This window comes from Dendrobates tinctorius, unplaced genomic scaffold (genome assembly GCF_039654945.1).
Source record: "Dendrobates tinctorius isolate UK_male_01 unplaced genomic scaffold, ASM3965494v1 ptg000039l, whole genome shotgun sequence".
Classification (NCBI taxonomy): domain Eukaryota; kingdom Metazoa; phylum Chordata; class Amphibia; order Anura; family Dendrobatidae; genus Dendrobates; species Dendrobates tinctorius.
This window is the reverse complement of record NW_027361707.1, coordinates 48220074-48292162: the sequence shown is the minus strand read 5'-3', so window position 1 is coordinate 48292162 and position 72089 is coordinate 48220074.

The following is a 72089-nucleotide window of genomic DNA, read 5'->3' as shown; positions in this document are numbered from 1 at the left end:
AGTGCCAATAGGACAAGCACCCCCTGTAGGACTGTTGGGTTTCGGTAACTGCAGCTGGCTCACGGCCTTGCAACTTTGTTTTTCATGGGTACCTTCTGCTACCCATAAGGGTTCCAGTACTGTCAGCTGGTTCTCGGCAGTGCCTTTGGCTTAGGTGCCTCCTTCTCGGTATCCGAGTTCCAGCAACGTCTGCTGGTCCTTGGTAGTGCTTTCTGGCACAGGTACCTCCTGCTTAGTAACCGGGTTCCAGTACCGTCAGCTGGTCCTCGGTAGTGCCATTGGCTCTTGTTCCTTCTGCTACCCATCCGGGTTCCAGCACCATCAGCTGGTTCTCGGCAGTGCCTTTGGCTTAGGTGCCTCCATCTCGGTATCCGAGTTCCAGCAACGTCTGCTGGTCCTTGCTAGTGCTTTCTAGCACAGGTACCTCCTGCTTAGTAACCGGATTCCAGTAACGTCAGCTGGTCCTTGGTAGTGCCATTGGCTCTTGTTCCTTCTTCTACTCATCCGGGTTCCAGCACCATCAGCTGGTTCTCGGCAGTGCCTTTGGCTTAGGTGCCTCCATCTCGGTATCCGAGTTCCAGCAACGTCTGCTTGTCCTTGGTAGTGCTTTCTAGCACAGGTACCTCCTGCTTAGTCACTGGGTTCCAGTACCGTCAGCTGTTTCAGGGAAGTGTCAACATCACTTTGACACCAATACATTGTCCTGTCGTGTTGCGGTCAGGTTAGCCGACTCTATGGTGCCTGCAGTTTAGGTGCTTCCTATGTGGGCTGTGGGTTCTGGCAATAAAGGCTGGTTCCGTAGTGCCAATAGGACAAGCACCCCCTGTAGGACTGTGGGTTTGGGTAACTGCGGCCGGCTCGTGGCCTTGCAACTTTGTTTTTCATGCGTACCTTCTGTTACCCATCCGGGTTCCAGCACCATCAGCTGGTTCTCGGCAGTGCCTTTGGCTTAGGTGCCTTCTACTCGGTATCTGAGTTCCAGCAACGTCTGCTGGTCCTTGGTAGTGCTTTCTAGTACAGGTACCTCCTGCTTAGTAGCCTGGTTCCAGCAACGTCAGCTGTTCCTCGGTAGTGCCATTGGCTCTTGTTCCTTCTGCTACCCATCCGGGTTCCAGTACCATCAGCTGGTTCTTGGCAGTTCCTCAGCCTTCTTGTACCTTCTGCTACATTTCCAAGTTCAAACTTTTTGAAATGGTTTTTTGTAATCACTCTGTATCTCCCTGACAACGACCCTGAAGACCACCCCAAAGAAGACCAAAAAGATGACCCTGAAGAAGATGACCAAGAGGACAAAGAACATGAAGACAACCACCAAGATACAGAACAACAAGAGACAGAAGACCAAGAAGCAGAAGAACAAAAAGCAGAACATCATTAAGCATAAGACTAAAAATCATAGCAAAAGATATTATCTAAATTATAAGCAGAAGAAGACTAAGCAGTGTATGGGAGTGAGTCTGTTCCTCCTCGTGGTGCCCCTGGAAAATGCCTGCTGCTGCAGGCCAAACTGAACAGGGACAAATCCTGTTGTAAATCTTTTGTGACAGGCAGAACGGCTGGTGTAATCTTCAAACTTGTATAGATAACAACTACAGGAATGCCTGTCACAAATAAGAATATGATGATGAAGAATAGGAAGAAGATGAAGAAGTAGAATATGAAGAAGAATAATAGTTGAATAAGAAGAATATGAAGAATGTAAAAAAAAGAATAATAGGAAGAAGGTGAAGAAGAAGAAGATGAATAAGGTGAAGAAGTTGATGAAAAAGATGCTGCTGCTGAGGATCATGAAGGAGAAAGTGTGGGAGAAGTAAAAAAGAAGGTGAAGAGCATGGAAGTAGTGAAACATACATATCTGACAAAATATAAAAAAGGTTAACATAGTCAATATCTTTATTACTCCGAACGTCTTAAAAAAAAAATTATTTCTGCTATTCCATGGATTGGGCTAAACCTCTATGCCTTTAATGTTTCCTCCACCTCCCCCAATACATTCTACATAATTATTAGTTGTTTTTCTTCATGTAGAATTAACCTACAAGGAAAGAAAGGGTTTATTTTAATTCCGATATTTCTGTTCCATTGACTTGCATTGGTTTCCGGTATCGGAATAGGCGATATCCGATACTTTTTGGGTATCGGTCCGATCCAATCCGATCCGATATTTCACGATATCAGAAGGTATCGCTCAACACTACCTACAACTTATTCCATAAAGCAAACATAAATATAAAACATTCTACTGTATATATGTAAATATATCAAATTTTATTGATTACCATTAAATATATACACAACAGCTTAAAGAAAAAGGTTAAAAACACCCCCATAAAACCCAGAAAAGGGTCAGTGGTAAATCATACAATGGCTCAATACAATAAATGAAAAATATACCTTGATAATCAAAAAATGAGGGTACAGCGCATATACATGATCATAATATAATACTGGAACTCAAACCATATTTGTAAGATTAAATGACATGTGTGGTGTATTGACCACTGTGTCCGCTAGGGGGCGCTGTGTGGGTGTCCCAGGACAGGCGTATAAGCATTTCCAGTGTCCTGATAGGTGTAGGATGTGAATGATCGTAATGTATGTCAAGGTGGGTGGCCTTTAGATGAAGACTTGTGTATGTGTTGATCAGCAGTGATACTGCTGAGGTTTTGTGCCAATGGGTTAGGGAGAGCTACCTACAAATCCACCAAGGGGTGTGTCTAGAATGCCATACTAAAGAATGTATGAATGCTTGTAGGACCTGTGATGAGGACATAGCCATGTGACCCGGTGGGCGTGGCTACGGACCATATAAGGTGGCCAGGGTAGGTCACATGAGTGAATGCTGGGACCCGGTTGGTCCGGTATGGAAGGTCCCGCTGGGAGATGGGGCTTCCTGCCTGACGTGAATGCTGTGGTTAATGGCTGCAAGCGTCTGACAGTTCCCTGGAGGGAATGGACGTCTGAAGTATGGAATATGAATCAGCTATGAGAAGGTAACCCTGAGAGGGGATATAACTGTGAGTCTCGAGAGCCTGTGTGCTGGACATTGCTCAACCTGTATGACTACAGGATAAACAGAGTGACACTCTGTCATGGACGCTATGCTGTTTATATGAACTTTATGTTGCTGGTCACGGCTTTTGATGCCTGAGTAAACCGCATGGACTGTTATTGTTTTATGGAAAACCTGTGCCGGGCGTGATTATTAGGCTGCGAAGCGAGTATCCCCTACCCGAATGACAGCGCTACCTTACACATGATAAACCTAAAAAAAATTGAATAAAAGTTAACCCCACAAAAATATGGGAAATCAAACCATTGTTATAAGCTTAAATGACATAATGCATACAGTATATGAAAGAAGCATGAAATAGAAAATAACCCTCAGAAAGAGTTCCTAGTGATATTCAGCAGTGCTGAGAACCAGTACCTGCCATAAGCTATAAAGAATGGACCAACAGACAGACTACACCACCCGATACCTCGACGCGTGTTTATAGTGCACACTCACCAATGACATTCTGCTGTAAAGTAGGTGCATTTCCGCCACCCGTCACAGCATCGCTCGCTGCGCTTGGCATCCTGGAAGTCAGATTTTCTTGTTTGGTTTTATATGGAATATGCAAATGGTAGTATAAAATATTTCATTAAAAATAATAATAAACAAAAATATGTATGCATGGATATTATACACAATTGTTCCCGAAAATAAAGAATATAAATTATAGAATTTCATTGCCCTGAACGGAGCAATTTTGCTTTTATCTTTATTTTTCTCTTAGTGCTCTCACAATAATGTAATTTTTTTCTAATTCAAAGCTCAGTAGCTGTGGCTAAGGCTTATATTATGCCGCTGTGTCATAGCTGGGGATCCTCTGATGCATTTGAATGGAGCGGCGCTGGAGAGACTTTCCATTAAATCATTATACATTTTAATAATATAGGCAATTCAATTACAGATTTGTGTTTGTTGTGGAAGTAGAACGTATGTATTTCATACAAATGTATCTATGCGTTCAATGAGATAAAAACTGAACTGCAGAGCAAATCTCCTTGTTAGATATACAGCACTGTATTTTATATACAGCAAGGAACCTCATTAGCTCAAAAGCAAAATGGGAAGATATATTGTACGTCTTGTTATCTACAGTGAAATAGACACCAGCTTGGAGATCTGCCCACTCTTGCTACATAACGCAATACCCTGCTCCTACCACAGTACATAATACATAATTTGACGTAGAAAGTCAATATTGTTTTGAAGCTAGAATCGTTACATTTAGATGCCTTGTTCACTGACTGCTCTTAATGCAGAAGGGAATAGAGTAATGTGATTGAAAGGGGTTTCTGCATTTCCTGACCATTTCCCAAAAGCACTAAAACGTTTGACAGTTTTTTGGTTTTTTTTTAAACAAAGGCCAGTTACAGAAAAGACTTGAAACCTCATAAATGACTTTCAGAAATGACTTTGTGTCAACAGAGACAATGGAAACAGTAATTTTAATGAGGAATGGTTTGGTGGATATTGCTGCTTTATAATAGAATCAAAGAATCATATATTAGAATTGGAAGGAACCTCAAGAGTCATCTTGTCTAACCCATGACACTGCTTTGGTTCCCCATAGTACCAATATGGTTCAGACAGGATGATCTCCACTTCAAAGGCATACATTTTTGGTTGCATGAGCACAACATAGCCATAGCTATTGCAACTTGGGCTGGAAAAACTGACATCAGAGTCTCCAATCGGGCTGCCGGTAGAACAATTTTTTTTCTTAGCTCTTCCACGTGTAGCTCAGCTGCTGACACAGCAGCAGGGAGGACTGGTTATCAGTGGGATCCATGGTCCGAAGTTGGTGCATGTGGTTCGTGGATCCACTGTGCCAAGGACAGGACTTACCCTGGAGGAGCGTAACTAAGCAGCTACCATGGTGGTCACTGGAGCCTCGAGTGGTGAGGTCAAGCTTGTACGGTAAGTAGCTGCCAGATGCCATTTCAGGGCACAGCCCAGCAGTAGTAACTTACCCCAAGAGTCAGAGATGTTAATTTGGAGAGAGTCCTGGACAGAGCAGGACAGCCACTAGGGACAGGAACAGACTGTGAGGCTCTGGAGAGCAGACAGGATGAACACTTGGAACAAGTACAGACACACAGGTGTAGGGAAATGGTTCAGATGCTGCTGTTGCTGCCACAGAGTTCAGGTACAGCGGACTTGGCCACAGGGTTCAGGTACCACCGGTGCGGCCACAGGGGTCGTGTCTTCAGGGTGACATATGAATCACAGGATTATAGGGACAGAACAGGATAGAGAATAACTATAATGGACTAAGGGCAGGGACCTGTCAACATACAGTTGCACACACCAACAGGACTAACAAACTAACTATAGACAGGGTGCTCTTTATACAAGATACCTCCCAGCTATTGGCTGAGAGCCATCTTGCAGGAGAAACATTTGCTGGGTGCATTTTTCTATGCACCAGCGCTGCCCCTTTAAAAGCAGGGGAGCGCACACTCACTAGGCGCATCGCAGGGAGACAGTGCAACATGCAGGAAGAAGGAGAAGGAGCGCGAGGATGCTGCCACTGCTGGGGCATTGAGTATGTTATTGTCCCCACATGGAGAGAGCACGATAACTATGCAGGGGTCACCAGCAATGGACATTACGTCTTCATCATTGACTGCATCCAAAATTAGTCTAATCTGTGTGGGGTCTTTACAGACAATAAATTTGAAGTTCTAGGGTACAGTATTGTGAAATTGATGGATTTTTGTTGCCAAGCTTTAGTTATATGAAGCAGCCAAGTTATTTTTTCTGCCTATTTATCATAGAACCTATAGAGTAATTTGTGGATTCAGGCAGTGTCCTAGGAGGTTTCCATTTTGTTTAAATGTTTTGCTTTCTCTGGTTTCCTCTCAAACTTCAAAACTAAATTGTAAGCGAAAAAAATTTAATTTAGTGATGAGTGAGTATACTCGTTGCTCGGGTTTTCCCCAGCATGCTCTGGTGTCCTCTGAGTTTTTTGCCGTACTCGAAGATTTAGTTTGTGGCGAAGCAGCTGCTTGATTTGTGGCTGCTAGACAGCCCGAATACATGTGGGGATTTCCTAACAAAAAGGCATTCCTCACATGTATTCAGCCTGTCCAGCAGCCGCAAATCATGCAGCTGCGTTGACACAAACTAAATCTCCGAGCATGCCAAAATACTCGGAGGACACCAGTGTAGGAGGTGGACTGACCTATCGACCTGTCTGACGAAGAAGGAAAATGTAAAAGGTGATGTGTACAATGCTTTATTCTGACTTGAATGTAGATGTGTGGGATAACAGCTAGAAATAGTAGAAGATGGTGTAGTACTGGGTTTTGGCCACAAGATGGAGACATAGAGTAGTGAGAAAAGGACTTAATAGCAGCATTAGGCTAGGGAAACTGCAAAGTCATGGTGGGCAGAGTTACGGGGAACTGAGAGGGAATTTCCCAGGAGGGGAGATAAAAGGAGGGACAGTCCTGGGGGCAAGACAGACACCCAGGAGGAGACAGAAGAGAGAAGAGCTCAAGAAAGGATGAAGGGAGGATGAGCTCAGAAAAGAGAGAGGAGAGAGGGAGACTGGGAGAGGGGGTGGCCCTGAGAGGACAGCTGCAGGTCAGGGAGGTGTTGACTAGAGAAAGTCTGGGGTACCGGACGGCTGGACACCGAAGTAGCAGTAAGTGTCGCCATGGGCATACTTGGTCGGGGAAACGCTGGGGCCATGGGCCTAACCGCAGTCACGGTGGGAGAACCCAGGGTCTTCGCCAAACAGGAGCAGGAGGAGGTGACAGGTACCTAGGCCTAGGACCAGGAGCTGTTGTGGTTGCGGTGGATGTCAAGAGGACCCCCATGTTTGCTGTGGAAGTCAAGAGGACACCCAATAAAGTTTTGGACCTGATTGAATGGATTCCTGTGTCTGCCTCCAGTCTGTTTCACAGCCGAAAGGGACCACCCCCCACCCCCAGTCGGCACACGTACTACACCAGAGCATGCTCGGAAAAACCAAGAGTGACAGGCATTTTCGGCTCTGTCGGACTTTATACACCAATGTAATTGTGAGAACAAAGAAAATATCAAAATATCCCAAACATTAAAGGGAATCTGTCACACATACTACTAGTGGCGTAGTCGGCAGGATCATCACCACCAATACTCCAACGTCAGACTGCAATGAAGATTTAAATGACCCGAGCTGAACGGGTTGAAGATTTGCCAGAGTGGATTACAATTTTCGACTGTGATTGGGATTGCCGGATTTGGTCCAGAATAACACTGCTGGAAAAGCTGGGTGCCATTGCAGAAAAGCTGGGTACTCGTTTACAGTAGTAGACTACAGACCGGATTTGACTAAAAAGGAATCCTGAGAGAGACTTTGCGCCCCAACAGAAATGGCGGCCATCGGGATGGTGGGGTGGAGATGGCGACGAGAGATCGAGGCCCGGCTGGTTACCCGAGCATTGGGAGTCCCTGCTGGTGCATCGAGTACTCACCCAAGAAGAAGAACGAACCCGGAGTGTTCTGGAGCAGCTGGTGGCTGGACTTGTGGAGCTGGAGGTGTGCTCGCCCGCAGTGCAGGCTGTGCCAGTCTCACAGATGCATCGACTCCTGGAGGAGCTGCGGGACCGCCTGCAGGGAGTCGCAGAACCGGGGAAGGTGAACGTTCCCCCGGCCCAGCCAGCAGCATCGCGGGCAGTCCCCGTCCCCTACGCCCCGTACACACGTCAGGCCTAAGGGCCCCGACACCGGCCCTCAGCTTCCCCGCTCGGTCTCCCCTCATCCAGCGTCCCCGACTCTCGATAGATCCGTGGCCCATGCAGGGCCGACCAATGACCGCGCCATTGACCTCGAGCTGCCCCGCCTGGCACGCATTTTCTTAGTGTATTGCTGAGGAGGAGTAATTTTTCTCTTGTTAAGTATTTTGCTGTGTTCCGGGGCTTAGTTAACCGCGCATGCACAGTCAGGCTTTTCGGCTTTGCCTGCAGTTGGGCAAAGCATACTGCGCGTGCGCTAGCCAAGAATGCTTAGCGCACGCGCAACAAATGGCGGACACCTACTCCAATTTCTCAAAAAACTGGACGGCGGCCAAGGATGGGGAGGCGGCACACATCGGAAACACCGCCCATCTGACCGGACCGACCTCATTTTCATCACCCGCCAAAACCAGGTGACAGATTCCCTTTAAGTCCAGAAATATGAGAAAAAAAAATCAACCTCAAAGGTGGATACCCTCTTTAAGTTCTTGATGAGTGGGACTCTTCTGGCAGTGATTTATCTCCATGGAGAACAAAAAAAATTGGCCACTGAAATTCAGCAGGTCAGATTCTTCTCCCTCTTAAGTCATCCTTAAGGGGAGAATTGAGAGGCTCTCATACACATTACATTATCACTTTAGCCTAGTGTATATGGGGACCTTAAAACTCCAAATACTCTCAGTGCTCATTATCATTTTTGAACGAAAATTAAAAAGTTAGTAAAAAAGCATTGAAAAAACATAAACATTCAAAACACCACCTTTTTCCCAATTGGCAAATAAAAAAATAAAAAATAAAAATAATAAACATATTTAGTATTTCTTTGTCCGTAAAAGTCTATTCAAAGAAAACATAAAATAAATTAATCCATGCAGCAAATGGTAGACAAAAAAAAAACTATCTAATCAACAGAAGTGCTGTTTTTCAAACCTGGCAACTCCCTCTAAAAATGCAATAAAAAGTGATCAAAACATTGCATATACCCAAAAATTAAACAAAAAAATGACAGTTGAAGAGAAAATGAAAAAAAGTTACGTGTCTCAGAAAATGGAGAGACAAATCAATTATTTTAACAAAGATCTGAATTTTAAAACCATTAAAAAATAATTAGGTGTGGTCTCGCCATAAGTGTTCATACCTGAAAGGTCACGCTGTAAATGTTGGAATAGAGCTTTGTTTTCAATATTTCACACCACTCAGTGCATTACACTATACATGTGGGAGAATCAATGGCTTTAATCAAAACTACAACTCGTCCCACAAAAAACAAAGCCTTGATAAAACTATTTTATGAAAAAAGCTTCATGGTTAGGCTCTTGTAAGAAGAAAAGGAAAAGATGAAATTGCACTAACAAAGCTTCAAATGTTTGGAAAGTTGCTAACAGAGATGAGAGAATCGATTTGATGTGAATCAAATTCATGAAGAATTTTATGAAATTCACTGGACTGGGCAAAATTTGAACAATTTGATTTTTGCGCTAATCAACAATAATTCTCATCAGCTGAAGAGGACTCTAACTTTGGGCGCGACCGGGTGGGCGCCTCATAATGTCTTGTAGCTATCACATCATATAGTATAGCACATTCTATAATAGCCTATATAAAAGCTGAGGCAAGGAATGCAGCATAGCAACCATTTGGGGATGAATCTCTTTAGTGAAAAGATGTTAAAGCTCACACGTTACCAACAAGCTAAGAAACTCAGAATATACTGTACAGATAGTGTGTGACAAACTCTCAGTGAAGAATGGTTACCATACATTTACCTATAGCAATATATGTGGAGGTCACTTTGACATTGCAAAAGCTGTGTTTAATAGCTTGAACAGGGTCGGGTACAGTCCTAGGAGATCTCAAAGTTCAATATATACTTTGTCAGGGCAATTGGAGTATCTGAAATTCACGACCCCAAATCAAACTTTTGGAAAAAATTTGCCAATGTTGTAAATTTGAATTTCAAAAGATTCGGTAATCTCTAGTTATTAATAATAATAATAATAATAATAATAATAATACTATTTACTACTTTTCCTATGATAATATTGCATTAATTGATGAACACTGTAAATAAGTATTATGAGAAACGTAATCTGGAAGCACCGGAGGGGTGGGGGGCGCGTAGGTTAACTGTCTTTCATCCACGCTCACTTTCCTCTTTACGTCTTTTGGGGAGACAATTATTGAGCTTGTGTTGTCTATTCTGTTCAGCGCACTAATGGCTAAATATAGAAGGGAATGATTTTCTTGTGGATATTGCTTTGTACTATAAAAACTATTACTGGCACTCTGAGCACTAAATTAATTAGTGGTTTATAAATAGTTTGCACCATGCATCTAACATGAGACCCAATGCCATTATGTTAACGGAGCTATCGGAATATCTGCTAAAAGCTGTTGTCTGACAAATAAGATTATTAGCTCTCTGAATATCACAGGCTATATTGAGAACACTGATGTCGCAATGTTTACGGCTGAACGCCACTTTCGTAATTAGATCACAAGACTATTTTGTTTAACCTGCAACACGCTCGCGCACAATAAAAAAAGAAAAAACAGCAATTAGCAAATAATGGCTTGGCCCAAGCAGATCTCGATGATGATGATATACCCGGCCGGGCATTCGATGGAAGAACTTTAAACAGTGTGTTTCTTTTGTTGGCTGTCTGTTCAGTGATAAGATCCTGTCAATCACTGCATGTATTCATCGAAAAGCCATTATACAAAAACACAGAAAAAAGTCAGAATTTAAGTACTGGGAAAAGGCCGACCAAACCTGAACGCTGTCAGACGAAGGACGGTCATGCTTTATTCAATTGCGGCAGAGGCTATAAAATGTCACTCATTCACCATCGCCGCTTCCTTAGAACATAACACGCTTCATCAATTTTTGATAATCCGAGTTATTAAAGTGTGTTTACCGAGTGAGAGAAAGCGCCATTGCTTGTGAAAATAATAAAAGAGAACAGCTAATATACAGCGGGGAAGTTTTTTTATATATATATATATATATATATTTATGCATATGTATGTGACAGATGAAAGTATTTTCTTGCTCCAGAGAATCGGAATCTTGAGGAGCGTTCCCAATATTGTGGATTCGGGGACGGGCGCGCACACACTATAAATGTTGTATGCTGTTATGTATCTCATACATTCAAACATGATTCTGTCAAAACGAGCCCGGATTGACCATGAAATAATCAGGTTTCTACTTATTTGTGTCTATTATGGTGAATGTTCTCCTCACTGTAGCCGCAATTACTGGAAGAAATTCTTACCTCTGCTGATGCTGTTGATAGGATTACCTCTTCCATTCCTTTTTAATTGCTTTTAATAAAGAAATAACAAAACAAGACGTCTCTTTCAACTCACAGAAGAAATAATGTAAGCGTAGGTTTCGATAGCTCGTGTGGAAGTGTTATGGAATCGCGTGGGGCGGTAGCGAGCTGGATGTATTTTTGCAGTAAATGTTTACTTTATAATTTCATGAAATTGATATGTCATTCATATACTGTACTGAAATGCACATGGTTGTATATAAGATGAACACAATTTTTTTGTCAACAGATTGCAACTGTATCAGTTTCAACAGATCACTACTGAGCATGGGAACAGAGCCTTACAGCAGAGCAGCGAAACATTCGACGTGTTGCTCCACTTCGTCCTGCTTTTGTGCTAGCTTGTGAAGGTCCTCAACTTCATTGCCTTTTGAGTTGAGGAATGAGACAAGCTTCATCTGGCCTAGAATCATAGAATTATAGAATGTTAGAGTTGTAAAGGACCTCCAGGGTCATCTGGTCCCACCCCCTGCTCAATGCAGGATTCACTACACTAGCCCCTGAAGACTTCCATTGAAGGAGAACTCACCACCTCTCGTGGCAGCCTGTTCCACTCATTGATCACTCTCACTGTCAAAAAGTTTTTTTCTACTATCTAATCTGTGTCACCTCCTATTCAGTTTAATCCAATTGCTTCACAGCAGCTGTTTGCCTTGTGCTATGCAAACCCAAATTTTCAGGCACATTTGGCTAAATTTACTAATTCTGTCTAAAAATGGGCCAAAGTGTTACCTGCCGGATGGTTGAAGGGTAACAGAACTTTTAGCTAGTCCCTTTATAAGGGGATCTGTCTTCCTTTTTGTTAATTAGGTAACGTCCAAAGCGTTGATTTCTCTAGTCTATCACTCTGCCTATGTGACTTCATAACATACTCAACTGGAGTACAGATGATGGCAGTGAAAGGGTCAGCACCTCAGTCTCACTAACTCTGTACATAAGTCTGCTGTCAGAGATTCTTCGGATAAGCAGAACACTCAGAGGGGGAGAAAAAGGCTGACCCTTTTACTGCCATTATCAGTACTCCAAAGAAGTACATGCTGATATCAATGCAGTTAATGGAAGGAAAATAGACTGGGGAAAAGCTGGGGTTTTTAAGTCACTTACATTCATTTTTTTTAGAGGAATAAAATCAAATTCCTTAACGAAATGATTTGCAAAGTTCCATAACTTTCCATGCTGGACAAAATAAGAGTTTAATTACTCTCTAAATTTGATACAGGTTTGTAAAACACAGAAGGGGGCAATTCATTATGCCATAAACCTGGGATAAAGGCTTTAATATGTTGCAAAATTTTTGTTCAACTCGGCAGTTGCACAAAAAATGTGTAACTTTTGCCGTGTACACCAGCCTCAGCGGGGTACAGCAGAATTGGCGTGGTGGCGGTTGGACAAGGGTGGGACAGGGCGTGATATGCCCACCCATCACATTTATCCTAAGTTAAATCTCAAGTGTGGCGTACATTTTTTTCGACAGCGCACAGGTGATATCTTATGTGCCCGATTCATTATCACTTAATGAATCAGGTCAGTGTACTCCAGCGAGCTCTTCATTAAGACTGCCATGGGCGACACTGCTCTTAATGAATCACCCCATTATGTGTTGACATCAGATTTTTGAAGCAAATTACACCTGAATTTTTGAGCATATAGCTTGGTTGACGGTCCGCACTGTACGACTGCTAGTGGATTCATTATGAAAATGTTGGGCTTTTGTGCTCAAAAACTAGGGACTGATCTGTACTATTGTTTTTCATGTAAACCTTCCTCCGTTATAAAATTAACAGCCAGTCCTTCCTTCAAGACATTGCTTTTTGATGATGCTGACCCCAACCGTTAAACATATAAAACTTTCTCTGTCGTTGAAGGGAAGAATGTCTATACAGCAGAGTAACATTATTCAAACAAATATTTTATTTTACCCGTGCCAATATCTTTACCAATTACACATTATATCTGCAGGTTTTCTGTAAAGTGATTGCCCAAGGATTGCCCACTCCTGTCTATGGTCTGTGACTAGTACTGAGTTCACTGCTACTAACTGAAGTAGGGCTGAGCTCCGATACCACATATAACTTATGGACAGCTGTGCTATTATTTCTTGGAAGAAAGCTCTCATGTTTTCCTAATTCTACATAAACCCATTAATATAACATTTTGCAGAAAAAAAATCCGATATATTTTCAATTTCTATAAACTCTCAAAAAAACTGTGTCACTCTACATTTTATACATTTTAAAAAAAAATGTGTATTAAATGTCTTAAGAACTTCAGTTTCAGAAAAGTACATCAGATTGACTAATATGTGTTCCTATAGCTAATTTTACCCATATACAATAAATTAAGGTCAATGGACCCTACAATTAGCAGTGCATAAGGGGTCTTATGATTGTTCCCCGACAGTCGATTCTATGTGAAACAGGGATCAGAATTATAGATTTCACCAATTCTCCCAGCTCTGCTTTGCTGGGATCAAGGAAGTCCCATGTGCTTAACAGCTGCTTCTCTGCCTCTCTTATGTTGGATACGCATAAGCCCAGAATTTATCATAATGGGTCATTAGAAATAATGAGCTGTGTGTCAATTGCATACTATTTTGCCAGCTTAGACACCAATAACACCATTACTACATAAGCTGGCGACAGACATGAAATATTGGTTGGCAAAGCCATTTTTGATTTTTTTCATTCAGTCATGCCTTACCCTTGTATCCTCTGTAGTCCAGTTCTTGCCATTCTACCCTTCTTCTTTCAGTTCCTTGATGTTCATTTCCATGTCATTCTTGGTATCCAGCAAACCGGCCCTTATTTTCTTATGTTTTCTTTTAGAACTGGATATTTTGAATAATATGTCCTTTTCTACTAAATTTTCCCTGATCACACGTCAAAAACATGTTTGTTTCTGTCTAGTGATATTGAATTCCAGTGACAACTCTGGGTAGGTGATCTGAGCTTTCCATGAGATTCGTAGAAGTTTTCTCCAGCACCACAACTTGAAGGCGTTAGTTTTTATTCTGCATGCTTCAGTGAGTTTTTCACAGCCAAACCATTTGTCGGGATTTGGAATGCAACTAAAGAGATCAGTCTTTGTTTGACAGTGACTGAGACATCTTTATTTGGTGCATTCTCCCCATGGCTGCATACTCCAAGGCTTTTCAAAGCTTGATTTCTGGTATTGAACCATCACAATGATTAATGAGGTAAACAAGAATAGCAGAACAGTTGGCCACTTCTATTTTATCAGTTTTGAATTTTATGTGGGCATCCTTCTTGGTGGTATCATGAATTTGGTCTTCTTGATGTTCAGGAAAAGTCCAATCTGCTCTCTTGTTTATTTCAACTTTAGGATCAGGTTTTTCAGCTTTTTCTTATTGTATGCCAGTAAGGTTTTATCATCTGCATATCACATATTGCATTAGTTGTTTGCATATTTTCATCTGAACACTGGTATGATCAAAGTCCAGCTTCCTCATGATTACTTTGGCATATGGGTTGATAGAAATTGGGCGGCACGGTGGCTCAGTGGTTAGCCAAGGACAACATCTGCAAGGAGTTTATATGTTCTCCCCGTGTTTACGTGGGTTTCCTCCAGGTACTCCGGTTTCCTCCCACATTCCAAAGACATACTGATAGGGAATTTAGATTGTGAGCCCCATTGGGGACAGTAATGATAATGTGTGAAAACTGTAAAGCGCTGCGGAATTTGTTAGCGCTATTTAAAAATAAAGATTATTATTAAGAAAGGAGGCATTTTTGTCTTCTATCCTTTTTTATCTTGAACCATTCTGCATCTCCAAACCTGGTTCACATTGTAGCTTCTTGTTCTTCATAGCGTGACGTGAATAACCTAATCAGGTGTGCTAGTTCTCCTAATTTACTGAATGCTCTCAAAAGTTTATCATGCTGTGAAGTGATCAAATATTCATCTGCCCTAATGGAATCCTACTTGAATGTCAAAAAATTCTCTATCAAGAATGTTGCCCATGCACTTTTAAATGATCTTTTTGAAGCACCTTGCTGGTGTGGGGGATCAGCGCAACTATGCTTGACACTATCCACTCAATCATCTTTCTTCGACTGTGGGATGAAAACTGATGTTTTCCAGTACTTTGGCCATGTGTAGGTTCTCCTGATCTTCTCACATGGTGCTGTCAGTGAGACTTTTAGAACTGGTTTGAGAAACTCTACATGGTTTGACAGCTTCCTCAATGCCAAATGAATTTCACCTCTCAATAGGTCTAGTTCTTCTTGGCCCCATACTCCTCATAGTAGTCAGTGTTTGCACTGGCATATACCGTAGTTCCTCTTTTAATTCTATTCATCTCTACTTGATGCCCTACTTGTCACTGGTTGCATTCCCGTCTTATTCCTTGGTGGTTATTTGAAGAGCTATAAAAAGACTTCTTTGCTTGTTTCACTATTGCAAATAATTCCCTGTGGTTACTTTTTTATTGACTTCTTGTATGACACACATCTCCTGAGCAGTTTCAGGGATGGTTCTATGACATCTGACAAGAATAAACCAGCAAAATAAAGTAACAGCCGACAGCACATACAAGATCATTCAGGAGATGCACGCTTCCAGTCCAGAGACCCAAATGGACATGAAGATTCCAGGAAAATAATGTGAAGAAGCAGCATCCAATCCGGGTGAAAAATACTCACAAAAGTTTATTCTGCCATTAGAAAAACATACAACGTTTCGACCACTACGTGGTGTTTTTCAAGTATTGTACTTGAAAAAGACCAAGTAGTGGTCGAAACGTTGTATGTTTTTCTAATGGCACAATAAATTTTTGTGAGTATTTTTCACCCGGATTGGATGCTGCTTCTTCACATTATTTATCTGACAACAATGAGTCTGTCTGGGCAACAACTTCCTACTGGAGCAGTTTGAGCCAATTACTCACTTTAGTTGTATACTGCACAGAGGTTTTACTAACATCAGATTTTGTATGGCTATATGCTTGATCTTACATAGTCTGACCCTGACTTTGGCTATGAGGAGTTGGTGATTAGACCCACAGTCTGTGATTTGTAATATTTTATTGCAGAAAACATTGATCCCTTCCAATGTTTCTGGGAGAGAAGGTAGTGAATCTGGTTGTAATGCTATCTATTTGGAGTTTAGATATAGAGGGGCTGCTTCAGCTGGGTTCATGTTCTCGCGACAAACCTGCACAAGGTGGTCTTCAGCTTCATTCTTCTCCTCTAGGTTATGTCTGCCAAGCACTTCTGCATCATCTCCTTCTTCAACTGTAACATTGAAATTGCCCAATATATAAATGATGTTCTTTCTTGGGGTTCTGTTGAGTGTGCTTTAGACCCGGACCTCGCATGCCTCAGTGTCTTTCGGTGATGTGTCTGTTGTTGATACTTGGACTTGAATGATTGTGACATTAGCAGGTTTCCCTCTGATATATATGGACATTACCCTATTGATGTACAGGGGCTCTGTAGGCTCCTTGTGATCCATTTGTTGGCCATAATAGCAACTCCCTTTTTTCTTTCTGTCTCTTTGCCTGAGTAATAAATGGTGTATTCTTTTGAGCTGATAACCCCAGATCCAATTCGGTGCAGCTTAATGACTCCCACTAGATCCATACTTGTTCTTTCCATTTCCCACTTGATAATTTCCAGCTTTCCTATGTTCATCTCTCTCATGTTCCTGGTTCCAATGGTATAGTGACCTTTGCAGCTCATGTAGCCAATTTCATCTGGACTATATCAGCAATTGAGCCCGATGTGGGTTTCCACCTTTTGCATAATTCTTTTTCTGATTACTTTAGATCTGTCTTTGCTCTTTTGCCAGTCACTTAAATGAGGGAGCTCACTGTTGAGCACCATATTTAACACATTTCTGCCATTAGTCTTACTATCCCATCCATGTGCCATGAGACTTACTGCCCATGAACGGGATAGTACATCATGGGTGATCAGCAGTGCTCACGGGGGGAGCGCTGCCGATCACGGCTGAGTGTCAGCTGATTCTCACAGTTAACACCTGGCACTAAGTGCCCGGAGGGGTCACAGACTGTTCTCAGCACTTTAACCCCCGGAACACTGCGATCAAACAAGATTGCAGCGTTCCGGAGCCAACAGAGGGGCTAACAGCCCCTCTGCCTTTGGATCGGAGACCCTGCGGCACTCCACGGTGTCCCGATCGCTGCCATGGAGACCCGATGTCATCATAATGATATCCATGTCTCCAGAACTGATAAACTTCCTGTCATGCGCAGTGCATGACAAGAAGTCTCTAAAGCTAGTGTATAGAAACTGCAGCGCTGACAGATTCTATAGCATGCAAATCTGCATGCTATAGATGCAAGCAGCCTGCACAAAATGAGTGTCCCATAGTGGAACAAAGTATAAAACTTTTAATTTTTTTTAAATAATTGTAAAAATATTAAAAAAATAATGATAATAATATCATAATATAAATATAATAATATTTGAATGAAAAAAAATCTAAACAATGTAAGTACACATATTTCATATCATCGTGTCTGTAATGACCCAACCTATAAAACTGTCCCACTAGTTAACCCCTTTATCTCAACACCATTAAAAAAAGGCAAAAAACAAGGCTTTATCATCATACCGCCGATCAAAAAATGGAATAACATGCGATCAAAAAGACGGATATAAATTAACATGGTACCGCTGAAAATGTCATCTTGTCCCACAAACAATTAGCTCATACAGCATCATCAGCAAAAAGCAAAAAAAAAAAAGTTATAGCTGTCAAAATAAAGCGATGCAAAAACAATAATTTTTTCTATAAAATAGTTTTTATTATTGTGGTACAGTAAAGGGTGTTTTACTGGATGGGAGATACATTTCTCCCAGCAGGTTACTGTTTAGCCGGGTTTTTCCCTAAGGACAGGACCTGCGATGATGTCATGGTCACGTGATCAGCCCATGTGGTGTTTACCTCACCAGTGGGAGGGGTTATGGGCTATGTAATGGAGGTTGGTGTTTGGCACATGGTGAGTGTGTGTCTGGAAGTTACAGGAACTAGGCTGCACTTAGCTTGAAGTTGTATACAGGATCCCCTTGCTGCAAGACTATAGCAGCAAGACTCTCAACAACCCTGGGAATAGCACCTGGTGGATGCCGCGGACCTGGCAGCCGCTTAGTTAAGCCTGTCCCGCACAGGGGGTGAGTCTGGGACCAGTGGTTCTCCAAGCTGGAGTATATTTGTTTTATCTTACTTTCTGTTAACCTGCTGTTTGCAACGTGACATTAAACCACTGATATTGGACTTTAAGCCTATGTGTTGCCTCGTTACTGCAGCCCTGCCATTACCTACCAGAGCGAATCCCTACATTATATAAATGTGCCAAAACATAAAAAAATTGTATAAATGAGGTATCGCTGTAATAGTACTGACCCGAAGAATAAACCAGCTTCATCAATTTTACCACACGTGGAACAGTGTAAACGCACCCCCCAAAAGAAATTCATGAAATGCTGGTTTTTGTTCATTCTGCGTCCCAAAAATCAGAATAAAAAGTGATCAAAAAATGTCATGTGCCTGAAAATGGTACCAATAAAAACGTCAACTCGTCCCACAAAAAATAAGACCTCACATGACTCTGTGGGCCAAAATCTGGAAAAATTATAGCTCTCAAAAATATGGTGATGCATAAACTATTTTTACAGTAAAAAGCGTCTTTTAGCGTGTGACAGCTGCCAAACAAAAAAACCCGCCATAAATAGTAAATCAAACCCCCTTTATCACCCCCTTAGTTAGGGAAAAATAATAAAATAAAAAAAATGTATTTATTTCCATTTACCCATTAGGGCTAGGGTTAGGGGTGTGTTGGGGTTAGGGTTGGAGTTAGAATTGGGGGGTTTCCACTGTTTTGGCACATCAGGGGCTTTCCAAATGCGACATGGCGTCTGATCTCAATTCCAGCCAAAAAAGTGAAATGGCGCTGCTTCCCTTCCTCTGCCAAGTGCCCAAATAGTGGTTTACCCCCACATGTGGGGTATCAGCGTACTCAGGACAAATTTCACAATAACTTTTGGGGTCCTGTTACCCTTGGGAAAATAAAAATTGGGGGTGAAAAGATCATTTTTTTGGAAAAAATATGATTTTTTAATTTTGAAGCCCTTGGGGGTTCAAAGTGCTCACCACATATCTAGATAAGTTCCTTGGGGGTCTAGTTTCCAAAATGGGATCACTTGTGGGGGGTTTCCACTGTCCCACTGTCCATAGCTATAATTTTTCCATATTTTGACCCACCGAGCCATGTGAGGTCTTATTTTTTGTGGGACGAGTTGTCGTTTTTATTGGTACTATTTCTGGGCATATGACATTTTTGATCGCTTTTTATTCCGATTTTAGGGACGCAGAATGAACAAAAACTGGCGTTTCATGAATTTCTTTTGGGGGGTGCGTTTACACCGTTCCGCATGTGGTAAAATTTATAAAGCGGTTTTATTCTTCAGGTCAGTATGGTTACAGCGATACCTCAAGTTCCCCGCTGCCATATTGGATCCGGGGACCTGCAGGGAAGGAGTCCCCTAGAGCAGCACAGCACATCGCGCTGCTCCGGGGGTCTCAGGGAAGCACGGAGGGAGCCCTCTCCCTGCGGGCTTCTCTCCTATGCCGCCGGTACACTGCGATCATGTTTGATCGCAGTGTGCCGGGGGTTAATGTGTCGGGGGTGGTCCGTGACCGCCCCTGACACATAGTGCAGGGTGTCAGCTGTGATAATCAGCTGACACCCGACCGCGATCAGCCGCCGCTGATTGCGCTAGACGTACTATTCCATCCTTGGGACTTAGGTCCCAGGTCACATGGACGTAATAGTACATCTAATGAAGGAAAGGGGTTAATCCTTATAACTTTCAAACAAAAAAAATTTTGATTCCAAAATTGTGCTGATGTAAAGTAAACATGTGGGAAATGTTATTTATAAGTTTTTTGTGTGACTTAAGGGCATGAAAATTAAAAGTTGGAAAATTGCGAAATGTTCAAAACTTTCGCCAAATTTCTATTTTTTTTCACAGATAAACGCAAGTCATATCATAGAAATTTTACCAATATCATGAAGTGCAATATGTCTCGAGAAAACATTGTTAGAATCACCGGGATCCATGGAAGCGTTCCAGAGTTATTACTTCATAAAAGGACAGTGGTCAGAATTGTAAAAATTGGCCTGGCCATTAGCATGCAAACCACCCTTGGGAGTAAAGTTGTTAAAGAGCATTGACTCTGATATATAGAGTTTCAAGATTAGAATTTACTGAATTAGGTCACAAGGTCTTTCCCCAACCCATAACACTTAACCACACACTGCCACAGTTGGGATGTCATATGTTGCCCCCATCACGGCACTTTGAGCCATCTATAGAAATAAAGGGTATAGCCATTAAGAGTACCAATGTCCATTTGCAGTCTTATCTTTGGGACGTTGGTCCTCTGCCATGTGCTGACATCCTGGCTTTTCTTGGTGTGCCCAGCATGGGGGAAACGCATAGAGATCCTATCTTACATGAATATCATTTACCTTGGGCACCACATCTAAGCAGATAAGCTATCAATTGCAACCCTATATCCCTGTTACACTGATTCTGTTTAGGGTGGGCCAATTGGTTTATATATGCATCTGCTGTTAAATGTGTTCAGTGCTCATAACATCATCTATCAGCAGTCTGTATGTTATTATTCTGTCCTTTGTGTTTCTCTGTCAGGAAAACTGTTCCTAAACAGTCGCTAATACTTTAAAGGTGTGCAATATTTATCTAGAACTAGCACTCAAGAATTATGTGGTGTGTATGAAAGTGTCTGCTCCTTTAATCTATCATCTTTTGCACATATACCCTTACTGTACTCTATATATGGGAGCTGCATTTTTACAACATCTGATATCCTTATGTGACTCCACACATTGCTAGCAGTTGATACGGGCCGACTGGTCCTCTGCTTCTCACTATGCGTCTTAGTCAGGGTTGTGAAGGAGTGTTGGTGCAGTCGATGCATGGGCGGGGGCGCTATCTCTCGTATTCTTGGGATGCCGGCCTCCGCAGATAGATAGGTGTACAGTAGGGGTGGCATGCAGGGTCAGTACGCCACTTTTCTCCACATCGGCTTATTCTGACTGGTTATTGTTTGTAAGCACAGCCATTAGACACTATAATGTAGAAATTGACTTTCTGTCTAGGTAGTGAATTATTTGGGGTACTATAGGCAAGTAGCTATATCACTTCTTTTGATGGGGCGTCCATGTCATAGGGCTAATAGTCACATTTTTTCTGTTCATTGGTGAAACTATCTGGGCGATAACCCTGGGCCATATCTGAATAAATTATAGTAGCTGAAAAGCAATTTGCTACTGTATGTTTGATAAAAGAAAATATTGCTAGGTCTTTATATGCTACATCAGTCTATATTTTGATTTGCTCTTTTTCTAGCCCGATAAAACTATTTTTCCCTTGCACGTTGCACTTTTCACCTTTTGGTGGTTATATAAATATTTTTTTTATCTGGAACCTAATAAAAGTTATATTTTATAAGGGTAATTTAAGTTAATAGAAAAAGAACTGACAGCACTTGGACAAAAGTTATTCAATTTTTCCCTTATTTACCACTGGTCCAAGTGTAAAAATGTTTCAGCATTTGCAAGTCTCTTCCATATTTCGGAGGAGACTCAGCTAATAAGTCTGTAAGTGCATATAAAAACCAGATCACCTAAAGAATTATTTGCATACATCTGATTTTTATGGATAATACTGTACTTTGCAAATATTTAACATAGGAGACTGTATTTGTTCTTGTAAATTAAAATACCTACTGATGTATAAAAATGGATGACAAACGGATGACCATAAAGGTGAAAAATCATCTGTATTTTCTGGATGAAAATTGGATGCTTTTTATATGCTCAAGTGAAAGTAGCCATGGGGGAGACAGAACAGTCAAGGGTGGCACTGTGGGAAGAAGCCACCAAGGAGCTGCCAAGATGAGGGGAATCATCAACACCAGAGGGGGCGCATTTTAGAGCAGACGCTCCTGAGTCATTAAGGCACTCTTAATAAATCAGGTGAGGTGCATAGTGGAGTAGTGAACACCACGGCTCATCAAGAATTTGACCAGAGGGGGTCGACCTACCCCACCTCGACCCTGGCCGTTCTACCCCAACTCCGCCCTATTTTACAGAACTAGATGTGTTTGCGGAAAGAATTTGACTTTTCCAAAATCTTTGAATCACCCCCATATTCCCCAGCCCACTTTTCAAAGTATGTTTATTCTGAAAAAACGCAGTATGGGTCTAGCTCATGCAGCCCATAATTTGGACAGCATGAATCTCATGTCATGTTCCCTTTAAAACCTGTAATGGATGACAGTGAGTGAACTAGAGAAAGAAAATGCATGTGCCTCATCTTCCTAACAATGTAAGGGTTTGTGCAGACCGCCGTAGATTCCCTCATCTGAGAGAAAGGGGCGGAATATAAAAATGATACTCTGGTAAAACTCTGATCAGAGTTTGATCAGAGTGTGATCATAGTGTGCTCTGATTCTCTCCATTGTAGGAGTGCACTCACATGTCATCCTATGCAGTCCAATGTTTCAGCACACTCATAGACTTGCATGGCCAGGTGTGACCCGAATGTTGGATCAAATTTGGGCATGTGCACAGCCCCATAGGCTAACATCAGTCCGGGTGTAATCCAATGTTTTGATGAATCGCACTTGGACCAATAATTCATCATTTGTACCTGCCATTATAGAAACACAGTGGCAGACATATCACTGGTGCAACCTACAGTATGTGGCTGCACTGGGGCTCAAGAGGTAAAGGGGCCCATTTCTACCTCCAAAACAGGTGCAATTTTGTGTTTTTAGGAGTTCTTGGGATGCAAAGGGCTCAAATACTGTTCTTACACAGGGACCCTTTTCTGCCCGTGTCCGCCAATGTAGAAACATAAAAGATTGTAATTACCATTGCTCCTGTATATAGCACAAATCAAGTGGTAATTAGTGTATTTTATTGCAGTGTACAGCTTGGCGTCTCCGTTGGAGGGTAATACTCCAGCCATTGTGAGTTTAGACAGGTCAAAATGACTGTTTTCCTTGGGAAGCAAACAAAATTATCAGTAAACAAAGCTATTTAACTTCCTCCTGCCCCATGGGAAAATCAGTCATTAGCACATGGAAATATTAATGATTGTTCCTCTATGTATTCATATGTCCTCTAGAAATTGTGAAGAGTTTTTTGGTGTAAAGGGTTTTTCTTGTCATTTCAATAAAAGCATTTTTTGTTCTGGCGACCAAACTCTAACAAGCATCTCCCTGAGAGTTTTCGGCAAGGTGCTGATTAATTAACTGAAGTAGTGAAGCTGAATAGTACAACAGCTGGGTAGAGATTTGTCATTAACTCGGCTCCCTCTCTTGTCTGTAAGGATTCTCGCGGTGACACAACCAAAATGCAAATTTTACAAGCTGTGAATCAAAGTGGGGATGGAAAATGATAAAACCGACATATGTATTACTCGAGGAATATATGTTATGTTTATGCTTCTTCATAAAATTTAACCTACGTTATCTTTTAATGTAATCACTTTAAGATAATGTATCCCTGTTTGGGAAAATTTTTCTTTCTTTTGTATTAAGGATAGGTAGCCCCCATAGCTGGGGGAGGTATAATGTCGTGGCATATCTTTTTATAGTCAACAGAGGAACTAGGTTGTATAAGTCAATTATGATAACAGGCTGTGCTGCTTTACATCTAATCTAATGCAAAAAATGAAAAATATTTTAATACAAATTATAATTTTTTTTTTGTTGTTGACTTTTTTCTATTAACTGAAAAAAGAGTGTCGTAATAGACAAACAACTTGTAGCAAGTGAACTCGACACCAGTTTTATTCTTCATATAAACCATTAAACCACCTTTAACTGCTCTGATACCATAATTCAATTTATACTGGGAAAATCCAGTGATAGGGTCTCTTTAATGAAGTTGTCTCTTTTTTTTTTAGAACTAGTTGGGGATCATTGGGGGAAGCCATTTATCTGTAATATGTTTTGTAAGCTACACATGGATTTGACAGGTGCACCAGAGTTGGAACTGCTCTAACAGAGCTACCTCTCTGGCCCAGATGTCACCTCTCTGCTGTCCAGAATCCTGGAGTGTCTATCAGCCATATCCTCCTTTTTCACCTCTCGATTCCTAAAACTCAACGTAGACAAAACTGAACTCATTATCTTTTCACATATCTTCCCTGCCCAATCTATCATTATGGTAAATGGAATCATGCTCTCTCCCGCACCTGAAATCCGCTGCCTTGGAGTAACTCTCGACTCTGCCCTGCCCTTCAAACCGCACGTCCAATCTCTTGCCACCTCCTGTCGCCTCCAACTCAAAAATATTTCCAGAATCCATCCCTTCCTTAGTCCTCAATCTACTAAACTCTTGTACATGCCCTCATCATCTCCTGCCTTAACTACTGCAACACCCTCCTCTGTGGCCTCCCTGCTAACTCTCTTGCACCAATCCAGTCTGTCCTCAATTCTGCTGCCCGACTAATACACCTCTCTCCTCGCTACTCCCCTGTCTCTCCCCTCTGCAAATCCCTCCATTGGCTCCCAATTCCCCAACGAATCCAGTTCAAACTACTAACACTGACCTACAAAGCCATCCACAACCTTTCCCCTCCCTATATCTCTGAACTAATCTCCCAATATCTTCCCTCACGTACTCTTCGATCCTCCCAAGACCTCCTACTCTCCACACTTATTCGTTCCTCACACAACCGCCTCCAAGATTTCTCCCGAATATCCCCTATCCTCTGGAATGCCATGCCTCAACACGTCCGATTATCCACCACCCTCGGATCCTTCAAACGGAACCTGAAAACCGTCTTTTCAGGAAAGGTTACAGACTGCAATAACCATTCTGCCGCCTCATCACCGCCTGAGCTGCCACCTCATCACCACCAGAGCTGCTGCACTCATCACCTTCTGTCTTTTCCCCGCTATCCCATAGAATGTAAGGACAGGGTCCTCTCCCCTCTGTGCCAGTCTGTCATTGTAAATTTATTGTGGAAACTTGTTTACTGTTAACGATATCTATAACTTTGTATGTAACCACCCCTTATCATGTACAGCACCATGGAATTAATGGCGCTATATAAATAAATAATAATAATAATAATAACAGAGAAATTCTAGAATCTTGATCATTAGGGCGAGAGAGATCTAAAGAGGGGAACCCACCTCCTGTTGCCTATAATCCTATACAGTGGCATGTAGAAATTTGGGCATTCCTGGTCAAAATTACTGTTATTGGGAACAGTTAAGGAAGTTGAAGATTAAATTATTTCTAAAAGGCCTAAAGTTAAACATGATACATTTCCTTTGTATGTTTAGGAAAAAAAAAATATATATATATACCGTATATATACATTGGGAAAAAAGTACTTAGTCAGCCACCAATTGTGCAAGTTCTCCCCCCCTAAAAAGATGAGAGAGGCCTGTAATTGACATCATAGGTAGACCACAACTATGAGAGTCAAAATGAGAAAACAAATCCAGAAAATCATCTTGTCTGATTTGGCAATACTTATTTTTCAAATTATGGTGGAAAATAAGTATTTGGTCATTAAAAAAAGTTCATCTCAATATTTTGTTATATATCCTTTGTTGGCAATCACAGAGGTCAAACGCTTTCTGTAAGTCTTCACAAGGTTGGCACATACTGTTGGAGGTATGTTAACCCATTCCTCCATGCAGATCTCCTCTAGAGTAGTGATGTTTTGGCCTTGTCGCTAAGCAACATGGATTTTCAAATCCCTCAAAAGTTTTTCTATGGGGTTGAGATCAGGAGACTTCTTATGAAGCCACTCCTTCATTGCCCTGACGGTGTGCTTGGGATCATTATCATACTGCAAGACCCATCCACATTTCATCTTCAATGCCCTTGCTGATGGAAAGAGATTTTCAATTAAAATCTCACGATACATGGTCCTATTCATTCTTTCATGTACATGGATCAGTTGTCCTGGTCCCTTTGCAGAGAACCAGCCCCAAAGAATGATGTGGCCACCCCCATGCTTCACAATAGGTATGGTGTTCTTTGGATGCAACTCAGCTTTCTGTCTCCTCCAAACATGACAAGTTTTGTTTCTACCAAACAGTTCTACTTTGGTTTCATCAGACCATATGACATTCTCCCAATACTCTTCTTGATAATCCAAATGCTCTCTAGCAAACTTTCTGATGGGCCTGGACATATACTGGCTTAAGCAGGGGGACACATCTGGCACTGCAGGTGTCCCTGGCGGCGTAGTGTGTTACTGATGGTAGCCTTTGTTACGGTGGTCGCAGCTCTATGCAGGTCATTCACTAGGTTTCCCCATGTGGTTCTGGGATTTTTGCTCACTCCTCTTGGGATTATTTCACAAGATCTTGAGTTGATTTCATTACACCAAGCTGCTTGCCTATTGCAGATTCAGTCTTCCCAGCCTTGTGCAGGGCTACAATTTTGTTTCTGGTGTTTCTTCGACAGCTCTTTTGTCTTCACCATAGTGGAGTTTGGAGTGTGACTGTTTGAGGTTGTGGACAGGTGTCTTTTATACTGAAAACAAGTTAAAACAGGTGCCATTACTACAGGTAATGAGTGGAGAACAGAAGAGCACCTTAAAGAAGAAGGAACAGGTCTTTGAGTGCCAGAAATCTAGCATGTTTTTAGGTGACCAAATACTTATTTTCCACCATAATTTGCACAATTAATCCTGCCAAATCAGTCAAGGTGGTTTTCTGGATTTGATTTCTAATTTTGACTCTCAAAGTTGTGGTCTACCTATGATGTCAATTACAGGCCTATTTCATCTTTTTAAGTGGGAGAACTTGCACAATTGGTGGCTGACTAAATACATTTTCCCTCACTGTATATATATATATATATATACATAATGTAACAACCCTGCTGGCATCACTGCATGGCCTCCCTTACCCCACACAACAACTTACTCACTGCTCTGGGTCATGCTGTGAATTCCGTTTGCTGCCAGTTCTATGCTCTGTGCTCTGTGTCTCTGTTCTCCTGTTTGCACCCTGGCTATGAGTGTATAGGGGGGTGGCGCCAGAACTCTCTGGTTCTTATGCAGTCAGGGTGCACCTGTTCAATCTGTCCCTGACCAATTACCTAGAGCCCTTGAATTTTTAGATCCACCACACCCACTGAACATTGCCTGTGCAATGTCTAAAACTCAGTTAGTGTTTTGCTGCTGAGGAAGCCAGGCCCTGTTCTGTGTATCTCCTTCTCTGGAGGAATACCTCTGGAGGAATACTCCTAGCCTTGCTTTGTATTCTTTGTCTGCCCTCCAGGAGGCTGCATATTCTGGTCTCTGTGTCTCAGTCCTAGCTTTGTATTTACTTGTCCTACTGCCCTCCAGGGACTGTATTTCCTGTTACCTGTACCTTGTCTTGTACTGTCTCCTTGTCTGTGGCTTCCTTCCCTGCTGTGTCTTTCCTTGTGTCCTCCCTGTCTGTGCTCTGAACCTTTGCAAGCTCTGTCTGTGCTATGCACCTTTGCAAGCTCCATTTGTGCTTTGCACCCTTGCAGCTCTGTCTGAGCCTCTGCACCCTTGCAGCTCTGTCTGAGCCTCTGCACCCTTGCAGCTCTGTCTGTGCCTCTGCACCCTTGCAGCTCTGTCTGCGCCTCTGCAGCTCTGTCTGTGCCTCTGCACCCCTGCAGCTCTGACTGCTCTGAACTCTTGCAGCTCAGCTTACTCTGCTGCTGCAGAACCTCTGACTGCAGCTTCTTTCCACAGACCTTGTGTTTCAGCTTGCTCTGCTGCTGCAGAACCTCTTGCTGCAGCTTCTCTGCACAGACACTGTGGTTCAGCTTTTGGTACACTCCTGCTGCCGCTGCAGAACCTCTTGCTGCAGCTTCTCTCCACAGACCTTGTGGCCCCGCCTACTCCGCACTCCTGCGGCACCACCTACTCCACACTCCTGCCTGTATCCATACCTGCACCTCCTGTGTGAACAGGTCCAAAACCTGTTCCTTCATATTCCACTCCTTCCTGCCTATATCCGTACCGGTACCCGCTGTGTGAACAGGTCCAAACCTGTTCCTTCATATTCCAATCCTTCCTGCCTGTATCAGTACCCGCTCCTGCTGTGTGAACAGGTCCCTACCTGTTCCTTCATACACCACACCTGCCTGCCCTGTGTCTCAAGCCGTGCCTACCTGCCCTGTATCTCAAGCCACGCCCGCCTGCCCTGTGTCTCAAGCCGTGCCCGCCTGCCCTGTGTCTCAAGCTGTGCCCGCCTGCCCTCTGTCTCAAGCCATGCCAGCCTGCTCTGTGTCTCATCTGTACCAGCCTGCCCTGTGTCTCCAAGCCGTGCCTGCCTGCCAGTGTCTCAAGCCGTACCTGTTTGCCCTGTGTCTCAGCTGTGCCTGTTTGCCCTGTGTCTCAGCTGTACCTGCTTGCCCTGTGTCTCAGCCTGCTTGTCAGTCACACCTGTCCAAGTGACTTGTCCCCGAGTGGGATAAGCAGCCACAGCCAGACACCACCATGGAGTGGCACCCGGCAGCTACCTGCCGCACAAGCCTGACCTCACCATCAGAGGCTCCAGCGAAGACCAAGGTAGCTGTCGTAGTCACGCCCCTTCCAGGATAGTCTTGTTTGTGACACAGTGGGGCCACAACCCCCTGGCTCGCGCCAATCAGCCAAGGCACGAGCGTGACAATATATATATATATATATAGTCAGTCAAAGAAAAAAGAAACATCCGTCACTGTCCCTGAGAAAGAAATACCCGCAAAGTCACTTATAACCGCTATCAGTGTGACACCTGTAACCCTTGCTGAATGGGTGCTCTATCCATGTGAAGAAAAAACATGAATTATCATAGTAGAACCGTCTTTTTGCATTTCTCCCGTGCCATTGCCTATGCTTTATTAATATGAAATAAAGTGAATCATTTCAAGAGAACGGTGAGTGCCATCCTGCTGTCTTTTTACTATGATATATATATATATATATATATATACTTTTTGTTTATGGACTATGCATAAGTGTTGACACCCTTGGAGATTTGTGTGCTCAGATAAATTTGACCAAGTTTTCTGACCTTAATCAGCCTGTTGGGGCTATGGCTTGTTCATTATCATCATTAGAAAAGGCCAGGTGATGCAAATTTCCAGGCTATATAAAAAAACAGCCTCCTGTAATCTTGAGCCAAGAAACAGCAGCCAGGTGTGACTGAAGCACAAGAGACACACCCATTCATGAAACATAGGTTCTTGTCCCACTTTCCAGGGAGGCATGGTATACCACTTCTGAAGTCAGAGCAGTACAAACAGGTGGTCAGTTGGATAGTAGATAATGCTTCCAACAGACTTGACAGCACCAACCAGTCTTCTATTCGGTTCAGTCTCACCAGCCTTAAGTCTGGAACACTTAATCCTCACCCTGATCCTCCTTCCTCAACCCATATTGAGTCCCAGGAGACTAGTGATCCCACACTCTACACTCCGAGGATCTCTTTACATTATAATTTCTTGATTGTGGCCTCTCAAACTGCATGCTTCAAAAGGGACAAGAGGGTATGCAGCAAAACTCAGAGCAGCCACGGCGACAAGAACATGATGGTGGGGTACAGTAAATTTTGAATAAGTTGGAAGATTATGGTGAAACACAGTTGCTGCTAAGTCTTGGACCAGGGTGCAGTGGTGGAAGGCGAGGTGATGGATGACAAAGTTGCCGACCCAACCTAGGAAGTTGGCATGCACAGCGAGTCCAACAGCGCTGAGGGGGGAGGTCTGCAGCCCCAAAACAGGCTTGAAAAGGCAATGGGGTGACCAGAGGGACAAGTCGGTAAACTGTTCCGCAGAGCACCAACACTCCGGAATTACTTCATCAAAAAGAGTTAGGTGTTCCGAAGTCAGTGACTTTAGGGTATTACACCTTCTAGGGTACATATTGTTGCTATAAAGATTTCAAAAAACTTGTCCAAAATTTATCGGTATTATATTGCTCACCCATAGGGCATTACATTTTCTTGGGTATATGTTGTTGCTATATAATCCTCAAAAAAACTTGTTCAAAATTTTATTGATATTATTTTGCTCATCCATAGACTGTTCCGTGGTCTGGAATATATATTGTTGGTATATAACCCTCAAAAACCTCATTTAAAAATGTATTGGTCTTATGTTGCTTATCTATAGGGTATTACATCTTCTTGAGTAAATTTTGTTGGTATATAACCCTCAAAAAACTTGTATAAAAATTTATGCTGTGGGCACACATTGCAGATTTGGTGCGTTTTTGTCGCATTTTGTCAGTTCGGATTTGTGACAAAACCTGATGCCAGCAAAGCGAATGAGAAACCTGAAATGTAATGCACATGTTGAGTAGTGAATATTAATTTCTCTTTAATAGCCACAACAGGAAGCCATCGACTGCATCTAACAGTATTCCTGCTATTAAAATAAAATGAATATTCACTGCTCCACACACCCATAATCCCGGGGGAGGGGGGGTGAGCAATGAGAATTCTGAAATTCTGGAAGCTGTAATCAGTTTCTAAGCAGCGCATGATGTCACTACCATGCTCTGCTTACAAGCATAAATCAGCTGTGGGCATCAAAACAGGACACTGCAAAGGAACAGTTCAAACTCACTGCAGTAAAATTTTCCCAGTGATCTCGCCTCTGCACCATGATACTTTCTCACAGTGCTAGCGGGGATCTCACTGATGTCACCGCAGTTTAGCCTCAGTGACCGGCGGTAACCTCGATGACGTCACCTCGATGATCACTGATGCTGTGCTCACAGCTGCTCTTTCACCTGTGGTTCTCAGCCTGGATGGTTGCATCTTGAAACTGTCCAGGTTGAAAACTATTAATCACCAGACATGGATTATGGCGTGGGACAGAATGACGGACAAGTGAGGGATATATTTGTTTTTTTATTTTTGCTTTATTACAGGAGACAAGGGATTCAGTGGAATTAGGTGTTAGGTGAGTATAACTGTGTTTGTTATTTTTAAATAAAAAAAAGTGTTTTTATGTCAAATGAAAGACTTTATTCTGGCTGTGTGTTTATTTGCAATATAACTATGGGATTAGTAATGGAGAGGTGTCTTATGGGGGGGCAAATATTCATGGCCCCTTTGCAGCCTGAGAATACCAACCCCTAGCTCTCTGCTTTAGCTTCTCTGGTTGTCAATAATGGGGATGACCCACACTGTTTCTTTTATTATTTATTTAAAGAATTAACAAAACAGAAGTTATGGACATCGTCCATACACACAGGACTGCCTTCTTTATTTCTTTACTTTGCGGCCTGACACACATTTTATTTATTTATTTTACTCATTTATATAGCGCTACTAATTCCACAGTGCTTTACAAAAATTATTGCCACTTTCCCCAATGGGACTCACAATCTAAATTCCTTATCAGTATGTCTTTTGGAATGTGGGAGAAAACCCACACAAACACAGGGAGAACATACAAGCTTCTTGCAGATGTTGTCCTTGGTTGGATTTGAACCCAGGACCCCAGGACTGTAATGCTAACCACTAAGCCACCGTGCCACCCATATGTGTTAGATAAAGGTCTTTACTGACCAAAATGTCACATATGATACACAATATCTGCATGAATCACTATAATAAAAGTCTTATTTTTTACACTATACTCACCTCAGAGTGCCGGGTTCTTCTTATTGCCACAGAAATAGAGAAGTGTCAGTAAAACAAAAATGAATTATTTGAAAAAATCACTCCATGATAATTTCACTCATTAACTGATTTATTAAAACCAAAAAACTCACTGGTCCGCTGTGGTCCACATGGAGGTCCCACGATGATCCGCCACTCTGTCATCTAAAATCTATGCATTGTCGCAGCTGCCACTGTCGGGTCTTGCACTGCACTCCAGAAAATCCAGTGGCTGTGATAGCAGTGATGTCTGTAAGGCTACTGCAGTTCACAGCCATTGAGTCACATGGAGGGCAGCGTGAGAGCTGGACTGGGATAAGGCATTACAGTGTAGGGCAGGTAATCCTTGCATGTTTATTGGCTGTCTAACAACTGTGAAAAATGTGGGGCGGGGTCTCAAGCATGGTGCTGGAGCAACCACAAAACCTGATGAAGTAACGGGCATGCCCAATGTTTGATTGAGTATTGAGCATTGGATAATACGCTCGCTCATCACTAATATTATTATTTTTATACATTTTTATAGTGCCAATTATTCCATGGCGCTTTACATGTGAAAAGGGGCAAATATAGCCAAGTACAATAAACATGAGCAAAACAAGTACAGAAGGAGAGAGGATCCTGCCCATGAGGGCTCACAGTCTACAGGGGATGGGTAAGGATACAGTAGGAGAGTAGGCGGTTCAGCAGACTGAGGATCACTGCAGGTTGTAGGCTTGTCAGAAGAGGTGGGTCTTCAGGTTCCTTTTGAAGGTTTTTGTGGTAGGTGAGAGCCTGATGTGTTGGGGTAGAGAGTTCCAGAGTATAGGGAAGCATGGGAGAAGTCGTGTATGTGGTTGTGGGGGGAAGAGATGAGAGGGAAGCAGAGAAGGATATCTTGAGATGATCGACGGTTGCGTGTAAGTAGGTATCGGGAGACCATGTCACAGATGTATGGAGGAGACAGGTTGTGAATGGCTTTGTATGTCATTGTTAGGCTTTTGAACTGCAGCCTATGGTCAATTGGAAGCCAATGAAGGGCCTGGCAGAGAGGAAAGGCTGGGAAGTAACGGGCAGACAGGTGGATTAGTCAGGCAGCAGAGTTTAGCATGAATTGGAGTAGTGCCAGAGGGGAGGCCAGAGAGTATGAGGTTGCAGTAGTCAAGGTGGGAGATGATGAGGGAATTCACTAGTGTTTTTGTGGTTTCACGGTTCAAAAATGCACTGATCTGGGAAATATTTTTGAGTTGGAATCCGCAGGAGGAGGCAAGGGCTTTGATATGTGGCTTGAAAGAGAGAGAAGAGTCAAGGATCACCGAGAGGCACTGAGTGTGTGGGACTGGGGAAAGTGAGCAGCCATTGACATTGATGATAGGTCATGTGGAGGGGTAGAGTGAGGTGGGGGAAAGATGATGAATTCTGCTTTGTCCATGTTCAGTTTTAGAAAGCGAGCAGAAAAGAACGATGAAATAGCAGACAGACATTATGGGATTTTGGTCAGTAAGGAAGTGAGGTCAGGTCCAGATAGGTAGATCAGCATATAGATGATATTGTAAAACCATGGGATTCTATGAGCTGTCCCAGGCTGAAGGTGTAGATGGAGAAGAGTACTGGTCCTAGAACTGAGCCTTGGGGAACACCATTAGACGGAGCAAGGTGAGGAGGTGGTGTGGGAGAGGTAGACACTGACTGAATATCTGGTCTGTTAGATATGACGAGATCCAGGATAGGGCCAAGTCTGTGATGCCAAGAGATGAGAGAATCTGTAACAGGAGGGAATGGTCCACAGTGTCGAAGGCAGAAGACAGGTCCAGGAGGAGGAGGACAGAGTAGTGCCTCTTGCTCTTGGCGGTTAGTAGGTCATTGGTGACTTTAGTTAGGGCAGTTTCAGTTGAGTGATGCGGTCGGAAGCCAGATTGTAACCAGTCAAAGAGGGAGCAGGAGGAGAGGTGAGAAGACAGTTCAATATGGACATGCTGTTCAGGTAGCTTTGAGGCATAAGGGAGAAGTGATATCGGGCGATAGCTAGACACAGAGGATGGGTCAAGGGAGGGTTTTTTGAAGATAGGTGTGATTGAGGCATGTTTGAAGGATGAGGGGAAGACACCGTTTGTAAGTGAGAGGTTGATGTGGTGTGTTAGGGTTGGGATGAAGACTTTGGAGAGGTTAGGGATGAGATGGTATGGGAGCGGGTCAAGCATGCAAGTGGTGAGATGTGATCATGACAGAAGGGTGGAAAGCTGATTGTCTGACATGGTGGAGAAGCTGGCTTTAGAAGAACAAGGCTGAGCAGTCAAGAGGAGGGGAGGTGCGGGCTGTGAGCCAAAGCTTTCTCTGATGTTATCGATCTTCTGATAAAAGAAAGAGGAAAAGTCTTCAGCAGAAATGAGAGGAGAGGAAGGAGGTGCTGGGGGACGTAGAAGAGAATTGAAAGTGTTGAAGAGTTGTTTAGGGTTGTGAGACAGGGAGGATATGAGAGATAAAAAGTAGGCTTGCTTTGAGGCAGTGAGCATGGACTTGAAGCTGGTAAGAGACTGCTTATATGCAATAAAGTGCTCAGCAGAGAGGGTCTTTTCCATTTCCTCTCAGTGGCCTTGGAAGCCCGTCTCAGTTATTTGGTCAGGCTGGTCAGCCAGGGCTGCCTGTTGATTGTGCGAGTTTTGCTATGCATGATGTGGCGGCCGAATCAAATGTTGATTTTATTGTGGTGTTATACAAAGTGGCAGCAGCATCTGTGTCATGGAAGGAAGCTATGTCTGAAAAAGGGAGAAGGGACTCAGAGAGTAAGTGTAAATTGAGGTGTTTGAGATTTCCACAAGGATGAGTGAGTTTGTGGAGTGGGGTTTGTGCACTAGGAGAGGAGAGGGAAGAGAATGTCAGTAGGTTGTGGTTAGACAGGGGGAGGGGTGAGTTAGTGAGATTAGTAAGGAGGGTGAAGATGAGGTCCAGTGTGTGGCCATCTTTGTGGGCGACTGCGGAAGACCATTGAGTGAGACCAAAAGAGGCAGTGAGCGATAAAAGTTTTAGAGGCCGCTGAGGTGGAAGTGTCAGTGGGTATATTGAAGTCACTCATGATGATAGTGGGGATGTCAGCAGAGAGGAAATGAAGTAGCCAGGAGGTTAAGTGGTCAAGAGAGGTGGAGATGGCTAGTTCTGGGGGGCTGTAGATGACAGCCAGATGGAGGTTAGAGGGGGAGTAGATGTGGATGGAGTGCACCTCAAATGAGGGAAGAGCAGCAGAGGGTGGTAGCGGAATTGGGGTAATTTAGCAGGCATCAGACAGGAGCAAGCCAACTCCTCCACCACATTTCTTGGTGGGGCGTGGGGTTTTTTAGAGAGATTGAGTCCGCCATAAGAAAGTGCAGCTGGAGAGGCAGAGTCAGAGGGGGTGAGCCAGGTTTCAGTGATGCCAAGGAAGGAGAGTTTGTTAGTGATAAAGAGGTCATGGATAAACCACAGTTTTTTGCAGACTAATATACATATAATAGGATATAATATGCGTGGTTCACTGTGTGAGGTGACCAGGGTGGTAGTCATGGCAAGGGGCTGCTGTGTTTGTGCACCCTGGCACCCCGCAAATAAAATATAATGTCCCATCTGTGCTGTGCATGCAATGCCAATCACTCACTTTTGAGTTAAAGTCCTCCTCAGGTTGTAGCGTCCTGGTTTCCATCAGCATCACACAATGATTAACAGAGTACAAGTTCATTTTCAACAATCCATCTTTACATACAGTAGCTCATCCAGTACAATACAGGCATTGCACAATAATTATCATTGAGTATACATATTCCTTTCCCTGTGCTGCCCCTTGTTCTTCCTGCAAGCCTTTGTTCCTGAACGGTACTCTCCGGTACCACAGCCTCCTTACTAGCCGAACTAACTCATGCCAGTGTAGGGATATGTGAAAAACATCTATCCCTTTAAGTTCCTCATGCTCCCCATATGTAGAGTTGCTATATACAGTAACATGTATATTTCATGCTGCTGTTTAACCTATGTATATGCTAGGGACAGTGTAATTAGTGTTATGGCCACTAGATGGGGGCATAGAGTTTGTTACATTTAGATGGAGATAAAGGGGTTAATAATAGGAGGGGTTAGCTGTATAGGAATAGAGGGGGACTTAGGAGTTAGTTAAGGCAGGCGTGTTCGAACCCTGTGGACGGGCTTAATTGCCCGGGGGTGTTAAACCCTCCCTTTGGTTTGATCTTTAGTGTTCAAGACTTAGCACTCAAGACAGACTGCCAGCAATGTTAAAGGATAGTGCCCAGCTACCACTGAAGAAGAACAAGTATAACAGCAAAGTCTGGGGGATAGATTTCCCCAGTGAAGAATTCAAAGAAGCAAAGGGCAGCCAGACGGGCGAGTGTTCATCATGTGGCAACTCGCAGCCTTGACGCATTCTCTAGGAGCCGGGGGAAAACGGCAAAGGAAAGCACCATTAATAGTGATTACGGACAGGAGGGATACCGGTAATATGTACAAGTGGGTAGGACCCGACTTCAAGCTACATAGGGAAGAGAGTGAAGAAGGGAAAGCTGTTATGGAATATAACAAAGATTTTAATGTCCATCACATTTGTAATCTGCATGAGCTGCGAAGAGACGTCAGTAAATTTCTGTATTGTGAGGGAGGACTCTGCCAGAACCATGAGTGCAAATCATGCTATGCGGAAAGTGTTGTATCTTTATCCTGTGAGGGGAGGCCCGGGCACAACAGTACCAGAGTGTTCGGCCATGACTACGGCCCGGGGTCTACCTTACACCTAAAGCTTCCCATCCATTTTCTCCTCTGTGGGTGAAACTAAGGCATTGCACTTTGAATCATTCTCAGACCATAGGTCTAGGACAACCTGGGATTTTCCATTAAGCCTAGTCACTGTCTCTCTCATGCTGCCCTGGTTCTCTCGTGATCATGTGACTTTCAGGTCCAAGGCTGCTGGGTTCCTTTTCTTAAACTGTTTTCTGCAACAACCTTACTGTTCCACAATCTACTCTCTAATTAGTTAAATCTCAGGAAGTGCCTCAACTAACATTACTCTGGCCCCTCCTACTCAGAAATCCCCTAAGGCCGCGGTCACACTAGCGAGAAATACGGACGAGTGCTATGCGAGAAAAAATCGTATAGCACTCGGACCAATGTTAATGTATGGGGCAGCTCCCATCAGCCGATTTTTTTCTAGGCCGTTGAAAACGTGCGAGCGTAATCACAGTATGCTGTGATTGTCAGAGTTTCTCAGTCGAGATTCGCCCATTCAAGTCTATGGGTGCAAGATAAAAATCGGATTACACACGGACCAGACGTGTGAAAAATACGCCCTGGTGTCCTTTAACAAAAGCCGGCAATTCATTTTGCGATACAGTAAAATCACACTAACATGTTTAATAAAGAATAGAAAGAATAGATATATACAGATAGAATACATATATATACACATGTCATTGAGACACACACATATATATATATACTGTATATATATTTATACTAGCTGAAGAGCCCAGCGCTGCCCGGGCATAGTAACTAACTGTGGTTAGTTATAGCAAATTATAATTATCCTCCATCCCATAGTCCCGTGCCCATATACTCATCATACATATCCACGATCCCATAGGCCCATGCCCATATACCTTTCATACATATCCTCCATCCCATAGTCGAGTGCCCATATACCCATCATACATCCTTCATCTCATAGTCCCATGCCCATATACCCATCATACATATCCTCCATCCCATAGTCCCGTGCCTATATACCCATCATACATATCCTCCATCCCATAGTCCCGTGCCCATATACCCATCTTACATATCCGCCATCCCATAGTCCTGTGCCCATATACCCGTCATGCATATCCTCCATCCCATAGTCGAGTGTCCATACACCCATCATACATCCTTCATCTCATAGTCCCATGCCCATATACCCATCATACATATCCTCCATCCCATAGTCCCATGCCTAAATACCCATCATACATATCCTCCATCCCATAGTCCCGTGCCCATATACCCAGCCTACATATCCGCCATCCCATAGTGCCATGCCCAAATACCCATCATACATATCCTCCATCCCATAGTCCTGTGCCCATATACCCATCATACATATCCACCATCCCATAGTCCCTTGCCCATATACCCATCATACATATCCTCCATCCCATAGTCCAGTGCCCATATACCCATCACACATCCTCCATCCCATAGTCCCGTGCCCATATACCCATCAAACATATCCTCTATCCCATAGTCCAGTGCCCATATACCCATCACACATCCTGCATCCCATAGTCAACCATTATGACATCATAATGAGCGGCGGCAGGGCTTGCAACCTATGATGACATAAGCGTCGCCATGGCAACCATTGTGACATCATAATGAGGGGCGGGGCTTGATACGCACACACTGTTTCCCCAGTATGCAAATAGGGGCATTATGACATCATAATAAGGGGCGGGGCTTGACACACACACACTTTTTCCCCATTACAGTATGTAGACAGGGGCAAAATTGTTTGGTGAATTGGAACGCGTGGGGTTAAAATTTCGCCTCACAACATAGCTTAGGACGCTCTTGGGGTCTAGACATGTGACTGTGCTAAATTTTGTGGCTGTAGCTGCGACGGTGCGGATGCCTATCCCCGACATACACACATACATACATACACACATACATACATGCACACTTTGAGCTTTATATATTAGATTTCATAGAGTTCTACGTAGCATAATATGAAATAAGCGTGGGAAAGTTTCTGAACTTTTTCCCACTCTCCTGAGTTCTCCTCAGGTCAGCCGGGGACTCCGAGCAGCCTCACTGACTACTACTGAACGGCGGAGAGGTATGATATTGTTGTTTTTTTATTTTTTGTTTTTTTAACAGGACAACAAAGGATTCTGTAGGATTAGCAGAATAACAACTTTGGTCAAGAACTTTGTGTGATTATTTCATTAAAAGAATTTTTAATTAATGTGTGTGTCTTTTTTAACCCTTTACTTCTATAGGAGTAATAATGGATAGGTGTCTTATTGACACCTCTCCATTATTAACCCGGCTTAATGTCACCATTCAATAGCAAGGTGACATTAACCCATTATTATTAACTCATGAGCCACCGCTAAAGGCAATGGGAATAGAGAGGCTAAGTGCCAGAAAAGGCGCATCTTATAGATGCGCCTTTTCTGGGGTGGCAGGGGGCAGATTTTTTTAGCCGGGGGGGCCTAAAACAATGGTCCCTCTCTAGGCCATTAACGTCTGCCCTCACTTACTGGCTTTCCCTCTCTGGCGGAGAAATTACCCCAGGAGACCATGCAATTTCTTTCAATGAATTTACCTGTTAATTTAACATTTACATGTCCAAAATTTTACACACATACCCTAATCTAATTATTAGTCAAAGATATATTAAAAAACTAAATGAAATGAAATGGTTTACTGTATGTAAACCATGAGACATTTCATGTCGGGTTTTGTATTGATTTTACAGAAGCCAGCAATTGATTTAGCGGCTATTATGCTATGAACTATAAATATAAATATATTTATGCCATTGGGCTCCATTATATGTCCATTTTGTAACCCGGTGATAAAATCTCATCATACGGATTCCATATGGATGTCACACGGATGCTTAGATACAAGAAAATTGCATCCTCGCATGACAATTGGATAACATACGGATCACTGTTCATGAAACATTTGTGCGATTCTGGTCCGTGAAAAACGGACTGATTTTTTATACGCTGTGTGTGACTCCGGCCTAATGCCTCAACTAGTTCTGATCCTAACTTGATCTAATCTCCTAATCTATAGTGCCCCCACCATTCTAAACTCTATATTACACTTTATTTCCCTATCTCTATCCCTAAACTGTAAAGATGCATAACTTACACAAGCATCATAACATTATAAAACATCATTACATAGTACACCATTTTACACATAAAACATACTCACTTTATTAAGAAGGAACGTGAAAGGGATGCAGGGCATAATTTAGCCCCTCAGCACACCCCTTACGGCTGTGTCCCTTTTACCTATGCCTTATCGATGTAGAAAATTCACCTTAGACGATAACAGGTCTGAATGTGAAAAACGTACATGATGCCACCAGCCAAGCTCAGATATAAGTGAATGAAGCAGGTAAATTGTATTATAAAATAAAGGGTTTCAGAAAGGTTCTCAAAGGATACAGACAGAACATCTGCCTTGTGATAAAATTAAGTCTTGTGACAGATACAAATCACTAGAGGCTGAACACGAGCCATTATACAATAGGGGATTCTTTTCCCTGTAGCATCTGACATGACTTACTGGATTGCCTTTTGCCAGACAGTTTAGCAAACCCATTATGATAACTTACAATTTGAATCAATGTATTTTTTCTATCTATGGCTTCTATTCAATGCAATATCCAAACTTCACGAGAGTCTCCGTTAAATTGGGAATCTCCATTTTGGAAGCGGTGATACGGTGTTTCAGCATCAGTTCATCAAACAATGCCAGCAGCCAGCTGTGGATAAATAGATTTTGGACAGGGATGAATACAAATCTCGTTTATCTCTTTTTATCTTCCCGGAACATTCCATATTTATCAAAACTTCCTTTCTATTTTTGGCTTAAAAAAATGTACCAACCCTGATTATTACAATTTTTTTTGCATTCTCTTTGTTAATGAATGCAGTTCAGTTTGGGATTTTCTGTTTCATCAAACTTACCTTAGAAATTAAATTTTTTTTCTACGCTAACAAGAAAAAAAAAAAGAGAGGAAACGAAAAGAAAACATATTACACGCAGAAACTTCTGGATTGACTTGATAAAGAAAGCATAATAAATGTGATTTTCAAATCGTAATGGCTTTCAATTGTTAGAACATTGCTGCTTGAAAAATAGATTCATCCATCCAAGGTACACCAGAAATCTTGGATTCAACTACAGTTATCAACAATAAACAGCCATTATTCCAAAAGTGCAGAAAATGAAGGCATTACATTGGAAAGTTATAGCGAGAAAGAAATCGAATGATGCATTATATTCCGCTAGTAATTTTTCAAGTTGGAACATGGTATTTGCAGATATATAGGGAGTCAATCTATTGTACAAAATATTGCACCCATCTGTGTCCAGGCCATCCAGCAGTGCTACACCGCACAGTAGTTTTATGTACTTAAGCACTGCCTACATCAACGACATTAATTCCTATTGGACCTCCATATTGATTATTTTCTAAAATCATATAAAATACATGTCATTTCTATCCTTTTACTGAAGGTTGAAGAGGGGACACACACATTGAGAGTAAAAAAACCTGAATGTCAAGTAGTTGCTGCAAGAGCAAATGCATTTTTATCATGGTTTAATATACACAATTAGAGTTGAGCGACTTTGGTCGGATCGGGTTTCATGAAACAAAATTTGAGTCGGATGAAACTGGTCTGACTAGGGCAAAAAAAAGTCGGAGTTTCATCCGAAACCCGACCCCAATGTAAGTCAATATGGAATAAAAGTCGGCATTGAGTGGATGACATTCATCCACTCAATGCCGACTTTTATTCCCCATTGACTTGCATTGGGGTCGGGTTTCGGACGAAACTCTGACTTTTTTTTGCCCTAGTCGGACCAGTTTCTTCCGACTCAAATTTTGTTTCATGAAACCCGATTCGCTCAACTCTATACTAGAGTTGAGCGACTTTTGGTTTTTTAGGGTCGAGTTTCGTTTCGTGAAACCCGACTTTTCCAAAAGTCGGGTCGAGCAAGATCGTCCGATTATAGGGAAAAGTCGGGGTCGTCCCGAAACACGAAACCCAATGTAAGTCAATGGGGAATAAAAGTCAGCAGTGAGAGGAGGACAGGAAACACACCTACAGTGCCCATTTGAATGCCAAAAGCATCAATTCTTCTTACTTAAGCTTGTCAACCTTAATTAACTACATAATACAAGTTACGCACTGAAAAATGGGGGTTATTTGGCTAAAGTTGTGGGGGGGGTAGGGCTGGCTCCAGGTTTTCATGTGCCCTGGGCGAAAGAGCGCCCCTTTAACACATACCACAACTCATCATGCTCCGATACGGCAGAGAAATAGCGGTATAGTACAATGAAAAATACTTCACTTTTTACATCTCATGACGAGGCCCATCTATTTCTCCATACAGAATCATTGGTCCCATATAATGTTTGAAACAGTATATGATGAGCTCCACATAATGCTACAGTATATGTTGGTCCCCATGGATGAAGCTCCACTGTCTTATGGGCCCAAATAATGCTCCAAACATAATGGGCCCCATTTCTAATGCTCTAGTGTATAATGGGCCCTGTAAATGCTGCTCCAGTGTCTGATGTCCACCTTTGGAATGTTCCAGTGTATGGTGGGCCCCATCTATCATTCTCCAGAGTATAGTGCTTCCCAAAAATTGCTGTCCCAACATTGAAAACAATGAAATAAGTCTCCTCGCTAGGGAATCCCTGTACTAGTCTGGAGTCTGGACTCCTCGTCGTCCCCATCTTCCATCTCACTGCACAGTATTTCAACCTTGCAAGTGCTGTGATCCTGAGCAAGCAGGGGGGGCCCACTCGTTGGCGACGGCACTGGCACAGGGCCCCTGATAGTATGGTGGTGTGTCTGATGGCGGGTGGGCCGAACCTGCACTTTCATCTGCAGCTTCCTCTTTGTCACCGTGTAAGATGGAACTGTATATGGGAAGGGTAACCTGAGTTTCATCAGGGTCAGATTCAGGCGTGTAGCGTGCAAGGGGAATGTAGTGGTCTGGGTCAATGTACCAGCAGATTCATCGAGCAGTGGCTGGGCATCAGTGCACTTGTGTCGCCCCCAGGAGTACGGTCGCCACAGTGGCATTACCTTCCTCCTAGGGAGTGTGATGTCATGCTGGGGAGCAACGAAGGATCTCTCTAGCAGGTTAACTGATTGGGCGGCGTTATTCCCATGAGTCATGACCCTCCAAACAGCGTTCATGAAGGCAAAGTGTTTGTTTTACGTGGGCAGTATGGTTGCAAAGCTGAACCTTAAAGGAATGTCCAGAAGGGCACCACCAGGAGTGGAGCCTACTGCGTAATTTGACTCAACACGGGCAACCTCAACCATGCCAGCTACAGAACAGATGCACACATTGCAAGCTTAATTCTGTTAACGAACGAGACTCCGTCATGCCCCGCGGTCCGAGTCCAGCTTACTAGAGGGACACGTGAGGCTCTGGCACATGAGATTGGCCAATAACTGGTGTGTCATGCCCTTACATGTACGTGGCTGCATGTGCGCTACACTGAAAAGGCCAGCGTTTGTCGCTTACAGGTGCAGATAACGCGCTGAACAACGTTAGTGATGGGGATCTGTGATTACAATTATTACCCTCAAACGATGATTTCCCAGTAAGTGCAGGTCAACCGCAGTTCCGGAATTAGGCCTAACCGTCATTCCTGAAAAAACTAAAAACTTACGTGTGCAAACCACAGGTGCTATAGCTTGCTTAACAGCTCGCCAGCCGTTCTCACGCCCAGTATGGATAACACGTGATTGCACAAAGGTGAGAAAGGGTACCGTATCCCCAGATAACATGTATGGATAGCGTACACATTCAAAATATATGTCTATACATCAGGAGGCAGGCTCAGACGGTGTTAGGCCCAGTATGGATTGCACGTGATTGCACAAAGGTTAGAAAGGGTACCGTATCCCCAGATAACATGTATGGATAGCGTACACAATCAAAATATATGTCTATACATCAGGAGGCAGGCTCAGACGGTGTTAGGCCCAGTATGGATTACACTTGATTGCTCAAAGGTGAGAAAGGGTACCGTATCCCCAGATAACATGTATGGATAGCGTACACATTCAAAATATATGTCTATACATCAGGAGGCAGGCTCAGATGGTGTTAGGCCCAGTATGGATTGCACGTGATTGCACAAAGGTTAGAAAGGGTACTGTATCCCCAGATAACATGTATGGATAGCGTACACATTCAAAATATATGTCTATACATCAGGAGGCAGACTCAGACGGTGTTAGGCCCAGTATGGATTGCACGTGATTGCACAAAGGTTAGAAAGGGTACCGTATCCCCGGATAACATGTATGGATAGCGTACACATTCAAAATATATGTCTATACATCAGGAGGCAGGCTCAGACGGTGTTAGGCCCAGTATGGATTGCACGTGATTGCACAAAGGTTAGAAAGGGTACCGTTTCCCCAGATAACATGTATGGATAGCGTACACATTCAAAATATATGTCTATACATCAGGAGGCAGGCTCAGACGGTGTCAGGCACAGTATGGATTTGACGGCCCAGATTACACAGCGGAGGAGCAGGGAGAGGTAAAGATTGCAAATGCTGGGGCCCTGCCCAAGCAAGGGGGGCCCACTCGTGGGCGTCGGTACTGGCACTGGGCCCCTCATAGTACAGCGGTGTGTCTGACGGCGGGTGTGCACCACCACCGTCAGAGACACTTGATTGCACTATGAGGGACCCTGTGCCAGTGCCCGCGCCCAAGAGTCAGCCTACCCACCTGTCCAGGGCAACGGCACTCGCACGGTGTCGTGCGCTAGGTGGTGACCCCGGCCATGGGGGGGGAGGCAGCACAGTTAGGGAGTTTTAGAAAGTGGCATATGTTGATGTTGGACATTCAGCTGATGCAAAAGGCGAAATAGGTGAAGTCCCAGGAAGAGGTGGACCAAAGCAAGCCATTTTTCTGTCACCCTATGTGTCATCAGGGGAAGGTGGGACAAAATCCTTGGAAACCCATGCATGGTTCATTTTAATGAAGGTTAGATCATCCACATTTTGGGTTGACAGATGGGTCCTTTTTTCTGTCAGGATTGATCCAGCTGCACTGAAGACTCTTTCCGATAGCACACTTGCAGCTGGGCAAGCGAGCTCCTGTAAGGCATATTGGGCCAATTCAGGCCAGGTGTCCAGTTTAGCGGCCCAATAGTCAAAGGGGAATGACCTGTGTGGGAGAACATCGATATGGGAGGAAAAGTAGTTTGTAACCATAGTTGACAACTGCTGTCTCCTGTCACTTTCCATCGATGCAGTATTACCAGTTGTGTGAGCGGTATTTGAAAAATCAGTCCACAACATTGTCATGAAACCCCTGTCTCCAACGCCACTTCTGCTGTGTGCACCACGAACACCTCTGCCAAGCTGCCCCCGGCCCGTATGGCTCGTGTGAGAACCATCACCGCTGCTGTGTGCTGGGAATGCCTCAAGCAACCGATTTACCAGAGTTGCTTGTTTATTAGCCAATATTAGGTCAAGGTTCTCCTGTGGCATGATGTTTTGTAATTTGCCTTTATAGCGTGGATCCAGGATGCTGGCCAACCAGTAGTCGTCATCGTTCATCATTTTGGCAATGCGGGGGTCCCTTTTTAGGATCTGCAAGGCATAATCTGACATGTGGGCCAATGTTCCCGGTGTCAATGATGCACTGCGAGTCCTGGGTGGAGGAGCACTTTCTGGCAAATCCACATCCCTCCAGTCACGCACAAACCCTGTACCAGACCTTGCCACGCCAACATTTTCACTTGCCCCACGAGATGCATCCTCCTCCCCTAAGTAATCATCCCCATCATCATCCTCCTCCTCCTCTTCTTCCTCCACCTCGTCCAGGAGAGGTCCCTGAGCAGACAATGGCTGAATGTCATCAAGGATTCCCTCCTCCTCTTCCTCCTCATCAACATTGGCTGCAGACGCCTGCTCCTTAAGGTGCGTCAAAGTTTGCATGAGCAGACGCATAAGTGGGATGCTCATGCTTAGGATGGCGTCGTCTGTGCTTACCAGCCGTGTGCATTCCTCAAAACACTGAAGGACTTTACAGAGGTCTTTCAGCTTCGACCACTGCACACCTGTCAACTCCATGTCTGCTCTCAAAGTGCCTGGTCGTGTATCCTCCCACAAATGCATTATGGCCTGCCTCTGCTCGCACAGCCGCTCCACCATGTGCAGGGTGGAGTTCCACCTTGTTGCAATGTCGATAATGAGGCGGTGGTTGGGAAGGTGGAGCAATCGCTGCAGCTTCTGCATACGAACGGAGTGTACAGGCGACCGGCGGATGTGCGCGCACAGTCTTCGCACCTTCTGGAGCAGGGCTGTTAACTCCGGATAATTTTTGAGGAAGCACTGCACCACCAGGTTCAAGGTGTGAGCCAAGCAAGGTATGTGGCTGAGTTTTGAAAGGGCTATGGCTGCCACAAAATTACGGCCGTTATCACTAACTACCTTGCCTGCCTCAAGATGTACACTGCCCAGCCATGACTCAGTTTGTCGCTTCAAGTACTCGGCCAGCACCTCGGCGGTGTGTCTGTTGCCCAAACACATCATCTGCAACACAGCCTGCTGACGCTTTCCACTAGCTGCTCGATAGGGGGACACATCGTGTGCAACAGTGGCAACTGCAGATGGAGTGCTCGTACGACTGCGCTCTGTGGACGAGCTTTCGCTTCTGGAGGAGGAGGAGGAGGGTCGAACGCCTACAGCCAACTGTTTCCTATACCGTGGGTTAGGCAGCACTGTCCCACCACCGCTGTCCCCTGTGGACCCTGCATCCACCACATTAACCCAGTGCGCAGTGATGGACACGTAACGGCCCTGGCCATGCCGACTGGACCATGCATCAGTTGTGAGGTGCACCTTTCCGCTCACTGACTGCTTGAGTGCATGGACAATGCGGTCTTTCACATAATGGTGGAGGGCTGGGATGGCTTTGCGAGAGAAGAAGTGGCGACTGGGTAGGTCATAGCGTGGTACTGCATAGGCCATGAGTTCACGGAAAGCTGTGCTTTCCACCAACCGAAAGGGCATCATCTCAAACGAGATTAGTTTGGCAATGTGGGCGTTCAAACCCAGTGTACGCGGATGAGAGACTGAGTACTTTCTTGACCTACTCATAGTGTCTGGGAGGGTGAGCTGGACTTGAGAGCTGCATATGGTGGAAGTAGCAGTGGACAGGGCGGACTGAGAGAGGGTTGATGATGGTGATGGAGTTGTTGTTCTTTCTGATGGCCTAGAATCAGTCTTTCGTTGATATAACAGTGGGATTCCCTGACTGCTGTGGCCTTGCAACGACACCTCAACATTTGCTGCTGTGCTAACCGGTGGGCTTACAGTGGGGGAAACAATGTAGCGTTGCTGACTACTTTCGTTGTGATCAGTTGCACATGTGGCACTTGAGGTTTGGTGTTGTGTCCACGCTTGCAAGTGCATGGTGGTTAAATGTCTAAGCATGCAACTGGTATTTAAATTTTTCAGATTTTTCCCTCGGCTAAAGGTCTTTGCGCACTTCTTACAGATAACCTTGGCCTGATCATGAGGATTTTGTTCAAAAAAGTGCCACACTGCACTCTTCCTACTTTGGCAGACATTTTGCGGCCTAGCACGCTGTGATCTTTTGACCCTCTGGACAAGCTGTCCAGCAACTATTTTGATGTTTGGAACCTGTCTTTGGAGTCCTCCGGGCCTGCCAGATAACAGCTGTTGCGATGTCGATGTCTGCTGTGGATGCTCCTCATCTGAGCTATTGGAAGCAGCACCCTCTTCCCCCAATGGATGCCAATCTGGGTCAACAACTGGGTCATCCATCACCTCCTCTTCTATGTCATGTGCACCTTCCTCTGTGTCACCGTGTATGGTGGTATAGTGTGCGGGAAGGGGCACCTGAGTCTCATCAGGGTCAGAATCTGGCTCTGTACACTGCGAGGACAATGTAGTGCTCTGAGTGAATGTACCAGCAGAATCATCCATCAGCGGCTGTGCATCAGTGCACTCCATGTCAGATTCATCTTGGCCTGGGTAATTCACCATTTCACTTGATAATCCAGGCATGGTATGTGAAAACAGCTCCATGGAGTAATCAGTAGTATGGCCTGCGTCATCCTTCAATCTTGGTTGGGGTGAAGGACACAAGGAAAGGTGTGGTTCATGAACATGAGCCTCCAATGACGACTCAGTGCTTTTACTTTTTACAACTGAAGAAGAGGAGGCGATAGAGCTGGAGGCTGAGTCAGCAATGTAAGACAAAACTTTTTCCTGATGCTCTGGCTTTAAAAGCGGTTTGCCAACTCCTAGAAAACTAAGCGTTCGAGGCCTTATGTAGCCAGACGATGACGCAGGCTCAACACCTCCTGCATTCGGTCCTATTTTGCTCTTGCCACTACCATCAGATCCACCACCAACACCATCATTACCGGCTGCCAACCCCCGCCCAATTCCACGGCCTCTTCCACCAGCCTTCCTCATTTTTGGTAGAAATGTAGACAAAATCCAACAAACTATATAGTAATGTAAAACAAGGTACAAGGTGTCTATAGGACAGGGGAGATTTTTAATTTCTGCACACACTTGTGGACACTGGACACTTATGGATTGTGTGAGGCCCACTGAGTATCTGAGCGCTTTGTCACAGGCTCGATGGCAGAGCTGTGACCAAAGTGACTAGAGGATAAGGGAGATTTTTAATTTCTGCACACACTTGTGGACACTGGACACTTATGGATTGTGTGAGGCCCACTGAGTATCTGAGCGCTCTGTCACAGGCTCGATGTCAGAGCTGTGACCAAAGTGACTAGAGGATAAGGGAGATTTTTAATTTCTGCACACACTTGTGGACACTGGACACTTATGGATTGTGTGAGGCCCACTGAGTATCTGAGCGCTCTGTCACAGGCTCGATGGCAGAGCTGTGACCAAAGTGACTAGAGGATAAGGGAGATTTTTAATTTCTGCGCACACTTGTGGACACTGGACACTTATGGATTGTGTGAGGCCCACTGAGTATCTGAGCGCTCTGTCACAGGCTCGATGGCAGAGCTGTGACCAAAGTGACTAGAGGATAAGGGAGATTTTTAATTTCTGCACACACTTGTGGACACTGGACACTTATGGATTGTGTGAGGCCCACTGAGTATCTGAGCGCTCTGTCACAGGCTCGATGGCAGAGCTGTGACCAAAGTGACTAGAGGATAAGGGAGATTTTTAATTTCTGCACACACTTGTGGACACTGGACACTTATGGATTGTGTGAGGCCCACTGAGTATCTGAGCGCTCTGTCACAGGCTCGATGGCATAGCTGTGACCAAAGTGACTAGAGGATAAGGGAGATTTTTAATTTCTGCACACACTTGTGGACACTGGACACTTATGGATTGTGTGAGGCCCACTGAGTATCTGAGCACTATGTCACAGGCTCGATGGCAGAGCTGTGACCAAAGTGACTAGAGGATAAGGGAGATTTTTAATTTCTGCACACACTTGTGGACACTGGACACTTATGGATTGTGTGAGGCCCACTGAGTATCTGAGCGCTCTGTCACAGGCTCGATGGCAGAGCTGTGACCAAAGTGACTAGAGGATAAGGGAGATTTTTAATTTCTGCACACACTTGTGGACACTGGACACTTACGGATTGTGTGAGGCCCACTGAGTATCTGAGCGCTCTGTCACAGGCAGAAATTGGCTAGTGTATCACAAACTACAAGGTGTATGTAGAATTGGGCAGAATTGTAATCTCCCTAGAGTGCAGGTCTGTAAGAACGGAACATGTCCTCGACTTATTCTCACAGAGTGACTCACTGATAGCTTCACTGTGGCTGTGATAACAGCCGTTACACGGTACTGTGTGAGGAGCGTACACCGCTGTATGCTGTGAAAAAATGCACGCTCAGTACCTCAGCAGGACAAAAAAAAAAAATTGTGATTGCTTTTAAAAAAGCAGTTTGCGGAGCAGTGGGTAAACAGCAATGCAGGAATGTCAGGAAGCCTTAGAAGGCAGCCCAACAACCAACACCACTGATACACCACTATATAGCCTCCCCTTGCACTGCACAGTGACTGGTGTGTTGTACAGGCAAAATCGCTAGCAGCAGAAGCAGTTTTTTTTTCTTCTTCTCAGCAGGACAAAAAAAAAAATTGGGATTGCTTTTAAAAAAGCAGTTTGCGGAGCAGTGGGTAAACAGCAATGCAGGAATGTCAGGAAGCCTTAGAAGGCAGCCCAACAACCAACACCACTGATACACCACTATATAGCTTCCCCTTGCACTGCACAGTGACTGGTGTGTTGTACAGGCAAAATCGCTAGCAGCAGAAGCAGTTTTTTTTTCTTCTTCTCAGCAGGACAAAAAAAAAAATTGGGATTGCTTTTAAAAAAGCAGTTTGAGGAGCAGTGAGTAAACAGCAATGCAGGAATGTCAGGAAGCCTTAGAAGGCAGCCCAACAACCAACACCACTGATACACCACTATATAGCCTCCCCTTGCACTGCACAGTGACTGGTGTGTTGTACAGGCAAAATCGCTAGCAGCAGAAGCAGTTTTTGGTGTCTTCTTCCCTGCCTAACGCTCTCCCTACAAAATCATCATCAGCAGCAGCTCTCCCTATTCTGAGATCAGCATGAGTAACATGGCGGTCGGCGTGCACGCCCTTGTATACCCCCTGTGACGCCCCCCAAAGCAAGCCAATCACTTGCATGCCCTTCTGAAAGATGGTGGTGACCCGTGCCTATGTCATCACGTTGCCTACAGTGTCCGTGGATCCTGATTGGCTGAAAAAGAGCGCAAAACAAACTTTTGAAACGCGACTTTGGCGCGTAAGTCGCCGACCTCGTGGCCGACCTCATCCTAGGGTCGGGTTTCGTTTCATGAAACCCGACTTTGCCAAAAGTCGGCGACTTTTGAATTTTTTCGACCCGTTTCGCTCAACTCTACTCTATACACAATTATTACATCTACAAAATTACCATTTAAATCTGATTTTAAATAAGATCGCAATCATGAATAATAAAAACAGAATATAGCTCTCAGAATAAAGCGATGCAAGAATAATATTTTTTTTATAAAACAGTTCTGATTTTGTAAAAGCAATAAAATATGAAAACACAATACAAATGTGGTATTACTGTAATTGTACTGACCCAAAGAATAAAGCTGCTTTGTCAGTTTTACCACAGGTGGAACAGCATAAAAACTTCCCCCAAAAAACAGTTCCTGAATTGCTGTTTTTTGGTCATTCTGCCTCCCAAAATTAGGAACAAAAAGCGATCAAAAATGTTATGTCACCAAAAATGATACCACCAAAAACATCAATCCGTCCTGCTAAATACAAGCCCTCACATGATTCTGTCAGCCGAAATATAGAAAAATGATAGCTATCAAAATATGAGAATGCAAAAATTTTATTTGACAATAAAAAGTGTCTTTTAATGTGGAACTGCAGTCAAACATAAAAAAAACAATATAAATCTGGCATCTATGTAATCGCGCCAACCCAAAGAATAAAGTAGTTGAATCATTTATACCGCACAAGGAACGGCGTAAAAAATAAATAGAACCTATTGTTGACCTAATACTGATTTTTTCATTCTTTCTCTCAAAGAATAAAGTAGTTGAATCATTTATACCGCACAAGGAACGGTGTAAAAAATAAATAGAACCTATTGTTGACCTAATACTGATTTTTTCATTCTTTCTCTCAAAGAGTGTCATAAGACTTGGCGCACATTTATTCTGCACTCTGCACTGAGTGCTTACGCCGGGGTTTCCGTTTCTCTGAAATATGTGATTTAGACAAAACCCTCAGCGGAAGATTCCCTATAATGAGGCTGATGGAGGCACTGTGTATGTCATCTGGCATTTTATCCGGCAGTGTCCGTCTTCTTAGGCATGCATAAAAGTGCAATCAGCCACAGTTTTGTGCACTTCTGAAGAGGACAACACTGAACAGAGGCCAGACTGAGTCCAGAGTAAGTCTGCTGCCTCATTATAGTGAACTGATCCCTCGAGGGTTTCACCTGAATCACGTCACATGGAGATTTAGATGAAACCCCAAGGTAAATGCTCAGCGTTGAGAGCCAGAAAAATGTGATCCTAAATGTTATGTAAAATGTTTTCAACAAAAGCTTCAACTCAATCCTCAAAAAAGCAAGTCCCCACTCAGGTCCATCATCTCTTAATGGAAATATATGGGGCATCCATGATACTGGTAGTACAAAGATTTTGAAAAAGTGAAATGGCTCCTCACCCCCCCCAAAAGAAATTCAGCAAATTCTGCGCTCCCATATTCAAATGTTACATCCATTATGAACCCCAGTTTGCCTAAACCACATTTGGCATCCACATGTTCGACATTTACTAGTGACTACAACATACTGGGCACTACAATGGCCATTTGCAATTTTCACTCAGCAATATCCACTGCCGCTTGTTTCTGGAAAACACCCATAGCGTAAAAATCATCACTAAACCTGTAGATAAATTCCTGAAATGGTTCCAAATGGGGTCACTTTAGGGGGGAGATTATGCTCTTCTAGCACTAAGGGGCTCTATATTGAGTTCGCAAACTATTCTAGGAAAATCTGCGCACCAGGAGACAAATAGTGTACAGCTACATATGGGGTATCTCTATATTTAGCAAAAATTGTGGGACAAATGTGGTGCTATTTTTACCCATTTCCCACTGTGAAATGTAAAATCCGGCGCTAAATTTTTTTTTTCCACACTGCCTAGTGGTACAATATTCTGTCACACACCTGTGGTGTTAATATGATTACTGCACCCGCAGATGAATTTAAGAAGAGGTGTAGTTTGCAAAATGGGGTCTCTTATGGAGAGTTCTGCTGTTCTGACATTTAAGGGGCTCTTGCAATGTGACATGGCACTGTTGTGAGTTCATTCTCCCCTCCGTCACTGAGGCCTGGTGAACTCCTTATTCTAGTGAAGGAAGGTAGTGAGCCTGATTATCAGGCACCTGGGACTAATGAAGACGATTGGCTGAGTGGAGTCACTGACTGGATTTAAGGCAGCCTACGCCCTTTCTGCCCTGCGGGTGATTTCTCTGTGGACTCTTGGATACCAGTCTGATTCCTGCTCTCCTAAAGCTAAGTTTTCTGTTTTGCCTTTTTGCATTTAAGATTTGTTTTTGTTTTTCTTGCTTTTTGGATTCTGCCACTCCCTGCTGGAGTGTGCAGTGTTCCGTTAGCTCTGTCTTCTGAAAGTACCTGAGTGCTGATTTAGTTTTTGAAGCTTAGTTGCTTCAGGGCCATTTTTATATCAGCTTGTTGGCTTTTGTCTCTGATAGTGTTTTGGCAGATTGCAGACAGCAGCCTTCCTATCCATTCCTATCTAGGTAGTTTTTGGCCCCGTCTTTGCTCAGCCTGTCTTTCTGTCTGTGTAAGTGTTTTCATCTTGCTTCACTGTCATTATATGTGGGGGGCTGCCTATTGCTTTGGGGTCTGCTCTGGGGCAGTTAGATTTCCCCTTTCCTTCTTTAGGCCTATGTATCTCTCCAGCTGTGATCGAGGGGTCTAGGTCATCGTAGGAACCCCCCACGGCTACTGCTAGTTGTGTTGATAGGTTCAGGGGTCTGCAATCTGATAGTTGCCAACTTCTCTGGTTTTCTGGACTTAGCTAGCATTTCTGTTTTTGCCTCCTACGGTGACTCAATCATAACAGAATCACCCGCCAAACCGCAGATCCTGGGGTACTCAATAGCAGGAAAGAATTGTGTTTAAAAAAAGAAAAAAAAAGAGGAGTTTGTATATTCTTTCCTCTATATCTCTGAGGCCGTAGGGGGAATTTTTTTTTTTTCTCTTAATGGAGATAAAGCAAGTGTCTGATCGTGTGGAGCAGCTCGCTGCTGAAGTGCGAGGAATTTCCGCCTATCTTGCTCGTTCACATGCTGTTGAACCAAAGATCCCCACACCTGATGTATTTTTTGGGGATCGATCTAAATTTTTGAGTTTCAAAAATAATTGTAAATTATTTTTTGCTTTGAAGCCTAACTCGTCAGGGAGCCCCGCGCAGCAGGTTAAAATTGTCATCTCTTTGCTGCGCGGCGATCCCCAGGATTGGGCGTTTTCTTTGAAACCAGATGACCCTATTCTGACTAATGTGAACGCATTTTTTCAAGCCTTGGGGTTGCTGTACGACGAACCTAATGCTATTGATCAGGCTGAAAAGACCCTGTTAGCATTGAACCAGGGTCGAGAATCTGCAGAGTTGTACTGTCAAAAGTTCCGAAAGTGGGCGGTCCTTACTACCTGGAATGATAGTGCCTTGGCTGCTCTCTTTCAGAAGGGTTTGTCAGAAGCCGTAAAAGATACTATGGTGGGATTTCCTGTTCCCTCTGGTCTGGACGATTCTATGTCTTTAGCCATTCAGGTTGATCGGCGTTTACGTGAACGCAGGATTACACAAGAGGTGTTGCCACTGGTTGAACAGACGTCTGAACCTATGCAATGTGATAGAGTTTTGTCTAAGGCGCAACGTCAGGAATTCAGAAGGCGCAATAAGCTGTGTTTTTTCTGTGGAGATGCCTCACATATTATTTCTGTTTGTCCTAAACGTGAGAAACGCTTTGCACACACGTTTTCTGTTGGTGGGGTTCAGCCTAAGTTTCTTTTGGCGATTACTCTGATCTGTTCCCTGTCCACATTTTCCGCCAAGGCTTTTGTGGATTCGGGAGCAGCGCTAAACCTAATGGACTTGGATTTTGCTAAACGTTGTGGATTTCCGTTGACACCTCTGCAGATGCCTATCCCTTTGAGGGGGATTGATGCTACCCCTCTGGCTAAAAATTAACCTCAGTTTTGGACCCAGTTGGTCATGCGGGTCGCCCCAGACCATCAAGAAAATTGCAGATTTTTGGTGTTGCATGGTCTGCATGATGCCGTTGTTCTGGGGTTTCCCTGGTTGCAGATTCATAATCCAGTTTTGGATTGGAAGTCTGTGTCTGTGGTGAGTTGGGGTTGCCGGTGTACCTTTAGTGAGGCTCTGGTTTTTTCCACCTCACCTCAGTCGCATGAGGTTCCTGACTATTTGGCGGACTTCTATGATGTATTTAGTGAGAATGAGTCTGTGTCCTTGCCTCCTCATAGGAGTTATGACTGTGCAATTGAACTAAGCCCGGGGTGTAAATTTCCTAAGGGTCGGCTCTTCAATTTATCTGTACCCGAGCACGAAGCTATGAGGTCCTATATTAAGAAGGCGTTGGAGAAGGGTCATATTAGACCATCCTCTTCACCCTTAGGTGCCGGTTTTTTTTTGTGGCCAAGAAGGATGGTTCTTTAAGGCCTTGTATTGATTATCGTGCCCTCAATAAAATTACTATTAAATATCAGTATCCGTTACCCCTGATTTCGGATCTATTCTCTAGAGTCAGAAGTGCTTGCTGGTTTACCAAGCTTGACCTCAGGGGGGCGTATAATCTTATCCGCATTAAGCAGGGGGATGAATGGAAGACTGCGTTTAATACTCCGGAGGGACATTTTGAGTACCTGGTGATGCCTTTTGGGCTCACTAATGCCCCTTCTGTCTTCCAGTGCTTCATGAACGATATTTTCCGAGACTTTGTCGATAAATTTTTGATTATCTATCTGGACGATATTTTGATCTTCTCCAAGGATTGGGATGCTCATGTGGAACATATTCGGACTGTGTTCCGGATCTTGAGAGAGAATTCTCTGTATGTCAAAGGATCAAAATGCCTTTTTGGAGTACAGAGGATTTCTTTTTTGGGATTTATTTTGTCTCCGTCAACTATTGAAATGGACCCGGCCAAGGTACAGGCCATTTATGATTGGGTTCAGCCCACTTCTTTGAAGGCCCTCCAGAAGTTTTTGGGTTTTGCCAATTTTTATCGGAAATTTATAGCTAAATTTTCTAGTATTGCCAAACCATTGACTGACCTGACCAGGAACGGTGCGGATGTGTTGAATTGGTCTCCGGAGGCGGTTGCTTCCTTTCAGGAGCTGAAGCATAGATTTACCTCTGCCCCGGTTCTGCGGCAACCTGATGTCTCACTCCCGTTTCAGGTAGAGGTGGATGCTTCTGAGATTGGTGCAGGAGCAGTGTTGTCCCAAAAGGATCCGGTAACATCTAAAATGAATCCCTGTGCTTTCTTTTCCCGAAAGTTCTCTTCATCTGAACGTAACTATGATGTGGGGAATCGGGAACTGTTGGCCATGAAATGGGCATTTGAGGAGTGGAGACATTGGTTGGAGGGAGCCAAACATCAAGTTGTGGTCCTCACTGACCACAAAAATTTGTTTTACCTAGAGTCGGCTAAGCGCTTGAACCCTAGACAGGCTAGGTGGGCCTTGTTTTTTACACGTTTTGATTTTGTGGTCTCTTTCCTTCTTGGAACTAAGAATGTCAAGGCAGACGCCCTCTCTAGGAGTTTCTTTGCTGATTCTCCTGTGGTGACCAAGCCTGCTACCATCTTAGGCGAAGGGGTAGTTCTTTCTGCCATCTCGCCCGATTTGAGACTTGCTCTGCAAGAGTTCCAGGAGGACAAACCTGAGCGTTGCCCCAGTGGAAAGTTTTATGTTCCTGACCAGTGGAAGAAGAGAGTGATGTCTGAAGTTCATTGCTCTGCATTGGCTGGTCATCCGGGTATTTTTGGTACTAGAGATCTGGTGAGTCGTTCTTTTTGGTGGCCCACCTTGTCTCATGATGTCAGGAATTTTGTGCAGTCCTGTGGGACTTGCTCCCGGTCTAAATCTTGTTCTCGCTCTAGTGGGTTGTTGATGCCTTTGCCGGTCCCCAGGAGGCCATGGACCCATATTTCAATGGATTTCATATCTGATTTGCCGGTCTCTCAAAGAATGACTGTTATTTGGGTGATTTGTGATAGGTTCTCTAAGATGGTTCATCTTGTACCACTCCCTAAGTTGCCATCTTCCTCTGAGTTGGTGCCCCTGTTTTTGCAACAGGTGGTTCGCTTGCATGGGATTCCTGAGAACATTGTATCTGACAGAGGAGTTCAATTTGTGTCTAAATTTTGGAGGACGTTCTGTTCCAAGTTGGGAATTCAGTTGTCCTTCTCCTCTGCTTTTCACCCTCAGACCAATGGGCAGACAAAGAGAACAAACCAGACCTTGGAGTCGTATTTGAGATGTTTTATTTCCGCTGATCAGGATGATTGGGTTTCATTTTTGCCCTTGGCTGAATTTGCTTTAAATAATAGAGCTAGTTCTGATGTCACCTTTTTTTTGTAACTTTGGGTTTCATCCTCGATTTTCTTCAGGGCAGGTGGAGCCCTCTGCCTGCCCAGGTGTTGACACTGTGGTGGAGAGAATGCACCAGATCTGGGACCAAGTGGTGGATAAGTTATCTCTCTCCCAGGAAAAGGCCCAGCGGTTTTCCAATCGACATAGGACCATTGGTCCTCAGTTTAAGATTGGTGACATGGTGTGGTTATCATCAAAAAATATTGCTATGAAGGTGGCTTCTCCTAAGTTTAAGCCTAGATTTATTGGACCTTACAAGATTTTGGAGATTATTAATCCGGTCTCTTTTCGTTTGGCTCTTCCTGTCACATTTAAGATCCATAATGTGTTCCATAAGTCCTTGTTGAAGAGGTTTGTTGAGCCAGTTGTGCCTGAGGTGGCACCTCCGGACCCTGTATTGGTTGAAGGTAACTTGGAATATGAGGTAGAGAAAATTCTGGATTCCCGTCTGGCTAGACGGATACTCCAGTATTTGGTTAAGTGGAAGGGTTATGGTCCGGAGGATAATTCCTGGGTCTCTGCCTCTGATATTCATGCCAAAAGATTGGTGCGTGCCTTTCATCGGGCTCACCCTGATCGCCCTGGTAGCGTTGTTGAGGGTTCGGTGACCCCTCCTCAAGGGGGGGAACTGTTGTGAGTTCATTCTCCCCTCCGTCACTGAGGCCTGGTGAACTCCCTATTCTAGTGAAGGAAGGTAGTGAGCCTGATTATCAGGCACCTGGGACTAATGAAGACGATTGGCTGAGTGGAGTCACTGACTGGCTGGATTTAAGGCAGCCTACGCCCTTTCTGCCCTGCGGGTGATTTCTCTGTGGACTCTTGGACACCAGTCTGATTCCTGCTCTCCTAAAGCTAAGTTTTCTGTTTTGCCTTTTTGCATTTAAGATTTGTTTTTGTTTTTCTTGCTTTTTGGATTCTGCCACTCCCTGCTGGAGTGTGCAGTGTTCCGTTAGCTCTGTCTTCTGAAAGTACCTGAGTGCTGATTTAGTTTTTGAAGCTTAGTTGCTTCAGTGCCTTTTTTATATCAGCTTGTTGGCTTTTGTCTCTGATAGGGTTTTGGCAGATTGCAGACAGCAGCCTTCCTATCCGTTCCTATCTAGGTAGTTTTTGGCCCCGTCTTTGCTCAGCCTGTCTTTCTGTCTGTGTAAGTGTTTTCATCTTGCTTCACCGTCATTATATGTGGGGGGCTGCCTATTGCTTTGGGGTCTGCTCTGGGGCAGTTAGATTTCCCCTTTCCTTCTTTAGGCCTATGTATCTCTCCGGCTGTGATCGAGGGGTCTAGGTCATCGTAGGAACCCCCCACGGCTACTGCTAGTTGTGTTGATAGGTTCAGGGGTCTGCAATCTGATAGTTGCCAACTTCTCTGGTTTTCTGGACTTAGCTAGCATTTCTGTTTTTGCCTCCTATGGTGACTCAATCATAACATGGCACCCTCAAACCATTCCAGCAAAATCTGAGCTCCAATATGGTGCTCCTTCTCTTCTGAGCTTTGCACTGTGTCTCAAAAGTAGTTTTCGACCACAAATGGGGTATGGATGTAATCAGGAAAAATTGCACAACACATTTTGGGGTCCATTTTCTCCAGCTATCCATAGGAAAATTTAAAAAAATGGGGCTTAAACAACATTTTTGTGGGAAAAATATTTTTTTCTCATTTTCACAGATCAACCCTCTTACAATTCTATTTTGTAGCTGTGAGTTCAAGGTGCTCAGCACACATCTAGATAAATTCCTTGAGGGTCTAGTTTTCAAAATTGGGTCACTTATGGGGGGTTTCTACTGTTTAGGCATCTTAGGAGCTCTTCAAATGGAACATGACAGCAGCAAACCATCCCACCAAGGTCTACGCGCCAAAACATCACTCAGCTCATACAGTAGTGGTTCCCCACATATGAGGTATCTGTGCACTCAGAAGAAATTTTGGGGTCCATTTTCTCTTGTTGCCCTTGAAAAAATAAAAAAATGTGGTGCTAAAAGATCATTTTTATGGAAATTTGTATTTTCACGGCTCTATGTTATAAATGTCTGTGAAGCACATGGGGGTTCAAGGTGCTCACCACACATCTAGACATATTCCATGAGGGGCCTAGTCTCCAAAATTGGGTCACTTGTGGGGGGTTTCCACTATTTAGGCACATTATGGGCTGTCCAAACGAGACATGGAGTCTGCTAATGATTCCATCCAATTTTGAGGTCCAAAAGTCAAATGATGCTTCTTCCCCTCCACGCCCTGCCATGTGCCCATACAGTAATTTTCTCCCAGGCACCAGGTATTGGCATGCACAGGAGAAATAACAAAACACATTTTGGGGTCCTGGTACTCTTGTGAAAATAAAAAATAGAGTTAAGAGAACATTTTTGTGGGAAAAATTATATTTTTTTATTTTCATGGCTCAACATACCGTAATACATTTCTGTGAGACACCCAGCTGTTCAAGGTGCTTACCACACATCTAGCTAAGTTCCTTAAAGGGTATAGTTTTCAAATTGGGGTAACTTGTGGGGGGCTCCTTTGGGCATATCAGGGGTTCTCCAAATACAACATGTTTCCGCCATGTATTCTAGCAAATTTTATATTCAAAAACTGAAATTATGTTTCTTCCCTTCTGAGCCCTGTCATGTGCCAAAACAGTTTTCTTTCACATATGGGGTATTGGCATGCTCAGTAGAAATTGCACAACAAATTGTATGGTCCATTTTCTCCTGTGACCCTTGTAAAAATACAAAAATTGGAGTCTAAATAAAATTTTTGTGAAAAAAGTAAAATGTTGTTTAATTTTTTATGAAGCACCTGAAGGGTTAATAAACATCTTAATATGGTTTTGGGCACCTTGAGTGGAATAGTTTTTAAAATAGATTCATTTTTGGCCATTTTCTGTGATGTAGACCCCTCAAAGTCACTTCAAATGTGATGTGATCATTAAAAATGGTTTTGTAAATTTTGTTGCTAAAATTAGAAATCGCTGGTCAACTTTAACCATTCTACCTTCCTAACAAAGAAAATTATGCTGATGTAAAGTAGACATGTGGTAAATGTTATTTAATAACTATTTTGTGTGACATAACTCTCTGATTTAAGTACATAAAAATTAAAAGTTTGAAAATTGCAAAAGTTTCAAAACTTCCAATTTTTTCACATTTAAGGGCAAGTCATATCAAATACATTTTACCACATCATCTTACAGTTTAAAATCAGAAGGCTACCATTCATCTGAAAATGATTGTCTGGACTGCCGAAATTATAAGGTTCAACCGACTAAAGTATGCGTTTAGGTACCTTTCCTCTATCTATGTCCCCTCTGTGAGAAAATAGAACTCCAAGAACTCTAGCCAAAAACAGATTTATGACCCAATTAGCAAACAAAATTAAAATATACATCATATAGCAAACTTTGGATGGTTAAGAGATGAGCAACATGCTAGTATGTGATTAAAATAACTGCCTGTGTATACCTATACCAAAGAATAGGACAGACATTTGGGACAAATTGATCACTGCACCCCCAACAATGGTTTATCATCAAACAAATGGATTGAGATTGTACTTAAAAGCCAAGGACACCTATGACATTGATTTAATATCATTACACCAGTTAATAGTCACCTTTAATTAATAATATTGCACTAATTTTCATTCTGCAATCTTTGTTCCTTAATCAAGTTTCAGATCTTTGATCATACAGGTGCTTCTCACAAAATTATAATATCATCAACAAGTTAATTTATTTCATTTCTTCAATACAAAAAGTGAAACTCATTATATAGAGTCATTACAGACAGAGTGATCCTTTTCAAGTGTTTATTTCTGTTAATGATGATTATTTCAATGAGGAAAAAACTGGGAAGAAATAAAGCGCAATAGGGTCTTGTCTGGTGACAATGGCGTGTCAAAAAAGAGGATGCACTAACCTTGTTAGGTTGCCAGATGAAACACATAACGGGCATGTATGCTGCTGCATGGATACCGGTCAGGAAATAGACCAAGGTAATGGAAAGAGGCTGGAAGTATCACTCATGCGCTGCTGACAGGGTGTGGCGCATGGAGTACCTCGCACAAATGAAGCCAGAGCAGCTACGTGTTTCGATGGAGTGTCCTAATCATGGTCTCATGTTGATGATTATGGCTTATAGCCAATGAAAAATTAAAAGTCATTATCTCAGTAAATTAGAATAATTAATAAAAAACACCTGCACAGGCTTCCTAAGCATTTAAAAGGTCCCTTAGTATGTTTCAGTAGGCTCAACAATCATGGGGAAGACTTCTAATTTTACAGATGTCCTGAACTCAGTCATTGAACATAAGGATGAGTGACCTCATGGAGATCAACATCCAACACTGCGGAGACACCATCACATGTTTCTCAACGCAGTGATCTAGAGCAATGCCCCCATCCCTTATGGGAAATATGCAAAAGCATGTAAATCAACAGCCGCGGAGACACCATCACATGTTTCTCAACGCAAGCAATGACTAGCCAGGTCTTTCCCCGGGAAGGAACAACCACGGGAAGGGCAGTCTCCAATGAAGGAAACCACCTATGCCAAAACATGGTATCCATCCACAGACAGCTGTTTCGGGGTATTGCCCCTCATCAGTGTGGAGTAGGAAACTGGCTAGTAGGAGCAATGCCTAGTGAAAGGCTATGAACATAAGGATGAGTGACCTCATGGAGATCAACATCCAACACTGCGGAGACACCATCACATGTTTCTCAACGCAGTGATCTAGAGCAATGCCCCCATCCCTTATGGGAAATATGCAAAAGCATGTAAATCAACAGCCGCGGAGACACCATCACATGTTTCTCAACGCAAGCAATGACTAGCCAGGTCTTTCCCCGGGAAGGAACAACCACGGGAAGGGCAGTCTCCAATGAAGGAAACCACCTATGCCAAAACATGGTATCCATCCACAGACAGCTGTTTCGGGGTATTGCCCCTCATCAGTGTGGAGTAGGAAACTGGCTAGTAGGAGCAATGCCTAGTGAAAGGCTATGAACATAAGGATGAGTGACCTCATGGAGATCAACATCCAACACTGCGGAGACACCATCACATGTTTCTCAACGCAGTGATCTAGAGCAATGCCCCCATCCCTTATGGGAAATATGCAAAAGCATGTAAATCAACAGCCGCGGAGACACCATCACATGTTTCTCAACGCAAGCAATGACATTGATTTAATATCATTACACCAGTTAATAGTCACCTTTAATTAATAATATTGCACTAATTTTCATTCTGCAATCTTTGTTCCTTAATCAAGTTTCAGATCTTTGATCATACAGGTGCTTCTCACAAAATTATAATATCATCAACAAGTTAATTTATTTCATTTCTTCAATACAAAAAGTGAAACTCATTATATAGAGTCATTACAGACAGAGTGATCCTTTTCAAGTGTTTATTTCTGTTAATGATGATTATTTCAATGAGGAAAAAACTGGGAAGAAATAAAGCGCAATAGGGTCTTGTCTGGTGACAATGGCGTGTCAAAAAAGAGGATGCACTAACCTTGTTAGGTTGCCAGATGAAACACATAACGGGCATGTATGCTGCTGCATGGATACCGGTCAGGAAATAGACCAAGGTAATGGAAAGAGGCTGGAAGTATCACTCATGCGCTGCTGACAGGGTGTGGCGCATGGAGTACCTCGCACAAATGAAGCCAGAGCAGCTACGTGTTTCGATGGAGTGTCCTAATCATGGTCTCATGTTGATGATTATGGCTTATAGCCAATGAAAAATTAAAAGTCATTATCTCAGTAAATTAGAATAATTAATAAAAAACACCTGCACAGGCTTCCTAAGCATTTAAAAGGTCCCTTAGTATGTTTCAGTAGGCTCAACAATCATGGGGAAGACTTCTAATTTTACAGATGTCCTGAACTCAGTCATTGACACACACCACAAGGAGGGTAAGCCACAAAAAGTCATTGCTAAAAAAGCTGGCTGTTCTCACAGTGCTGTATCCAAGCATATTAATGAAATGTTGAGTGGAAGGAAAAAGTGTTGTAGAAAAAGGTGCGCAAAGAACCGGGATAACCGCAGCCTTGAAAGGATTGTTAAGAAAAGGCCATTCAAAAATTTGGAGGAGATTCACAAGGAGTGGACTGCTGCTGGAGTCATTGCTCTAAGAGCCACCACACACAAATGTATCCAGGACATGGGCTACAAGTGTCACATTCCTTGTGTCAAGCCACTCATGACCAATAGATAATGCTAGAAGCCTCTTCCCTGGGCCAAGGAGAAAAAGAACTGGACTGTTGCTCAGTGGTCCAAGGTGTGGTTTGCAGATGAATCTAAATTTTGCATTTCATTTGGAAATCAAGGTCCCAGAGTCTGGAGGAAGAGTGGAGAGGCCACGATCCAAGCTGCTTGAGGTCTAGTGTGAAGTTTCCACAATCAGTGATGGTTTGGGGAGCCATGTCATCTGCTGGTTTAGGTCCACTGTGTTTTATCAAGACCAAAGTCAGCACAGCTGTCTTCTAGGAAATTTTAGAGCACTTCATGCTTCCTCTGCCAGAAAGCTTTTTGGAGATGGAAATTTCTTTCTCCAGCAGGACTTGGCACCTGTCCACACTGTCAAAAGTACCAATACCTGGTTTAAAAATAACAGTATTAAGTGGGAGTCACACATAGCAATCTCGCTAGCGATATCGCTGCTGAGTCACAACTTCTGTGACGTAACAGCGATCTCACCAGCGAGATCGCTGTGTGTGACAGCGATCAGCGAGCGGCCCCCCTGCCGGTATCGCTGATCGCTGTAAGAAACCTCTGGACATTTTTTTGGTCGCTGGTCTCCCGCTGGCCAGCACGCATCGCTGCGTGTGATAGGTGGGAGACCAGCGATCAGCTGTAAAAAATAGAATTAAAATAAAAAATATTGTTATTCTCACCTTCTGACGTCCCGCGCATCATTCCTCTCTCCACGCTCCGGTCCCAGTGATCCTTTGCACAAATGACCGCGAGACTTTGCGCTCCCGCGAGACCGTGATGTCTCGTGGTCTTTCTCGCAAAGGATTACTGGGACCGGAGCGTGGAGAGAGGCAGGATGGCTGCGCGGGACGTCGGAAGGTAAGAATAACAATATTTTTTATTTTAATTCTATTTTTACAGGGATGGCAAGCGATGCCAGGCGCTCGGTATCGCTGTGCTAATCGCTGGTGAAGCTGTCTGTGTGACAGCTCACCAGCGATCACATAGCGACTTACCAGCGATCCTGACACCTTGATATCGGTGTCGGTATCGCTGGTAAGTCGCTATTTGTGACTCCAGCTTTACTGTGCTTGATTGGCAGCAAACTCACCTGACCTTAACCCATAGAGAATCTATTGGGTATTGTCAAGTGGAAGATGAGAGACACCAGACCCAACAATGCAGACGAGCTGAAGGCTGCTATCAAAGCAAACTGGGCTTCCAAAACACCTCAGCAGTGCCACAGGCTGATCGCCTCCATGCCACGCTGCATTGATTCAGTAATTGATGAAAAAGGAGCCCCGACCAAGTATTGAGCGCATTTACTGTAACAGACATTTCAGTAGGCCAACATTTCAGATTTTAAAATTATTTTTCAAGCTGGTGTTATAAAGTATTCTAATTTACTGAGATAATGACTTTTGGGTTTTCATTGGCTGTAAGGCCTCTTTCACACATCAGGTTTTCGCCGTCAGGCGCGATCCGGCGCTTTTGACAGAAACCGGATCCGGCGAAATGCAATGCCGGATCCGGTTTCACCCCCATTGACTTGCATTTGCGCCGGATCGCGCCGGATGGCCATGCGTTTCATCCGGTTTTCGCCGGATCCGGCAATGTGTCGCAATGTGTCGCGATCCGGCGTCTGGAAAAACGTCTACTGTAACGTTTTTTGTCTCCGGCGAAAAAGCCGGACACGCCGGATCCGGCGCGTCCGGCTTTTTCACACAATGAAAGCCTATGAGCGCCGCAATGCGCCGGATCCGGCGAAAGCCGGATCCGGCGGCCGGATCCGTTTTTTTGGTCTGAGCATGCTCAGTAGCTCTGCCCACAAGACATATATAAAAGCAAGACAGTGGGACCCACAGCCACACCCAACATGCCACCCAAGAAAGCAACCAAGCGAAGCAGGAGAAGGCAGGAGACCACTGCAGCACCATCAGCACCACCACCACCCCAAATGGAGCAGCAAATAGAACATGCTGAGGAGGGGAGGCCAGCAGCAGATGAGAGACGGTAATTATCAAATCCCCCATTCCTCCAAACTAGGGCCATGGAATATCAAGATATTCATTGGCCCTTTGTTTCTCTTTATTCAACAGCCGCCAAAGAGATGCAGCAGCAGCACCATCAGCACCACCCCAAATGGAGCAGCATGCTGAACGGGAGGGGAGTCCAGAAGCAGATGAGAGACGGTAATTATCAAATCCCCCATTCCTCCAAACTAGGGCCATGGAATATCAAGATATTCATTGGCCCTTTGTTTCTCTTTATTCAACAGCCGCCAAAGAGATGCAGCAGCAGCAGCAGCAGAAATGGCATCACTGGCAGCAGCAATACCCACAGCCATGGAGTCTGGCCATCTTCAGGACAGCACATCTTCTTCTGGGAGCCCTCCCTCGCATCGTCAGCGTTTGACGGTAAGTTTTTATTTCCAAAATCCATCATCTCTGTAATATATGTCTATTCATTGCCTTTTATTTCAAAACAGGAATCACAAGATGAAGAGGAGCTCCCAGAAGAAGAAGGAAGGGGTGGACAGACGCTTGGAGTGGGCTCACAATTCGTAAGTTTTTTGCATCAAACGCAGAAACACAACATCACACTACACACAACACATAGAAAACAATGTTCTGCAGACCACACACAGCAAACAAATGCCTACATCCAAACTCATAACATTTTTTGTTTTCTTCTCTAGTCTTCCCAATCTGGTGCTCGGCCAAGAGGTCCTCGCAGTGCCTCCCAGGGTCGTCGGCGACAGCAACGCGGCGGTCACCAGCGTGTAAGTATAAATATTTTTGCTTTGTTTTTTTGCACTTTTTATTTCATTTCTTTTGTGGAGGCTAATTATGTTATTTTTGTCTTTTTCTTTAACAGCCTTCACAGCGTGCTCCCGACTCTGACGGTGAGGATGGAGGGATTGATGTGGACCGCCTCATCGATCTCGTCAGAGAAAGGGAGCCGCTCTGGAATATGGCTGACCGCCGCCACGCTGACCTGATCATTACCCGACGACTCTGGGAGGAAATCTGTTCTCTCCTTGTGGGCCGCTGGGAGGACCTCGAAGCTCGGGACCAGATTAAAGAGCGTAAGTATATACAGTAACGGTTGCTTGATGTAAACCAGTGTTTCCCGAACTCCAGTCCTCGTGGTCCCCACGGATCATGTGTTCAGGATTTCTATTTACTATTGAAATCCTGAAAACATGACCCCTGGGGACCATGAGGACTGGAGTTTGTGAAACACTGATGTTGTATACTAACCACTCCTTTCTCGTTTCAGGGAACAGAATTGTGAATCGGTGGCGGTCTGTGAGGGATCGTTTCAAGAAGGAGTTCAATAAAGAGATGCGGGCCCCGAGTGGATCTGGAGGACGCAGGAGCAAGTACAAGTACGCACAAGCCCTGTCGTTCCTCCGGGAAACAATGCTCACCAGAAGGTAAATATTACACACCACATGTGAAAAAAATGTTAGATGTAACTTTTTTTTTCAGCCAGGGCCATACCATGTCAGTATTTTAATTGTTTTTTTTTCTCTTTATTCCACAGCACGGTGAGCAGCACTCGGGAGCCTGCACGATTGGACCCTTCTGAGGCGATCCCTGAGGAGACCGGCACCGAGGGACACTTCGACCGCCCCGGTACATCTGCACCTTCCCTGCCTTCCCACACATTCGACCCATCTGTCCCATCCACCAGCACAGGAGCATCGTGGCCGCCTACATTACATGAAGCTGCTGGTGAGGAGATCGCTTTCCCTTTACCGCACCCTTCTGCCCCTGCCGCCTCTAGTACACCTGCGGGTACTGGGCGACAGCGGCAGAGGGGTCAGGAAAAGAGTTATGCGCAAGAGTTATTGCATCTGAATGCATCTTTCCAGAACTGTCTCAAAGTCTTGTCAGAGCAAATCTCCGCAGTCTTTCAGCAGATCAACTCCAGCATTCTGGAGGTGAAGACACTTCTGCAAACCATGCATTCAGAAGCAAGATCTTCGCCAAACCACACCTTTTTCATGTCTGTTGTGGAGCGCATGGAAACGCTCTCTCCTGCCCAGCAGATGCATGTAATGCATTCGTGCCATGGTGCTCTACAGCAGGTTACCTCCCAACCTCCACCTCCCACCACTGTAGTTCCTCCACCTGCACCCCCTCCAGCCACTTTTCATCCTCCCCCTCCTACTACATACCAGCAACCTGCCCAGTACCAGCAACCTCCCCAGTACCAGCAACCTCCCCAGTACCAGTCATCTCCCCACTTCCAGCAACCTGCCCCGTACCAAACTCCTTCCCCGTACCAAACTCCTTCCCCGTACCAAACTCCTTCCCCATACAACTTTCCATCAACATCATCTGCTCCTACAGTCCCTGCCCAACCCTCCACTCCACCACCCACCACCTCTTCTGCTTCCCACATGTCCACCCATTCTGTAGTTTTTTCCACACCTTCACCTCTAACTGTTCCTTCCCCACCAAGATCCCAGTCCTCTCTCCACACAACCAGTGTCGAAGTGTCCCGCAGCCCCTCCAGCAGTATTTCCACCCCACAGTACACAGAATTGTAATGTGTGTTTTTTGTAATAAAAATGCCCATTGGGTTTAAAACCTTTCTAAAAAAGTTTTTTTGCACTTTAAAAACATTCTACAAAAAAAAAAAAATTTAAATAAAAGTTAAATTATCGTTTCACAATGGTTGTCTGTCATTTCTTTCTGCGGCGAACTATGTTTTAAAAAAAGGTTAAATACAGGGTATTTCAAAGGTAAAAAGGTATTCAAAACCAGGTATAACTGTGGGTAAATTTTAGCTTTTTGCCACAGTTGTGTTCCTGGTTGTGTTTGAAGCAAAGTATTTCACTTAAAAAGTTGTGTTTATTGTTGGTGATTTCCTACCAATGTACACAACTTTTGTTAAAAGGTGAAATACTTTGCATAAAACACAACCAGGTACACACCTGTGGCCTAAAGGTAAAAATAGTAAGACCATGACAAGATAGCCAACTTTGGTTGGCAAAGGTATATACTGTTGGTCCAGAAGGTACACAAGTTTAGGGCAAAAATCTCTCACACTCTGTCATCCCAGTGTACTCTGCCTTGAGGTGACATAAAGTATAGTGGAAAATTGTCCCTGAAACCGTCACAGAACTTCTAGTGGTAATATTTCCAATGACAACATCCATCTTCGCCAGTAACTTGCTCTTCTCTCCAACCTGCACTTTCTTCTCTACAACCTGTCAAAGAAGGGCTGTAGGAACATGCTATATCTAGTTTTCCAGTAGCCAATCCCGTTCGGAAGGCCACAAGGGTCAATTTTAAAAACCGGATCCGGCGTAATCCGTCGAAAAACGGATAGAAAAACGGATGAACCGGATGAGACGGATCCGGTTTTGTCTGTCAAGAAAAAGACGGATCCGGCAGAAAACCGGATCCGTCACATCCGGTTTTACTAAACATTTGCCGGATCCGGCGTTCCGGCACGACGCCGGATCGCGCCTGACGCCGAAAACCTGATGTGTGAAAGTAGCCTTAGCCATAATCATCAACATTCACAGAAATAGACACTTTAAATAGATCACTCTGTAATGACTCTATATAATATATGAGTTCCACTTTTTGTATTGAAGAACTGAAATAAATTAACTTTTTGACGATATTCTAATTTTGTGAGACGCTCCTGTATATTTTGCAGCCTGTTCCAGGCTGAAGTTTCATGTTTTTCTCTTGTGGCAATGTCCCTTCCAGTAATATTGGCAGGATATCAGGTCTGTGTGTGCATCAAAGTGCTGCTGTCTGCATTAGTTTAGAGTTGGGCACAGTCTTCATCCACCACTTATTTCCTCACTAAGTCTAGATTCTGTATTCTCTGTCACTGCTGAGATTGCCCATGCTTTATCCCCTCTCCCATGGAAATCTGAATACAACCATCTTCCCATCCTTGCTACTCTTTCTAACATTGAAAGAAAGAAGGGAAGCTGAAGGCTGATAGAAAGGAGCAGGAGGAAGGACTCTGATTTGTATCCTTTCTGCAGATCACTCAGCTAAGAATAGGACTTATAGATAATCCGCAGCACCATAATAGTGAAAAAATTCAATGAAAATTATTTAAAAAGTTATTTAATGTTGAGCAGCAAATGGGCAATAATGACTAATAATAGCAATTCTGTGGCAAGGTGTATACAATATTTAAGGATCATTACCTACAGTATGTAAGGTTCTATTTACCCTAGAAGATACTATTACTTTTCACCTAAAATGGGAGCAGATTTCAACCTCTCCATAAGGTAAAACCATAAAACTCTCCTTTAGTTAACCATCTTTAGTTCTGCTTCCTTGAAAACTGATTTTACTTTCTCAAAGGCTTTTGCATGTCTTATAGCTGTCGGCCGAATGATGCTTCGGCCTATTGTACAGCCGAGAACTCTTGTGTTCTCTATGAGAAAGCCGCTGACTGACATGTCTACTAGCGGAGGAAAAAGAAGTGCAGTCCGAAATTGGACATACGCTATAAACATCTTTCCCCAACCATCAATCGGCAGCCCCAACCCATACACATTAGACCATGATCCAAATCTATTGATATCGACAGGTTCGGTTAACATTAGTCTGATGAAGTTGTATCCTTTAGTATGCTTAACTATGTACTTGTTACTCTGTTACGTAGACACAAAAGAAAAATTCTAATTTCTCTGGCAAAAAAGTAAAAATACTAGATACAAAAGAAATCAGTGTGTGCAAAATAGCCTTGTGCCCAAAGTAACCCAAATGGCCATGTTCAAATTGGAGTGGATATTCTGCTCTTTATCCTAGAATGTTTCACCGATTCTCTTTCTGTTCTCCAAACTCAACAGTTTAAAAAAAAACAAAGATTAAAAAAAACAAACAAAAAAAAAACAACAAAGACCAATTGGACAAGTCATCACGGGCGTGCCCTTTAATAAAGGCATTACGGAAAGATATAGGCCAGTGACATCAAGATGGTGCATCATGAATCTGCTACCTTAATAAGATAAGATGCCATCAAGATAGTAGTAGCCCACTTCAAAGGAATTAAGATTGCAATCACAAAGACAAGCTAGTATTATTTCCTATCAACCAGAAAAAGGGTCAGAGCACACTGTTATCACGCCTCACATCACACTGTTTACTTTGCATTTTATTGCACACAAATTGGCTAAGATAACCAAGGTAGCTGACAATCTGATTAAGTGTAGTTGAATGTAGTTTCATGTAATAAAGTACAATGAGATTCTCAGTCTTGCCCATGAGATCTATTTAATCTTCCTGCAAGTATCTGCCTACTGTATATTCATCGTGCCACTATTGGACACTGAGTAATGCTAGGCATAAATGTAATACACTTATGTTCAAGGCTTTTCATGACTACTGCGTACATGGGGAGGAAAAAACAAATCCTAAAAAATTATAGAAAAATTACACGCACTAAAAAATATATCTTGTTTTAGGATGGCAAATAAAAATTTGCATCGATATTGGTTTTGGAAGAAGGGAGACCAATTGTGAATATGCAGTATAGAGTCTTATAGGAAATGCTCCATAAGCAAAAATATGCAAATTAGCTTTCAGAGAGATAGAGATCATTTGCATACTTTTTTCCATGGGATATAGTCAATGGAACTCCATACAAAGCTGGCCTGGTTGAATAAAAACAGTACTACCAAAATTTGCATTTGCATCAGGGCATCTAAAGCTGCCCATAAACACTAGAAGGCTGTCATAGGAATGATGCTTTGATAATCGTTTGACTGACAGCCATCGTAGCTGACTCTCCCATACACAGAAGCTCTCTTCCGTCCAAGTGCTCCAGTGTTTTCTATGAGAAAGCTGGCGTCTGACACGTTGGCTTGTGACTTACCTCCAGGAGAATAATGCAATTGGCAATTGGAAATCGGACATCTCTGCCAATCATCAGTCATCTGGCGCCTTCATACCCGTTTTCCCCATCAGATGAACCCGCCCAAATCACGAGGTTGATCAAAATTATTCTGTTGTCTATGGGCGCCTTTATTTAGCAAACAATATCATACTGTACACTCATGAGGGATAAGAATTCGAAAACAGCTATTCCTTGATTAGTTTCTAGTTGCTTTGCAAGTTGGCAGAGGACTGGACATTGGTTCGGTGGCTACTTCCGACAGGAGGCACTAGTGACTTTCTTTTCTGTCTGGAAGACAACTAATTTGTGTAGAGATTAGGAAGATCAAATTAAAACCCAATGATCTACAGTTAGACATTTGCAAAGATTCCTTCCCAAGTAACTGTTTGTTTTTAAACTAATGAATAAAAAAATTGATTAAAAATTCCATCGTTACATTTCCCGCTGTTGGTGCATAGGATTTTTTTCCTAGACAATGGGGGGGCTACATTCTTATGATACCTATGTTCAAGGATTCAACATTTACATTTACAGATCATGATCTAAGGGGTAACGATTCTTATTGTGGAGAGTGACATGTCAGGCCTGATATGTCAGAGTGAGGAGACTTATAGGCCATGCAATGCTCCTCTGGGAAATTAAATATGCAAATTGCCTCTCCAGAGATCAAGATGACTTGAACTTCAGTGCCACCCATTCTTCTTTCAATGGATGACAATGAAATTCAAGTCCTATTTATCTCTGAAGTGGCAATTTGCTTATGCTTATTACAGATCGTAACACAGCTAACAATGATTTTTATGGTGTAATGTTCAAAGAGAACAAAATGAGTGGTACATTTTGGGAAATTAGTGGTTTATTTTGGGAAACAATGCAAATGAGTGATACATTTTGGGAACACCAAAGTAGACATACAAAAAGGCACAATTGCAGTTAAAATACTGAAGTGAAAGGATTATTAGCTTGATCCCCAATGACTGATCTACTTCATCCAGTAACAGAGTCGTATACTATCATGAGTATTTTTTAAATCATTTTACTGGAGTATACTTTTTACCCTAGTCATTGTACCTTGCTTCAAATTCATCAAATTGCACACATTGTCATGACTCTCTTGCTAGATGTCCTGGGACCAGGAGCTCCTTCCCTGTCCTTAATGCTAGGTCTGCTGTAGCTCACCCTGTTCCTTGA